At 42.0% G+C, this 62,805-nt stretch overlaps 4 protein-coding genes and 1 non-coding gene across 7 annotated transcripts; 4 read left to right on the forward strand and 1 right to left on the reverse strand.

The window, feature by feature from the left end:
• The first annotated feature begins 2,274 nt into the window (after nt 1–2,274).
• Nucleotides 2,275–4,796, forward strand: marcksl1a (MARCKS-like 1a). Its single transcript, XM_049740549.2, has 2 exons — nt 2,275–2,596; nt 3,414–4,796. The coding sequence occupies exons 1-2, from the start codon at nt 2,513–2,515 to the stop codon at nt 3,957–3,959; spliced, it is 630 nt and encodes a 209-aa protein (XP_049596506.1). The 5' UTR covers nt 2,275–2,512; the 3' UTR covers nt 3,960–4,796.
• A 1,326-nt stretch (nt 4,797–6,122) lies between these two features.
• Nucleotides 6,123–6,204, forward strand: trnas-gcu (transfer RNA serine (anticodon GCU)). The gene has a single exon. It is a non-coding gene; the product is annotated as a tRNA-Ser (tRNA).
• Nucleotides 6,205–6,386: 182 nt separating this feature from the next.
• On the forward strand, nt 6,387–8,065 carry adi1 (acireductone dioxygenase 1). The gene is made up of 4 exons (XM_049740550.1): nt 6,387–6,580; nt 6,939–7,058; nt 7,135–7,314; nt 7,505–8,065. Exons 1-4 carry the CDS (start codon nt 6,458–6,460, stop codon nt 7,619–7,621), a joined length of 540 nt encoding a protein of 179 aa, XP_049596507.1. The 5' UTR covers nt 6,387–6,457; the 3' UTR covers nt 7,622–8,065.
• On the reverse strand, nt 7,770–19,598 carry trappc12 (trafficking protein particle complex subunit 12). Of its 3 annotated transcripts, none has more exons than XM_049740533.1 (13): nt 19,536–19,598; nt 17,873–19,127; nt 17,387–17,503; nt 13,940–14,053; nt 13,737–13,875; nt 12,293–12,405; nt 12,017–12,089; nt 10,843–10,916; nt 9,642–9,740; nt 9,477–9,571; nt 8,960–9,047; nt 8,625–8,883; nt 7,770–8,505 (listed from the first exon to the last, which is right to left on the reverse strand). In XM_049740533.1, exons 2-12 carry the CDS (start codon nt 19,109–19,111, stop codon nt 8,641–8,643), a joined length of 2,394 nt encoding a protein of 797 aa, XP_049596490.1. In that variant the 5' UTR covers nt 19,112–19,127; nt 19,536–19,598; the 3' UTR covers nt 7,770–8,505; nt 8,625–8,640. The 3 variants fall into 3 exon arrangements, with proteins under 3 accessions (XP_049596490.1, XP_049596489.1, XP_049596488.1); XM_049740532.1 differs by having other exon boundaries at nt 8,610–8,883; XM_049740531.1 differs by having other exon boundaries at nt 7,770–8,883.
• Nucleotides 19,599–19,716: 118 nt separating this feature from the next.
• eipr1 (EARP complex and GARP complex interacting protein 1) lies at nt 19,717–33,851 on the forward strand. The gene is made up of 9 exons (XM_049740538.2): nt 19,717–19,883; nt 20,069–20,152; nt 23,321–23,453; nt 23,618–23,774; nt 24,493–24,592; nt 25,893–26,029; nt 30,304–30,471; nt 31,271–31,438; nt 32,200–33,851. The coding sequence occupies exons 1-9, from the start codon at nt 19,842–19,844 to the stop codon at nt 32,372–32,374; spliced, it is 1,164 nt and encodes a 387-aa protein (XP_049596495.1). The 5' UTR covers nt 19,717–19,841; the 3' UTR covers nt 32,375–33,851.
• Nucleotides 33,852–62,805: the final 28,954 nt, after the last annotated feature.

Here is a 62,805-nt window from a genome sequence, read left to right on the forward strand (position 1 = left end):
ACTTTTGGGCCCCTGACCCACCCGTTGAGAATCCCTATTTTTCCTGCTTTCAAGTCACTCGCAGCTATAAACTGGATAATTAAAGCTTCATTGCTATTGAGGGGCTATGCTTTTGCACAGTATTATATAAACTAATCAAAGGAATGAAGATAATGTGTATTTATTACAACAAAAGTGATTCCAAAAGCCATTTCCCTAGGAAATATTTGTCTGATTGATGGTCAATAAAATTGCCCACAGCTTTTAATGCTGACATTTGCCAACTCAGTAAAATCAGAACAGGGACTCATTTTGGGTAATGACCCAAAGTTTGGAAAAGACAGCTATAAACTAAACGTTGGCACAGACACTGTGGTGTATTTTTCCCTCTCCTCCCATTTCTACAGAACTAAGAAGACAGACTTATTTTTCTTTCAATTTAACATGCACCCATCCAATTTCTATTTAACATTATTTTACGGGTGAGCTGGAGCTAATCCCAAATGACTTTAGACAAGAGCCAGGGTATACTGGTCCCCAGCTAAGTGCAAAACAAAGTTTGTTCTGGATTCACACATTTAGACAAATGAAAGTCTTAAAGAAGTGGGAACATAAGCACCCTCATCTGGTTCTTTCAGGAGCACAACTTCACTGGCCAAAACACAACAACACTTTTTTTTTTATGGGCCTCACAGGTGCCAAGACGTGAAAACATTTTGTGATCATCAAACCAAGAATGAACCCTTTGAAATTCAACATCCTCCTGGTAGAGTCAATTTTTGATGGCCACATCAGAAAAATTCCAAGGATATGATTAAACGCACACTGGATGGCGGGATGGGCTTTGAATTGTGTTGTTGTCCTTCTTGACTCATTTTGCGGGAATGTATAGTGGGATGGAGGATGGTAAGAAAAGGGGGGTGGTTCACAGATTTAAAAGCCCTCAGGGTGTATTCCATTCTGTGAGGAGGTTCAGCCCAGTGAAAGGATGGAGATCATTCTCTGGGTGGCGTATGCATACCTCGCATTCCACGCTTGCGACATGTTTGTGTGAGGGAACGTACAAGTGGAGGGGGGGTTGAGCCTTGTGCTTTTTGGGATTCTTGGAATGTCAGACAGAGATGCTTCAGATAATACCAAAGAAATCCTAAATTAATTTAATAAAGCGAAAGACTACAAGAAGATTATGTCCAAGATTACTGTCATTCAGAGAAAATTCCTTGTGAGCTCATTTTGGGGCATTCTATAATAAAGTATGTTAGTATATTATCTTTTTTAAATACCAGCAATGTTGTGTTTATTTGCACAATTTTGCGTGGCCTCAAAATTCATATTGATATTATACCATTATATAATTTTTGGCCCTTAATGATCCGTCTTAAAAAGCTTGAAAAAAAAAAAGACTGTCTTCCTCACATAGCCTCTTTAGTATGCTTGTATTATTAAAGTGCTTTTAGTGTTTTGATTTTATTATATAAATGTTACCAGTTTGTCCAATTTACACAATCAAGTTTTTTTTTCTCACACATCTAGGCAGCTTGCTGAAAAAAAGAGTGTTTGCCACTTTTAAGCCATGCTCTATAGTCTCAAACACTATTATGTGAAAGTGAGATGTTAAGCACAGGTTAGCACTTTATTCTCTTTATTTTTAAAATAAAAATAAGAATGTAACTATTAGGTGCAATTCAGGCCTCTGATCTTTGAATTTCCGGTGAATGTTTGCTCACTTTTTAAAAAAAAGTCATTTATGTCTTTATTTTATTTATCTTCTTATTCTATTTTTCACAAGTCTTGGTGTTCGGTACGATTGCGCAACACCCCAGATATCTCATTCCGTGCCCTATCGTTTAACTTTAATTTGCTCAAATTCTTGAAGTGTTGCCTAAATCGGTGAAAATGCTTATATTGTTGTTACACTGTTTCTTTTTATTTGTGGTATTTTGTCCAAAGATGTCACAGACACCATATTAAGGCTAATGAGAGCTGTTCTTTTTTTCTGATTTTTCTGGCCTGATTTTTACAATTTAGGCATAACCATTCTGGGACTTGCTGTAAAGTGAATTGATTCGACTTAAAAGGGTTCATTGGTGTAAATAAACTAAATTTAAGATGATATAATATTTAATAAAGTGCATGCAATTTGTGTGAACGCTCCAGTGGCATAGTGGACTGTTGCAGGGGTGGACTTGGCCCATGCCATGCCCATGCCCAAGCATCACATTGGATACGGCCCTGCTGACACGCCCATGGGAGGAGACTCGGGTCGATTTTTGAGGCTCGGTTGAAATACTCACAGTGGTGTCTCTGACATCCTTTCATTTGCGCTCAGCCGCACACACAGTCACAGAGGGAGGACGGACAGACGGACGGTCTCGGTGTCTGTGTAAAGGATTCTTCACTTTTTGGCACGATTTCTCTCATCCAAGAACTGGACTTTTCAATCTAAAAAAAAAAAAAAAATCCCACACACATTTTGAAATTTTTCTTTTTCAATTTATTTTTTGTGTTTAGAATATCACACGGTAATAAAAAAATGGGAGCCCACATGTCCAAGGGAGATGTAGCTGTGGAGGGGAATGTCGTTGTAGACCCTGCTGCTGCAAAAGCCAACGGCCAGGTGAGTAAAGCAATCAGATGGTGAGCACCGGTACCGAGTCACATGGCACCCAACGCCCACCACCAACGTGCTTGGAGCGGCTGTTGCTCAGCGACATTGCAAACCTCGGAAATCACAATTGGATTCAAATAAATAATCGGAAAAAAATAATTGTAAGTGGCAAATTGGATCCCCACTTGCAAGCACCGACCGTGCTTTTGTTCAATTCAGCTGCTGGTTCCTTGAAGGAAAATGATGACAAAAACGTGCCCAAAGTGACAAATAAATTTGTAGAATTTGGAACCACGTTTTATCTCATTGTTTGGCTTTAATCACAGGTAATATTTGCACTAGGGCCAAATAAAAGATGCGCAGTGGAAAGGATGGCAAATGGGCTCTGCTGGAGGCACATTTTGCAGAGTTGCAAACAAAAGCGCGGATATGCGCCGCCTCGATAAGCCACGAGAGATTTTACATTTGAATAAAATGGGGGTCAAATCTCAATAGAAAACTTGTAACCGTTCATCCACGAAATGTAACCAAACATTTAATTATGCATTTGACTATCACAAATGGGCTTTTTTTAAAAAAAAACTGCAAACTGATGTAATGAATTAAAACCCAAAAGGATGATGGCAGAGCAGTTGTGACGAGGGAATTCCTTTGTTCTCGCAAGCTTAACAGCAGACGCAGCACTACTGCCGCCTTGCGGCCGATTCAAGTAATGCAAGCAGCTGCAAGTGTGCCTCCTCTAGCTCAAATTAAGAGCAACAGCAAAATTGAGTTAATTTCATGAGTTACTCTGTCAGATCTCCTAACAAGACTTGTTGTTCTGCAGGAAAACGGTCACGTCAAGACCAACGGTGACGTATCCGCCAAGCCTGACGGAGATGTGGCCGCTGCAGACGGCAACGGCACAGCCGAACCGGCTAAGGAGGGAGAGGCCGGTGCCGGGGATGCCATCGAACCCGCCCCTGCGGTAGACGGCGAAGCGGCCAAGACGGAGGCCGAGGCCCCCAAAGATGGAAAGAAGAAGAAGAAGTTCTCCCTGAAGAACTCATTCAAGTTTAAGGGCATCTCGCTGAAGAAAAGCAAGAAGGGGAGCGAGGAGGCCAAGGAGGAGGCCACCTCCCCCGCGGGCGAAGAGAAGCCTGAGGAAAACGGCCACGCGGCCAAGGAAGCCAAAGATGAGACGCCAGCCACTGAGGCCAAGGAGGGCGAGGCAGCCGCCGCCGCCGCCGCTCCAGAGGGGGACGCCAAGGACGCCGAGGAGGCCGCTCCTGCCACGGAGGCCGCTCCGACCGAGGAGGCTGCCGCCCCCGCTGCCGCCCCCGCTGAGGAAACGACACCCGCTGCCCCCGAGGGCGACGCCAGTGCGGAGTGATTGCACCTCCACGACTGAACTAATTTTTCCAAGATTAAAGTATATAAATATATATGAGAGACTCATGCCACGTTCTTAAAGTTATACAACAAAACTACAAAGAAGACAAAGGATATATCACATTTGACGATTCAACCACCAGTTCACTTGCCTTTTTTTTTTTTTTTTTTTTTAAAAATCAGTCCTCGACAAACGGAATCTCACCGGGCCCTCAAATTGATGCAAGTGTCTCCCCCTTGAGGTACACACAGGGAGCGGCATGTGGAGAAGGTAATGAACTGGATATGGAGCCAATCCGGGATATAGTAGAGAAGCCCCAATTAATGATGGAGAGGTACCTTTCAGCGTGGCAGCCCTATAACATTTTTTTTTTTTTTGGTCTCATTTTTGGGATTTAACGATTGCCAAGCAAGGCATACCATCTCTATTCGAAATGACTTACATGATGCAATTAAGCTTTCAAATTATGTTAATTTTTAGAAGTATACATTCCTATGTTTTGCCCACAAATTTCAAGTATTTTGACATGTTATAGGAAAAACAATGGGGGGGGGGGGGGGGATATGGGAGAAAATCAGTCTTTGTGCATTTGGATTGTTTCCGGGCTAAAGTCCCCATTGAAGCTTCTTGAGTATTTGCAGTGTTCACATTTCAGAGTTTATGAGGCAGGGCTTGGGATTGTGTACAAAATGTGAGCTTTTTATCTGCAAAACTTTTCAATGTAAATATGTTTCGGCCAATGTTTTTGGTTCTCTTTATTTTGCTATCGTTTGAAGATGTTGATGGTTTTATTGTAACTTTTAATAAGGGTAAAATAAATGTTGGATTCCCCTCTTACTGCCTTCTGCCTTGTTATTTGCATTGAAACCGATTTGTTTGCTGTTTATGTAGTTAGGAAGAAATGAAAAAATTTAACTGGGTTGACAAATTTGGCATGCTCAGGACAAAGCTTTGCTTGCTCAAATTTCCAATACCAAAAACTGCAATTTTGAATGTGTCAGAAAAGGGCCATGACTGATGTCATAAAAGATAGTTTTCTAATTCAATGGAGTCTACTGCACCTTCAACATCTCATGAATCTCGCTGGATCTAATGCAGCTTTGACCAGTGTGATGTCATCCACCTCTTGGCCCCTGGATGACCTCTGGACTTGGGAAAGTGGGCTAAATTACACACAGGCAGGTTGGGTGAGTAGGAAGGTAGGTAACGTCAGCCATGTGAACAAGCGCGTTGTCATGGTGAAGTGGTCTTGCCAACAGCTGTTGGCTCTTCTCACAGACGGAAAGAAATCTTGTAATTTGCATTTGAAATAATAGGCTAGCTTTTGTGACGGCAGTCTTGGAATTTTTCTGATACACCTCTATCCAAATAAGAAAATGATAGTCAAATATAATTTATTCTATTTGAAAAAGATTATACTGATATACAGTATAATTTGAGCTTTCCAAGTTGCTCTTCTTGCATCATTCTGATAATTAAGGTTCTTTTTACACAATATTGTCTTTGTTTCTTTATTCACTTATTGGACGTGAGCTTTTTCTGCCACAATATTGTTTTTAATCAATTTTACAAATGTCTGCTTTACTTTGGAAAACAATAACTGCACCAGGAACTGAATTAGTTTGGTGAGTATGACATAAATTACTGCCTCCTGTGCCCCGATCACTAATGGCATCATCATGGAGCAGGGTATTTATAACAAATAATATATCTTTGCTCATCTATCTATGCCATCGATTTAGAAAGACAGAACAAATCAATCTATTATCTAGTCTATTATATCTATTATTAGATGGTAGAAAGTATAGAATTGATATGTATATCCACTTTTTGTGGCATTTTTGTTTTGTGGTGTGCCTTGAGATTTTTCATAAAAGGTGTGCTTTGGAATCATTGTTGCATGAGGTTAGGGCAATGTCAGATCAGCCAACTAAGCATGCGTGGATGTTTGCCGCCCCCTCGTGGACAGAATGGGTCATTTAGGATTCCCACAGCCGGCAAATATTAATATCCCGATTTTAACCCCTAAAATGACAACAAATAAAACTTAAAAAACATTTGATCGTTTATCATCTCCTTTTGCTATAATAATTTTGTCGGAGGACCGTCGTGTCAAAATTCGTGGTGTCTTTTTAAAAGCTCAGCCACGATGCCGGTGCATCTGACGAGGTGGCCGAGTGGTTAAGGCGATGGACTGCTAATCCATTGTGCTCTGCACGCGTGGGTTCGAATCCCATCCTCGTCGGAAACAACTTTTTGTTTGCTATGTGCAAAATACAATTATTATTTTTTATCAAAGAAAATGCAGAAGCTGTGAATCGACATCGGCGTGTGGAAATAGTTATTACAAAAAATAATTATTCATTCATTCAACAGTATTTTACATCTTACGGTCTTTGTCAAACGGAGGGTACGTGAACGCACCACGCGACGCCATTGTGGCTCAAATTTGTGCAAACCTGACGTGTTGTTATTGGGTGCGTCGGTAATTTGTAAACATGGCGATAGAAGCCTGGTACATGGACAACTCTGACGAAGACCAGAGAAAGCCGCACAAGCTCGATCCGAATCGACCCGTATCGTTGGAGGACTTACAGCAGCTTGGTGTTTTTCACTGGAAGGTAATTCTTGTGCAGCCATCACGTGCTTTTTCCCAATCTTGCAAACTTTCAAGGAGTTGTGTGCATGGCTGGGATGATCCCTCCGGTTTGACAACTTCTGCAGAATTGCACGAATGAATACTTGACTGTAGACAAGACTTTATTATTATGGAGACAAACTCACCACTGCATTTGAAACAACTGGACAAAAGTCTGGGTGAAAAGTCAGGATGCACTGCAGAGGAGAATTTATTAGGTTCACAAAATGTCACCAGTATACATTATTTCAATTTTATCCTGAGCAGTGTGTTTGTAGACAGCACTGGTCAGATGTGACGCAGAAGCTCCAAAACTTCACAGATTTGTGTTGTGGTTGCAGCTGAACGCTGACATCTATGAAACAGACCCAGAACTGCAGCGAATCAGGAAGGAGCGAGGTTACTCCTTCATGGACATCATCACCATTGAGAAGAACACACTGCCAAACTATGAGGAGAAGGTAACCTGAGAGCTTAATCCCATAAACCCAACTGTTCGCTAGAAATCTGCTATTAATAACTTTTGTCTCTTATCAGTTGAAAATGTTCTTTGAGGAACATTTGCATTTGGATGATGAGATTCGCTACATCCTTGATGGCCAGGCCTACTTTGACATCAGGGACCAAGAGGACCGCTGGATAAGAATTGCCATGGGGAAGGGTGACCTCATTACCCTGCCAGCGGGCATCTACCACCGCTTCACCTTGGACGAGTTGGTAAATCTGATAGCTGAAATAAAATTAACTTTTTGACCAGTGATGAGGGATTATTTGGGCGCCATTAAGGTGGTGTGTTTATTCCATTAGCATGAACATTAATTTGAAGAAAGACACTTTGCATTTTCACAATGGTCGCTCAAGATTGAAAACACTACATCACTGAATATCCTTTTTTCTGTCTCCGTAGAATTATACAAAGGCCATGAGGCTGTTTATTGGGGAGCCAGTGTGGAAAGCCTACAACAGGCCAGCGGATGACTACGAGATACGAAAGAAATATATGGCTTCGTTGCAGAAATCCTGAACAAAAATGTTTTTGTTTTTAATTGGCTGTTCTCATCAGCACCCTTTTTCTTCATGACAGGTTTTGAAAAAGACAAAACTGGGCCAGGGTGACAGGATATCTTTTCCCTAAACTTGGTGTCACTTAAGAATGATATTTTGTCCAAAGCTGTCATGAGTGTGAGCTATGCTAGCCCAAAAGTCAAGTGGAAAAACACACTTTTAAGATTGTAATTGTAAATCATTTAATTCAATGAACGACAACCATTTTCCACCTTGACATCTATTTGTCAATACATTTATATACACACATACACATTATGGATATAAAGTCTACACACCCCTCTGTTCAAATGCCCGTTTTTTTTTATTATATAAAAAAAAAGGCCAATCATTTCAAAATTTCATGGGTCCAATGGTGACTTGATGCTTTTATTAATTATTAAAAATCATTTTTAATGATCTACTCTGATGTCATTTTTATTCATGTTCACAAAAACCCAAATTAGGTTTTGAGACTTTCAATATCCACTATATGTATAAGTGCACATATGGACACACAAACGCACACACACCCTTGGTTGTTTTCAAGGGAAATAATGCAATTGCAGTGGTTTATGTATATCGTCTGAGTTAATAAACTCATTCAAAAAGCTTCATTCAAGTATCATAAGACAGTTTATCCAGGGTGTTCTTTCAGGGAGAAGTTTAAAAAGGAGTCGTACAGTGCAAGCTTGCTAGACTTTTCAAGCATTGCGAGTCTCAGCTTAATGCCCTTGTCAAGTCTCACAATGTCACCCTGCATATTTGATAGAAGGTAATATTGAGTTGAATGTTTACCAAATGAGAGGCAGGTGTCTTAGCATCAAGGTTGTGGACTTGCATGGCGCTGTCCCTCTGTCTGACCTGTAAAAGATACAACCCATCCATACAAGTCCCCTATCAAACTTTTGAAAAATGACAATAAAGCTAATTCATCATCTAAAATAATCAGGAGCATTTTCTATAACCCAGGATGACGGTACTTGTCGGCTTATGGTCTCAAACTAGTTTGAGGCATTGAGTGTTGAAGCTGTCCCCTTCCCGACAGGACACGGCCTCCAACAGCGCTTGCTTCTTCTGGGTGCTGCGTGAAGATTCCAGTTCATACATAGTGGTCAGGTTGAAGAGGACGCTCTCGTGGAGGTAGAGGGCTGGATCCTGCTGCACCAGGCCTTCTAGTTTGCCCAGGGACTCCTTGAGTCGGCCCAGGTAGAGCAGGCAAACTGCTGCGTTGTTGTTGGCCTTGTTAGGAATTGACACGGACGAGGAGAAGGTTAAGGAAATGGCAAGGAAATTGGCAGGCCGGCCAAAAACTTACAACAGGGTTTTTTGGATCCATCTTTAAAACTTCCATGAAGGATGAATGTGCTTCAGCATAGTTGTTCTGACTGAGGTGGACAAATGCCCTGGAATTGAACACACGTTTTAGTGTCTTTTTCTTTTTTTTTTACTATACCTAAGTCTTACAAACACCAATTGGGCACTAGATATAATATCAGACAAGATCAGAGAGCTATTTCAAATATGCAGCGCTCTTATGTAAATATCTCCTTCACTACTCTAGTGGGCTTTCTCTACTCCATTCCCCAAGTACACCGATTTTTTTTTTTTTTGTTGAATAATATAATCATCTGAATCCAGATACATTTTAAAGTAGGCACACAAAATGTAGCCAGATGATTTTATTTTTGTGCAACCAATTGATGAATTAAAACGGAGTAAATTCAACGCGACGCTATGATGACTTAACTGCCAAAACCAGATTTTCGGCGTTGAATTCAAATGCAATAAAGGCGCACTTAGTTAGCAAGGATGCTAAATGTAAACCCGCATACCTGTTCATCAGCACGCATGTTGTGAGGCTTGGCTCACTCTGGCATGTTTTCTCCACATCGCAGAAATACATCTCGGCTGTTTTAATATCTCCAATCTGAGACAAAAAAAAACATACGGTTATATGATTAGTCTGCCTATGTCATGCTCTGTGTTGATGTATCAACCTGCAAGAAGATGCGTCCTATTCCGCTGAGCAGCTGCGCTCTCTGCTGGGGTTCATACTGGATGATGGCGTGATAGATCTCCACCGCCAGAACATAGTCCTGCAGTGAGAGACGGATAACGCTTGATGAGTGAGAGTCGCCGAAAAGAGAAAGTGAGAGAAAAAAAAAAGCTGGAGAAAGAACGAAAAGTCACTAGAATTAGAGACAAATGAGCTAAAGGTGAGGGACGCGGCAGGAGGCGGAGACAGGTGGAGGGCAAGCCGAGAGAGAGGGCATTAATCAAACATATGGAGTAATAGCAGGGCGAGGTGACCCGACTTCCACCTCCGCATTGCTCATGCCGTGGTGAGTCGACTACTGAGTAGGACCGGAGAGGAGGTCCAACCAAGAATTGTCAAATGTAGCAAATGCCAAATGTTGATCATCGTTAATCATCTTTAATGTGCAAGTATTTTTGGAATCCTGAGTGCTGACATCAACACCACAATCATTTTTTGGAATCCTCAGAGCGCCGCTGCCATTTTTACGTCCCCCGAACGGTTGTTTATCCCTCAGATAGGTTCATCTTACAACGCACAATATCCAGTTAATAACCAGCTATTAAAAATGTATGAATAAACCCTAAAGCTTTATTTCAGTGCAGGGTTGTGATTTGTGAGTCTTTACGGCACCGTATTTTTTTTCCGGCCCCCACTGTGCAAACTCCTACCCGTTAAAAATGGTGCACAACAACTAAACAACGATACTGTAGATAATAAGAAGCGTTTATATTTGCATGGAGCTTATTTGCGACGCCTTCTTCCCGCTTATTTTCTGTTGACATACAAAAGCAGAGTCTCCGCCCTTTAGGGACCGACCGCTCGAGCAATCAAAGAGAGTCACAATACTATCAGTCAAGAATTTCCACCATGTCTGGGAATGCAAATGAGTAAAAACAGGGCTTGGATCTGGACACTAGGTGGCACTGTGGCTCTCTTTACATTCCGAAAGGCATCACCGCCCTTCCCTTTCTTCTGTCTCTCTCTCTCTGACCAAGAATCCAATTAGTGGTCAGTCTGGGGGGATTTCACTGTGAATCCTCCACCCGCCTGGCATCACAGCACACACACCCCTTTTCTCACACACACACACAGACGCACACAACTCCCCACCCTCCTCGCACACAGGCAGACACTTGTATAAGGACATTAAACATACGTACCTTCATCACCAGCAGACAGTTGGCCATGGAATAGAGGACTCGACTGAGACGAGCTTTCCACAGCTTTACCGATTCTAAAATCAAGAAAGGATACAGGGGCAGATTGTTTGATTGTTTGAGGTTGACTTCCTGTTTTCATCACACCCTTTTTTGGAGGTCTCTGCTCCGAGAGCCGTCACTCCCCGCACCTCCTGCTTTTATTTTGAATTCCCTTGCTTTACTCCTCCACACAGAGGTTTATTTAAAGGGGGGGAGGCGATAGGGAAGACACTGCGGCACTTTTCTTCTGTTCCTCAGACAGTACCCCCCGTGGCAGAGCTTCTGTACAGGCCTATTATTATTCATGGCAGCACACCTGTGAGTGTGCGCGAGCGAATGTGTGTGTCGGGGAGGGGAGCTAATCACTCAGTAGGGGTCTGATGTGCGAAGGCATGCCCCTGTGTTATTGACTTGACTGTCGGCTGTCTGTGTGGGCAGCGAGAGGAGAGACAGAGGGCAGAGCTATTATACAAACTGGCAGCACTGGTGCACCCACACAGATATACATTCACCATCCTGACAGTTTTTTTTTTTTTTTCTCCCCCAATTATACGCAAGTGGTATATTTAGCTCCGATTTGGCGAGCGGCATCTTGTTTTTCATGGCTTGAAATTAACCTTACTTAATCGCATCTTGAGCGTAAATAAAAAACAGACTGACAGGAGCCGGCAAAAAAGATTTATTGCTCGGTTGAGCAATTCTGAAGGACGGGAGTTGTGCGTAGGGGTAATATTAGCGAGAAAAAAAAAAAAAGTGGTGATTACATTTCTATAGTGGCCGTCTAATTCCCCACCACATGTGCAGATGCGAGTAGCTCGGATAAGACTGATGCGTATTGATCTGTTCTGCCGGCTGCTGGCTGGAGAAGCCGTCTTGATATTCAGCGCGAGTACCAAAGCAGTGAGGTGCTCAACACTTTTAAGAGCACATATCGATGTGTTTGCGCGCTGGACAATATGTGTGTGTCGTGGAGGCAAAGCACGCCGCAGTGGCGCGCCAGGTGTGCTTGTTTGCGACTATGTGCATTTCCCAGCGGGGTCTGTGACCTCACTTTTCCTCCAACGTGTGATGCAGTCTGGGCCGGCAGCCAGGTCTGCAGCCTAAAGTCTGCTTGAGTGATCATGTGTGTGCTTACCTCGCCTATTCTCCTCCGTTAGGCTGATCACGCCGCCATCCTCGCCCAAGCCTTTCTCCAAGTTGTCCAGGATCTGTTGAAGAAACGCTATCACTGCTAGCGCAGCACTGTACAATCGTATACTGGCATCAGCATCTTTGAATGACTCTAAAACCTGACCACATTTCCCTATTTATCAGGGTAATGTACTTTTTTGTATGAATGTGCAATCTTGAACCTAAGTGCGACTATCTTTATGTTCATCTGGAGGCTGTGCTTGTTTGTTTGAGTACTAACGGTGAGGCAGACACTTTTGAGATTGTGCAGGCGGTCCAGAGCCTCCTGAGGCTTAGCCAGGTGCTGGGGAAGCTCGGCGTGCAGTAACCGCATGGAGAACGGCACCATGGAGCCTGTTAGGAAGGGAGACGGACAGGGTAGTATCACAAATGGGGTGTGATGAGGACATTGCAGTAGGTACAAGATGAAAACCGCAACCATCAAACACCCACCCACCAACCCACCCACACTTCGACAGCCCGAGAGGCAAGAACCTACAGATGGCATTGAGCTTCCTATGGCGGATTATTAAAGCCTCACATGGTTCCCTGTGCACAGCGCTATCACTCATCTCCGCGCTTCATCCCTTTCCGTCTCGACATCTTTCACACACCATAGCAGGAGAACCTACATCCAGGCAAGTCTCTGAGCTCATGTGTGATCGTACGTGATCTTACAAACACCAAAGCAAGCAGATACACTGTGTGCGTGTTCAGACATTTTCAGTGTGTACCTGGGATTAAAGTATTGCAGTAAATTGATGCATCCCAAAATTGATTAAGTAAATAAGCAAAAAACAACAACAACTTCTGTTCTGGTCCAATCATATCCGAATCCTTTTGAGTGCAAGTAGCACACGGGCAGCCAACTCTGAGCATTTAACGAGTTGAATCATGACAATGCGTGGTCAATACGAGCACTGGGCTGGAGAAATGCTTTCCAAATGCTGCCAAAAATCCAAAACTTGTGCCAGTTCATTTGCAAGCACAAGGTATTTAATATTGAGTAACGGAAAGTCAAGCCATGCGGTCTTTTTAAACCATGTGTCTTTGTGTAGTTGTATCTATCATTTTTTTTTCTTGTGGTTGCTTGAGGGGCAAAGTAGATACTAAGTAATCAGAATGCATTAGAGAGCAACTCATGCATGTAAAAAAAAGACCAATAAAAGGAAAGACTTGTTGTCGACAAGTGGAGTTGTTTGAGCTTCTCAAGGATTTTGAGAACCAAAGAAAGAAACTTCCCTTGTGGAACTTTCACAAATATCGGTCCAGTTTATATTTCAGATAAAACGTTACGTGCAAAACGGTAGTTGAGCACAAAGGCTCATGGTGCATACAAATAAAGTGGATGAAAATATATATTTTATTTATGAGTCATTCCTTCGACCACCTCGACTGTCAAATTAAAAGCTCTAATCATTTCAGTGTAAATCTTTTGCAGCGCTGAGTTTCCATAGCACCCGCTGGCGGTATTGGTTTTTGAAAAAATCTATAGCACCAAAAAAAAAAAAGTCGAGGGAGACATTACATCTGCTTCAAAATGTTAACGAGGCTGTGTCTGGGGAAAGCTTGGCTGCCGAGTCCGCAGCAGTCTTGGTGAAGAGAAACAATGTCGTGTCACGAACTACTTCACTGTAAAAATCAGGACTTCAAACTGGGTGTGTGTGTTTTGAGTGTGTGTATACCTCTTCTCCCAGGATATACAGTGGGGTAGAACTCATAGAAGAGGTCCGGTTGATCCAGATCACCAAAAGGCTCAAATTCCAGCTCAGCATTTTGGAAAAGGTTCAGCTTAATGAGGAGGGCCAACCGTACAAACCAAAGCTGTAAAATAAAAACACAAATACACGTCATCACGGTGAAAGCCAAGATGTTATTTATGTCCTACCTGTAGCGAGTTAGCCGTATGGGAAGTGGGCTGTCCGGCTTTTCCGTATCCCTGCCCGTGAGCTGTCAAAAGACGACCTGTCAGATCAACTGCTGCGCGCCAGTTCTTACTGCTCTGCAGGGGGAACAAAATAGAAGTCTCTTAAGTGATTGCAATCACATCTCAACTCGTATTCAATTCTACATCTGAGTGACATGATCAATTTGCGTCCAGCGGATTTTTTATAATTTTCCTTAAGTTAGACGAGACAGATCTATCATAGTCTCCTTAACCCGTGACTCTTTGCTTTTCCGTTTGCTGCTTTTTTCCCTCTGCTTTATATCTAAGCTTTTATATTACTGCTGCATTACTGTAGGTCTCTCTTGCACCCACCCAACCTTTGTTTCTGCCTAGTCTGCCGGCTGCTAGGCTGCCTCTGAATCTTCATTAGGCTGAGAAATGAAGCTGAAAACAAGAAGGCAGCCTGAATGGGCCAAGCAGATGTAGCCCCTCTAAAATACAAAATACACGGCTCCTAGAAGTACACCGTTGCTTTGCTGCAAAACATAAATGAGTTGGTGCATATGTTTTTTCAGGTGTGAAATGGACAGATAAGGGAAATGAGAACATCCAGCATGTTCCGTACTTGGCATACAACAGCACGCCAAGCGACAGACGAGGGTGCAGAAATCAACACAGGGTAAAAAAAAAAGAAAAATAAATAAAAGAGCAAATGGCATTTGCCAAAAAAGTTGAGTGATGGACGCAAGAAGCAGTGGGTGGCAAAGCGAAACGAAGACAAGAGCCGGAGGAGCTGCAAGGGAAGCATCAGGCGATGCCAAAGGGAGCTAAAAAGTTCAGGGCGGGGACTTGAGGACTTCCCAGAGCAGTCTAGACCAAAGCAATTCAAATTAATTGTCAATATAAGAGGCAAGTGGAAAAGTACAAGGAGCCTACAAGTGTCGTGTAAAATCATCACTGCCAGAGTTGCGGCAAGTCCATCTCAATGTAATCTAATTTTTTTTAGTGTGGACACTTTAGAGATGTTACATTTATCTCTGTAGGTGTCAGATTAACATTGTTGATTTCTACAATTACCAATACTTGCTGCATGATTAAAAGGGATGAGGTATCTTATTTGTGCAGAAACTCACATTGTGCTTTTTTTTTTTACTTTGAGGAGTTAAAAAAAAAAAAGGAAGCCCGGCATTACAATGCTTTATGAACAAAAGAACGCCCACATATGGTCCCACCAGACCCAAAGCCTGCAGGCAACGCAAACTTAAAAAGACTTCCTCAACTCAGCTTTGGTTAATGCAGAGCTCTCATGCAATTTCAATAAAGATCCAGAATTACACAGAGGGGGAAAAACATTAGCAGTATATGACATACTTAAAGTCCAGCCATTGCAAGCGAGGCCATTTTCGCTTTGAAGCTTATATACTTGCTGTTCAGACACTTGAACCGAGGGGACGCAACACTGCCCTCAAGCTGGGGAGGGAGGGAGGGAGGGAGATGGTTCCCTACTTTACCGATATGAACTTCACACATCAGCCATCATTCCTCCCACCGGCAATGGCTGGACTTTTCCAACAGTACCACAGAGAGAGGCTGAAACACAAAACGGCTCTAATATATTATGAAAAGTAGCTTGTGGCTTTTTACGAGAACTCGGCGTAACACTCCCAAAGATGGTTGAGCGCGGAGTCCAAGTTGTAAGCGACACTCCTCTGGGTAATATGAACGGCTGATTGACTAGTGGGTTGTTTTAATGGTGTGGTTGTCAACAATAACAGCTTGGCCCACTTTTTTTTGTTGTTGCCTCAGAGACACGATGAGAGTGCTACTAAAGATTGTCTTAAAGGAAAGCCACTAGTCATCATCCACATTCTGTCACTCCCCAAAAAAAGGAGTACAATGAAAGCTTCTTTGTAGTTAAAGCATTTTTTTGTCCCTGTGTTATTTTGTGATTATTGTCAAAACAAAAATAAGAATAAACAAACAAAATAGATAAATCTGTTTACCTTAAATATTATTTACACAATAATTTGGGACACAGTGCATATTAACAAATCAAGTTCTTGACGTGAATAAAGTTTTTTAGCACCACCTGAATTTTGACTTATTATTGCTACATTTGACAATATTTGCAACCCCCCAAATAAAAACACACAAGTACACACTTTGTTACATTCCTTGTCACTTCTTGACGTTTCAGCTGCAGGCCAAAGCTATCTTTTTTGACTGAATATAACGCGCCATTATTTCGCCCTGGGCTTGCAGGAGCCACCTACGCCCGTTGCAGACTGTGACTGGCACCCATACAAACATAGTCACGGTATGTATAGCTCGTATAGCGTATTGTTTGTGGGCGCACGTTGGTATGTGTGTGCATGCGCGGAGTCCAGAAGGCCTGTAAAATATGCACAGCAGCCCTATGCATAATACATGGATACAGCATGAGAAAGGAACTTGTGAGCCGAGTGGGTTTCCACCTCTCCCTTTCTCTCCTACGCCCGCCCGTTCCTTCTTCGACTGCGCTTACTGCTTTCGCTATTATTTGTTCGTTGCTGTTGAACATTAAATAAGACCCGTCTCGCAAGGAATATTTAGATGTTACAGTATGATATGATGATAAAACATGTGCATATATTTCATTTTGAATAATATATTTTCAATGCGTATGTGAAAACCCCACCGCATTTTTTTTCAGAGCCTTGCATTGAAATTATCATTCAAGCACAGCACAAAACCAATTTTTAACATTTTTTTTTCATAAAAAAACATCTCATTCAAAATTGTATTATTGAGATCCAGTGTAAGCGCAACAAAGAAATGCCTGCCATCTTGTGGAAACTGCAGGTATTACAACTTAAAATTGCTTGCATATTTGTAGTCGGAAACCCACAAATTTTGCATTCTGTTTTCAGTACTCTTCCCTATTTTGTAAACAAAAATATATTTTAAAAAAGTGATAGTCGTGAAGTCTTATGAGCCTTACTTTTTTGCTCTACAGGAAGTGGCAGTCTTCCTGAAAGAACAGACATGATTTAATTTTTGCACTGAATGTAGTTGCCAGCCTCCGCCATAATGTGTTGGAAGGACTGCACACACAAACAGTGGCTAAACAGGATCACGAGGAATCCATGGTGCAGCTGCGCTGCATGGAAGCTGCAGTGGAGCAGAAGGATCTGTCTTAACTCCAGCCCATCCTTAACAATGCCACTCATCCGCGGCACAGCAGATGAGAACTTCCAGTGGTTGACTACTGTCACAAAAATTGACAACTCCCCAAAAATATTTGTAGGAGACAGCTGACGTGTTAGAAAAGGACACGTCATTAACACAGCTTGGGTTTGCCTGTCTTGTCTTTCTATCTCCTGCTGTGCCCATCGGTGGAAAGCATCCCAAATGACTTTCTTCAGAAGTATTGGACTTGGAATGCATCAATAAACTTAAAAAACTTACAATAAGCTGTTTGAGACCCGAGAAGGATTGTTCCACAGAGGTGGCGGTGAGAACTTGTCGCTTCATGGCCGCCTGCTCCCCCAAGAATCGAAGCATTAAATCTTTTACGGCATCGCCCTGTGACAAAAAATATACAATGCGTCAACAAACTATTACAGTTTATTGCCTATCGTTGTAATCCAAATTGAAATCAAACTTAAATGTGTCGAGGGAGCTTTGGTGCATATTATTAGACATACAGTGAGTGCACAACTATAATGGTGCAGTTCTAAAAAGTCTGAACAGGTACTGCCTGTCAATCAACAAATGATTCCGTTAAAGCAACAATCGAGACATCTCCGGCCGTATGTTTGTGCACCTGAGACTTAAAATGGATGAAGATTATTTTTAATGTTAATCATTGAAAATCAAAAAGTTGTGCAGTAATTATTCAACAAAGAGGTGATTTGAATCGAAAACTGCTTCCTTGTACATTCTTTGCCTTACCTGAAGGTTGTCAAACTTGAGACCCGGCATGGTGAGTCTGTTCGTCTCCGCATATGCCGAGCCATACTGCTGCGTGGCCATGGAGACCAAGGACTTCCTCGTCTCCTCAGATGGCAGCCATGCGTCATGGCGTCTGTCCACCTCGCTCAGGATTAGCGCCGTTGCAAATGCATCGTCACTGCCGGAGAACACGGCCTGGAGCTGGTTGAAAGGCTGTGGCTGAGCGACTGGAGCTGAGGCAGGGGGGTGACTTGCAGATGGAGGAAGCGGAGACTTGACTGTGAACTCAGGAGGGGCTGAAGTATGTCCTGAACGAGGAGTGGGAGTGCCAGGGCTGGCGCAGGAAGATGTTGAAGAGCGCTGGTTGGTGACTATAGGTGATGCGGTTGGGTCTGGCGGGATCTCTGCATTGGGGTTGGACACTGAGATGAAGGAGGAGGGGGCCATGAAGGAATCAAAAAAGTCGGCGGCTGGATTGGCCTGTCCGTTGTCAGTGAAGAATTTGCTGAGACTCGGGCTAGGCTGGCATACGAGTGGAATTGTCAACTTGCTAGGGGTTACGGCGTCATCGCTTGCCCCGCCACTCCCCATAGTAAAACTGGGCGACTTGATGAGGGTGGGCTGGAAGCCGTCAGGTAACAGTGAATTCGGCTGCTTATTCTGGCTGAATATCGTGCACACTGGCACAGGCTCATCTTTGAGATGCGTCCCTTTTTCTGGTTCTTCACTTCTAAGACGAGATGGACTCTTTGTTTGAGTGTGAGCTGGACGGGCATGCTCTTGTGTGTTTGTCCCATCATTTGTCTCCTCAGAATATTCTTTCTCCTGCACATCTGAAATTTCTGTCTCAGTTACAATCTGTATGGTTTGTTCCTCAGTGTCACATGATGTGTATTTTTCATTCCCCTCATCAACGCCACCATCGAGGAATGAATCAATCGGAGCAACATCATCCTCCTCACTGTTATTAGGTGAATCAGAGATAATGACACTCTCCATCATTTGGTCATTGAGCTTGTCCATTAGGCTTTCTGATGGTGTAGCAATGCTGTCTCCCTGGGGTGTTGCAAAATCTCCCCCAAGGTCAATGCTCTCTCCCTGCTGCAGGATATTCTCTCTGGCAGGAGTCTGACTGCTAGTTGACTCTGGAGGGTCAGGGGGTGGAGTCTCCTCAGTGACATCTTCAACCGTGATGTCCAAAGTGACTGGCCGCTGGGCTGGAGCCTCCTCACTATCCATTTATTGCTTTTCAAATCTTAAACAACATTGAAAGAACAACCTAAGTCATTATAACAAATAGGGGGAAACTGGATTGAATGAAAAAGAGTAATTACAATACATTCAAATTCCACTGGGTTAACAATGCAGATGAGTGATGACAGTAAGCATTTTGAATGATTATGTTTACAAATAAAAACAAAATACTGTATCTAAGATGTAAAGTTCACATGTACAGCACTTCTCAAGCAACTTGTAAGTAAGATGAATGCATGGATGTCATTAGCTATTTTGCTAACGCTTCCTCTACCGCTAAGCCCTTCTCGTGCAGTCCATTAAATGCTTCAGGAATAGTCACAAGCAATTTTAAACGCATATAATAGTCACAAATAACTCATGCAGAATCGTAATACAGAAACAACAGATACAATATAAACATTCTCACCTTCCCCGGCTTAACCATACGACATTAAAGCGCATGCGCGGTTCCTGTTGCGGAAGGGTTGTGTACGGCAAATCGAAGTTGCCAAATCTCATATAAATGGCGTGTGACCTATTCTGGAAAAAATGTACGTACGCTTTAGAAAGTATTCAACGGTGAATACTCATGGTTACGCCTTCCGTCTGAAGACTTGCAACGCATGCCTTTTTACAATCGCGGAAGTATTGGTTCCATTCTAAACTGCTGTGTTTACGAGTCTATCGTGTTGTTTATATGTTTTAATCTTACCAATTCAACAGTACATGCAAAATGGAAGACGACGCACCTGTCATTTATGGTCTTGAATTCCAGGTATGGATCTTGCGGTGATATTATTATAGAATTTGTATTTACCTTGCTAAAAGATGATTGCACCTTTTCATGTTGCTTTTATTTGCACAGTTTTTGCAATTTGGGGATGGTAATGTCATGCATTTTAATCTAATGTATTGCTATGTATTTAAAGTGTTGCTCGTGCATGCTTCATCTCATTGCAGGCTCGATCACTCACTGCACAGACAGCTGAAACGGATGCTATTCGTTTCCTTGTGGGTACACAGTCTTTAAAGTTTGACAACCAGGTGAGACAACAAATTGATCAAAGTTAAACTGTAATTTACGGGGAATTGCAAATTATTCATTATATTAATAATGTTGAATTTTGGTTCATAGTGTCAGATTTTCCATTTGGTAAAATGGTACATGGCATTATATTGAGAGGTAATGTTTTACCCCATCATGAAGGTACTAAAACTAAGCAATGTATATAAAAAAAAGTAAATTTGTTATCTATATTTGTGAAGAAAATGTATATACCCTATAAAGTGTGATTTAAATAGCCCTGTACTAAGTATATTAACAAATGCACTGATAAACTTGGGCAATAACCTCACAATATCCACTGAGACATTAAAAATTTGGTTGATTTAGTTATAATTTCTGAACTAATGCCTGATATAACTATGCATTAAAAATAACTATCTAATAAGACTAATAAGTTAGTAAGGTACATTTACGGAATGTGAATTTTAACTCTGTTTTGAGTTTTATCCTGCTTCCACACTGGGGTGGGGGGATTTGACAGAGAGCATGTCTGCTACAATTACACGCCATGGTGATCGCCTTGAATTTTAATCTGCAGTGCTCCTGCATTAGTGCCATCTTCCCACATCGTCAAACAAATGGCTTAGCTTCTTCCTCCGACTTCCTGAGCGTATGTGACGTAAGCACGTTGTGCCCTCTTGCAGTTTTGCTTTTCTATGTGCTTACGTGAGGTGCAAAATAATAAAAAAAAAAATGTTCACGCGTTCTTTTGTACTGCTTCTTATGTGTAAATGAGAAGAAAGTAGAGTTTGTATTGAATGCATGTCTGCATCCATATCTTGCATAGGTCATTTCAGAGACAGATGAGAGAAACAGTTGGTGCTAACCGGGTGGAGAAATAATTAGCTCTCTGGGAAACCGAGAGGGATGACGGTGAGAGCGAAAAATGTCTGCCTGGAGAAAAATGAGCCTGTTTTCTGGCAGACTTGAATGTGAAAATGGTCTGGCACAAAACGTGAACCGAGCTCTTTTCCAAGTCTTGTATAGAAACAGTTCAAAATGGGGAACTGTAACAATGAGCACTTGATCTATGTTAATTCTAATCAGACGATGTCAATAACCGAATATATTATTCCTGACACTTCCTTTACTGAAGCATTCACCCTTTTTCCCCCCAAAAAAGCCTCTCAAAAACTTTTATAGTTTCTTTTCCTTTCGTGCAAGATAAATCTGCCGATAAGGTTGCACAGTCTTCATCATCAGGCAGCAGCGTAACCTTTGGAAATCAGTTTCTAATCCTTTCCTGCTCTGCTCGCCCGCCCGCGGTCGGTCACGACACAGCCGGGATGTGTTGTCGTCCTCCGGGGATAACGCTATTGTCCGTGGCGGTCCTTTAGCCAAACAAAAAACAGAGAGAAGCGAGTCACACTGCAGAGGTGGCTTTATTGATGCTCCCGATGCTCATTAAAGTCGACTCAAGATGCTTTGCTCTCAATTGCTTCTACGCACCTCTTTGCACACACATCTTTGCACTTCTCTGCCAGCCAGCCCACGTTTTCCTCACACGTTGGAAATGATGGAGTTTTCCAAGATGTCAGGATCTGCTGGTCAGCATGCACAAATGACTTGGAGGTTTTACACCATCAGAACTTGTTTTATACTTTCCACTTTTTGCATGTTTACTAAGTCGAGATTGTCCTAACAGTAAGAAAAATGTTTTTTGGATTTGGCATTTCATCCCGGAGAGCTCCTTCTGTATCCATAAGCCTTCTGGCCTCTCCACCTCCCATTAAGCATAATGCAGGGTGGAAATGTCTCTCTTAACTCGCGTAGCACCTCTCAAATCCCTGGGAGACCAATAGCTCCAATGACAGATCGGAATGTGTGTGTCGGCATGGCATTTAAGGCCGCTAATGAGATAAAGTGCCCAAGCTTGGCACCTCTCACCCGCATTCTACTCCTCCGTACCGCTTACTGTCATCTGTGCGGCTAAAGAGCTTTAGAACACAGGCCCCTGAAGTGGGGTCCACAAGCCAGCTTGGCTTTATCCCTCCCTTACTTACCTCCCTCCCTCCCTCCCTCCCTCCCGACTCTACCTCTCCCTGCTTCCATTCCAGCACATAATTAAAAGCGCTGGGCCGGGTGCCCAAGTGGTTCAAAGTTATGAGTCACTCCCCAGGCTTGGAAGAGCGAGGCATAAATCACCTAGGGGGGGTGGGCCGCTTGGAGGTTCTCTTTCCCCTCACCTGGGTTTATTCGGCAGGACCCTATTACTAAGGCCCTCCAATTACCCCGTCCCCGTCGGTGTGAATTTATTTGTACCGCTCCCCCAGCACCATTAAATTATAACTTTGCTTAATTTTTTTTTCTGCTTGATGCAGTCCAAGCCAAGGTTAATAGCTGCCTTGGTGACTTTGAGGTGGTTGAGGGACTCTGACGCTGTGATGCTTGCTCTTCCCCTCCTTTTCTGTTAAGCCTGTATATGGCAAACAGGCACAATGAGTGGGAGTTACTGTCCGGGGCATCCCCATTTACAGTCAGTCCCGTGTGACATTGTAAGTGGAATCCGCCATTGAGGATCCTGCCTTTAGTTGTCTGATGAACCCAAGAGAACGTCACTTTTTACTGCACGGCGAGCCCTGAACTGAATTCAACCGAAGGCCCCGTCGGCGTTGAATAGATTCCTACGTAATGAAAGTCCCTCAGTAAAACGTGAAGGTTATAAAATAAAAGTTTACCTTGTTGGACTTTTAGATAGCTGTTGATTGTTTTTAACATCAGCCAAGGCCTAAGTAATATCACGGGTCAAGAACCTGCCTTCTCAGATGCACCCGGTATTAATAATATAGTTGAAGGGTTGCATCCCTTGTAAATCTTTACTGGCCGGATTTAACTGCAGTGATGTACAAGTGTACTCTTGGGCCCAACTATATAACCGCCGTACTGACAAGCTGACTGACGTGTTGCCGGCGCCAACCTTGGCGAACTCATCATCGTATGGAGCGAAATGAATGATAAATATACTGTATTAAACTGGACTGCATTTCTGAAGCACCTTTTGGCATTTTTATCATTTTAATGCTTAGTTATGTCATACTTGAGTTGTTTTATATTTTATTTTCAATCCTTCTATTGATATCTAATGAATGGGATTTAAATGGAGATGCTAGCAACCTCTTGACTCTTTCTCTTGTCTTTCCTTCAAGATCCACATCATTGACTTTGATGACGAGAATAACATCATTAATAAGAACGTCCTTCTCCACCAAGCTGGAGAGATCTGGAACATTGATGCCAGTCCTGCAGACAAAGACGTACTGAGCACCTGCTACAACAAAAGTATGTGCCACCCTTTCCCCCTCCATCAATGCATTTTGTTTTCCTTCACCAAACATTCAAGTATGTGTTGCTTGTAAGACGATAACTTTGGTAGGCTCTCTCTGGCTCAATTTTTTTTTTTTTTTACTCTCTATGAATAATTCAATTTGTCCAATCTTCTGCAGCCAGCGACAGCCGTGTGGTGTCCTGTGCAGCAGTATGGCGGATGCCCCCCACTTGGGAAACAGGAAGCCAAGAGTCACCTGATGACTCCGCTCACAATCCCCAAAACTTGGAACTGCTTTGTCACCTAGACGACAGTGCCCACGGCAACGCAGCCTGGTAAGCGCTATTTGATTGGTATTGATCACATCTTATCCATCAGTCAATCAGCCAGATGATGTTGCCTCTTTTTCTTTATCTCGCTAATCCATCTACAGTATCTTTCTTGTCTATTTTTTTTCAGGGTTAATTCTATTTTTTTTGTTTGGATTCTACCTCCCTGACATTTGAATATTGTTTGACTTTGTGGCACTCAGACTATCGACTGGCCCACTTCTCCAATTTTCGTCACAGGCCGAGTCTTTTGTACGGCACAATGCCTCCCTATAACTCAGCAGCTATGAGAAAGGAAATCAATGCTCATTTTTCATTTCAGTCCAGCGTTCATCAGTATCTCTCGATTGCTATCATTTTTAGAGATGCCAATCAGTAAAAGTGATGCATACTGTAACTGTGCGAGGAAGCGATAAAGATGGAGAAAAACCCAGTGTGGCGTAGAGTAAACGTGGCATTAAAAATGCTTGCTTAAAAACAACCCATTTTGCGTTCGGAATTGGATCGACCCAGGAAGTTGGGTCAATTTGACAAAGCTGGCTATTTTTTTGGAACAAAATAGCTTTGGTCTGCATCGCCTTACCGTATATAGAGTTCAGTAGATGATGCCATCACATTTTGCATCTTATGAAATTGTACAGATAGTTTTCAGTGATTACACTAGTTGATGTGTTTATATAAAAAAATACAATAAATCATGTGCGTCTTTTGAATCAATCCACAGCGTACTGTGGGAGCCAATGGGAGATGGCAAGCGTGTGATTTCATTGGCTGATAGCCATATTCTTCTCTGGGATCTGCAAGAGAGCTCCACACAGGCCACAGTAAGACACACACACGATTACACACACGCTGCACTGTAAACTGCATAACAAACACACAGCATATCTCACAATAGTAAACTCATTATTTGATAAACACCATATTGTCTGGATGTTATCAGGTGAACAATTCCTTATTCCCTGTGACACTAGCTGCGTCCGCTAATCGTCATTGCTCTGATACTCGGCTCAGAATAACGCCACCCCCATCTTCTACATAGATTACCTGAAGTTGCAAAATTTGATTGTAAATAGTTGTTGTTTTTTTTCAATATCATACGAGCTCAACTTTCATTCTTCTGCAAACACTGTGGGAAGACCTTTGACAAGATTTTTTTTTCATCGAGAGAACCACTTGTGTAGTTAGCTCATTAATCATGAATGAGTTGGTCAGGCTTGTCAAGATTTTAATTTCAATTTACAAATGTTTGTCAATCATTTTTTTCCCAATTTACTTGTGTAGAGAAGTAATGGACAGACTGATCTTTTTCTTTTTTGTTCCATCATTTATAAATGTTTTACTTGGACAACTGCTTTCAGATTGCGTGCGCTCTGGTAAGTAGTGACCTCAATGTGAGGTCAAGTACAACCACAGGGCCATGTGAGGTCTTAATCCTATCTTTTGACACCAACACTGGACAGCAGAGGTATTAAAGCCCATATCAAGGGAGAAGAGGAGAGTTGGAAAGTAATCGTGGGAGGCTGTATAATGAGAAAAGGAAGATGGAGGGAGCAATGGACGGCCAAGCTTGATTGGAAAGATGTAGGCTGGGAGGCAGAGCAGGATGTATGGATGTGGGAAGAGAGTGTGCTTGATTAGGAGAGCGGGAATGAAAAAGAAGGGAAAAAAAACTTGGCAGTCAAGACAAATTCCTCTGGTACTGATGAGAATGCTAATACCTCTCTTTCTCTCCCTGCCTCCCTTCTCATCCCGGTTTTCCTGTCTCCCTAACCCTCTATCCGTCAGTAGGTTATGTGTTCATTTCAAACGATCTATTTCTTTCTCCCAAGGCCTCGGCCTGGATTATCATTTCTTCAATGTGTTCTTTGGCATAACCATGTATGCATATGAAAGAGGCTCATCCGCATACAGTGGATATTTAAAGTCTACACACCCCTGCTTTTTTTGTGATGTAAATAAAGGACACATTTTTTCAAAGCCACATTTTTGTGCAATGTAACCTGAACAGATCATTTAAAAAAATATATATAGAAGGGAAGTAAAAATAAACAATGGGGGGGACTTTTGCTTCTAAATGGCTGCTTCGAGGTGTTAATGAGGTTGCTTTTTGATCCTTTGCAGGTCTCCAGCACTGCTGTGCTTGAGGGAAAGGGGCAACTTAAGTTCACTTCAGGCAAGTGGAGCCCTCACCATAACTGCAGCCAACTCGCCACTGCAAGTGACACGGCCATAAGAGGCTGGGACCTCCGTACCATGGGGTGAGTTTTGGTGCAGGTATTTTCTCATTCATCATTCACTCTCAGGACTTAAAAAAATGGATGTGGAATTTGTGACTCTAATCACAAACCATGTTTATGCAAATGTACTTTTTTTTTTTTGCACGAACCTTGTAATTGCAGGTTGTTAGTAGATTTGCGTACGTTGTGCTTGTTTGTGATCTATACGATGATGTGTTAGGTCAGCACATGTCCGTGGGGGGGGGCTGTACTAGAGGAATAATAATCACCTTGCCATCGATCACCATGATAACAGCAAAGTGCAGAGGAGATTGAGAGGGGTGCTCGGTGAAGGAGATAGACAAGAAGAGAATGTATTTACAAGATGTGTATCGCAAGCCCTGATAGAATGGATGAAACTCCGATATCACTCTGCCTTGTAACAAATTAAAGACTTCCTCCGCACTTTATTTTGGCTAGCGGGGGGTCTACTTACCAAAAAAAAATCATCATCTCATCTTTAAAGATCACAATGCTTGATTTTGATAGATTGGAACTTTTGGAAGAGTTTCCAGTTCATTTGTATTTTTAACATGCCTTGAGATAAAAGCCTAATTAGTTCTATGCTCTTAACTCAAAGCACTGGTCCATTTCAATAGACACTTACGCAAAAGAACTCAACTGCTTTAAATCTACTTTTACATATGTTAGAGTTGATTTCAGAGTGACCTTTGGAACCTTGCAGCAGTCAAATCCGTTCTAGCTAACCTTTTCATAGATTTCCAGCCACCGTAACTCCATTGGACGTATATTTAGAGACTTGTATTTATGACCTTAGGCAGACCGCAGAATAAAAATGAACAATGAGTTTAGCATTATTGAAGACATTGCTAGCGGAGTGGATCAATTTCTACATAATGTATTGTTCACATTAGCCCTGCAGACTAATGCAGAGTTTAATCTTCCCTTCTCTTGCATGAACAATTCCGATTTAACATCCCCGCAAAAAATATTCGACTCAAACTAAAAAAAAATGTTTTTTGCTACCATGTATTTGTTTACACTTTCTTTGTGTTTTAACTCAGAATATCACGAGTGAACAAGCTTTTGAAATGTAACCGATTTTTTTTTGGGTGAAATCATTTCTGCAATTTTTATCATACTTGGTGATTGTGAATGTTGCAATGAGGACAAAAGAATAAGACCACTTTGTTTGAACATTAAGATTAACCACCCAATAAAAGGCAATTTGACACTAATTCTCAATGGATGTCACTTTTAAAATATTAATTAAAAAAAAAGCAACAACAACAATGAATTATTCACCACGTCTCTCCGTTTGTGTACCTGTTTATCTTTCTTCATTATTATTTCTCCCCATCTGATGTACCTCCCTCCAAACCTGCCATCCTGTCATCCTTGTCTGCCAGCCCAATCTCAAAGCCAGGCTTTAATTTCGAACAGCAATGAAATGATTGCTCTCCTCGTTCGATTTTTCTTTTCCTTCTCCCCATCCTTCCACACAGCAGTTGTCATAGAAACAGAGACTGTGTGTGCGCGTGTGTGTGTGTGTGTGTGTCTGTGTGACTATGACCGTCTGTTCCAGTCGATTCCCTCAGCAGAGAGATTTATCGGCTAGACTAAGCCAGTAGGAGGTTATGTGTACCAGGTTTTCCTCTGGAATTTGTGTATCCAGTCACATTGTGAGAATCAATGTTCCTCCTAATTTTCCATGCACCAACTCTCTGAGCACTCCTTGGAGCATGGTCAACAGAAATCATGCCACTGTTGGTTTGCATAAATGAATTCAATGTTAAACAGAGTTTAAAGGAATGGAAAAAAAAAAATACAACTAGCTCATGAAGCAAATCTGAAGCTTCATTTGCCCATCACGATCCGCGTGACAATAATTTTCACACTTTCATCATTTTCTGTCTTTTTTTTCCCCAATTAATCTCTCAATGCAGCTCAAGTTTGGATTTTTGGGGTGTGCACTCTGGGGGGAGTGTTTAATCACAGAGACTGAAAAGTCACAAATTTTTAGCACTCGAGAGACTTTTAACACAAATTTCCGTGCTTGAATTAAGGATAAGTGAATAACTTATGAATCCCAGTTCAATGTTTTCTGATTTTGACGGAAACATTTATGTGAGTGTTTGCCGCTCTACTTTTTGTATTTTCCGCATTTAGACACAAGAGTATTTGTGAGTATGTTTTTTTTTTTATCTGCTAGTGCCTAACAGTGTGTGTAATAGGTCCCCTGTTCCCCCATCAACCCCCATCACACACTCTCAGCCTTGCTGGCTGAATGACAGTAGATTGAGTGTGTTTGGTGGCTTAGGCAGAACACAACGATAATCCCCCACACTCATACAAACACACACTTGGTACACATGGAAAAAAAAGTCCCAGGTCTCTCCACTATTAGCTGGAGCCTAGGGAGTGGATGTGTGAGCGTGTTGCTTTGTGTTCATGTGTGTGTAGTGGGGATTGCTTAGTGACACCGGAGAGGGAAAAGGCGAAACAAACCCAATTTCCTGCTCCATTTCCTTTTCACATGGCAGCCACGTCCCATTCCACGCTGGAACGGGTTAAACACTAGCCACCCCTGAGCCCGGGGTCACAGCTTTTACACAGGAGACCAGAGCCCCGTGAATAAATCATGTGCCTCGGCTTCAAAATTAAACATGAAATTGTTACTTGAAGTAAAAGTGACGTTTGGAGTCAGCTCAAACGTGCCGTTTCGTGGCTGAGGATTCCACCACTCGCCTGACGTGGAACGAAATTATGACGTTTGAATATAAATAATGGGGAGAGATTGCAAGACAATGTGGTGCAAGCCAAAACAAAACGTTGACAAATACTTTTGATTACTGTGCAAGATTCAACAACTAGTATTTAAAAATAAACCCTAAGGCTTTGGAAGATGGTCTCTTGTTGATGTTTACAGAGATGACAATTTGACAGCAGTCTTCACTGACCACATGAAATAGTGACACATGTGACGTGACAGCCCCAAAAAAGAAGCTTTGAAAGTATTTCTCTTAAAAATCAATATTCAGGTTTATCGTTGTTGCTCTACAATTGAATCATGATTTGTTATCCCTTTGTTTTTATGTGCTAACCTAGAAAGAAATGTCAACATAATCACTTTGATTTTCAATTAACATTTGTAAATGGAAAGATGGGTAAAGATGATTTGCTGCCACCAGAGCTACTCAAATATCAAATACTTCCTTTTGCTCCACGGATACATCACATAGACATTGATGAAAGCATAAATTCCAAATCAGCTGTTTTTATGATGACAAATGCATTAAATATTGAAAACATGGAAGAATTTCAGCACAACTCATACAAGCTATAAAAGTTAAAGGTGAGCTTTTTGACAGGATCACTGTTTATGTATATGCTCGATTTACTCATGATGATGTATAGTCACTCGACTTGTTATTATACATTGTGTCGCACAAAAGCTTCTAGCTGTCTTGACCTAATTGAAGCCCAGCAGTTTGCCCCGGGTCATTCTCTTATACCTCCCTTATTTTAATGAGATTTTTAATTAGCATGTTAATTGCCTAATGTGATCAGAGGGGTGACGAGCTAGCTAGCTATCTGCTGTTGGCATCCAGCTGGGCCATAACACTTGAGGCTTTCCACTCTGCTGAACATAACCCAACCAAGCTGAGCTTTATTAGGCGAGTCTGGAGAGGAAATGGTTTTGAAGATATAAACTTTTTCTTGTCTTTTGTTTTCGTTTATTTATCCACGCTTAAGGGAGAAGTCGAGCCACCGTGGTGAGAATCTCTAATTGGCAAACTGTTATTTAATATACCACGGCAAAAATAAGTATTTTATACTTGGAATACACTGAATGGCTGTTTGTTTATAAATAATTATAGTATAATATTATTATACTGTATTTCAAATGTTACATTTCACTCACGCAGTAAATGTGAAAGTGTTTGGAGGTGTAGAATTTGACCAAATAGATGGAAGCAGACTTCTCTGTTCCACCGCCATGCCATGATATGGACTAGCAGGAACTCGGAGCTGTGTGGTTTTTTACCTTTATGATAAACCAACATCGGGTGTCAGCTTCTTTATTGAGCTTGGCTTTGGCTGACAGACTCACACTTGGGAATGTCTGGACAGCGTGAATCTCTCTCTCTCACTTTTTATTGTTCTTTTAAATCAACTTCTTTCCTTACTCTTTTCCTGCATCCTTTTCTAATTGCTATTCCCTTATTATCCTTTAATCTTCGCCAAACTTTTTGAAAAAGTTTCCCGCATCTCTGTCTCTCTTTCCTCCTCAGTCAGATCTACTGTATCGAGAACGCCCATGGGCAGCTGGTACGTGACCTTGACTTCAACCCAAACAAGCAGTATTATTTGGCCAGCTGCGGAGACGACTGCAAAGTTAAGTTCTGGGATGTGCGCAACGTCCAGGAGCCCATCAAAACCCTGGAGGAGCATTCGCATTGGTGGGTATACTGTGTTTTTGCATACCCCCAAAAAAGTTCCTGATATTAAAGTGGAAGGACTGATGGCGAAAGGGAGCGATGGTAAAAATTTGATTAATACTGCATCTAGATGGCTTGACGATGGATGGAAATGCGTCAGTCCTTTTTTTTTCCTTGTTTATTTCTGGAGAAAGCAGAAACTATGCCGAAGACTCTGAAAACTCCTCTGCACCACTGTTGATTGGTGTCTTATTTTATTAATGGCTTTATCTCCTAAATAATTGAATGCCCTAAGTACTTCTGGTGCAATAAAATGCAGTTATACGCTAATTACATTTTAAATAGGCAGTTACTCCTTTTGACAGCAAAAGTTTAACCGTTGTCGGCCCGACGTGCCTGGCTCGGTTCTTCTTCTCTGCTCTGTGAAGCTGCAGGCACTGCCAAGAGCTGAACACCGTGTACTGCAGCAGTGTGAAAATGGGTGTGCGTTTGTGAGGGAGACAGAAGAATTATTTCAATATTTTTCTCTTACTGTTTGATCCACAGATTTGATCAATCATGCCACATTTGAATACATCAAGGGCCTAATTTACTCAAGTTTGTGTGTGCAAAAATGGGGTACAAACTAGATCGGCAACTCAAACGAATGTGGACGCTGATCGACTAACTGGGCACTCTTAGGAAATGCCTAAAATTGCCGTGCAGTTTATTTTGCCTGCTCTAGGAGGAGTATATGCAAATTGTTGCAGAGATGAATTGCCATAGCTGAGTTTGTCATTTTTTTCATGGTTTTTTGCTAACTACTCTTTTTGGGTGGTAGGGTGTGGAGCGTCCGCTATAACCACAGCCACGACCAGCTGGTGTTGACGGCCAGCAGCGACAGCCGCCTCATCCTCTCCAACATGGTGTCCATCTCCTCAGAGCCATTTGGCCATTTGGTGGATGATGAGGATCTCAGCGAGGGGGAGGACAATCACCAAGATGATAAGTAAGAGCAACATAATGTTTCATGAGGAATTAAAGCATCAGGGTCGGTCAGCAATGGACATTAAGTCCAGTCCTCCTTTGAATCATCTTCTTATGTTCTTATGCAACTCCTGGTTTCCTGGTTACCAAACTGAAATATTGTTCATACTGTAAATAGCCAATTTTCAAGACTAATTGAGGCTTCTCTAAAAGTGATTTCGTATTAAATATACTGCAAATTATGATCTCAGAAGACTTTAATAGCATTTCCAACAATAACATGGTCGACGCTTAAGATATAAGAAAGTAAACAATTTACAGTCTTTTTTTTTAATTCACTTGTACAGACTACAGATCACATGAATTGTGGGAAAAACTGGAAAAAAGATTTATCTTATTGTTTTAAATCACATAAAGCAAGCCTTTGAACATTTCATATCCACTGTAACTCCTCCAACTGTGGAGTTTTGTCCTGACTGCTGAATCACTGAAGCAGATACACCGGCAAACGAACGTCCTTGATCTAATTAATTATCCATTTAATTGTTAGCGATATTGTAGGAACGTGATTGTGAAACCTCATAACAAATGGAACGGGGTTGCGCTAACATGGTTCATACGTAACACTATTAACAGTACAAGAAATAAATACACACCATCACACGGTTTTGTACGCAATTTTAAATCATCATCTTCCATATTGCCACTCAAAGTTCATTTGAAACCCTTTTAGATTGTCGATTTTTCCCATCTTGCATCTTTTTTCATGTGCTTGTGTTGCAGGGGCAAGGAGCCTCTGAAAGACAGCGTGGTGTCCACCTACGAGGAGCACGAAGACAGCGTATATGCAGCTGAGTGGTCGTCGGCCGATCCGTGGCTCTTCGCCTCGCTCAGCTATGACGGCCGCTTAGTCATCAACAGGGTCCCCCGTACTCTCAAATACCAGATCCTGTTGTGAGCGTGGATTTCCCAAAACTGCATCACATATTGTTGCAAAAACTGTAATTCATGTAAATACAATCCACATTCAGTGACTTAATTAAACGTTCCCGGTTAAGAGCACAGCGAGATGTTCAGTGTCACCCAAAAAGCTCGGGAATCGCTAATTTAGGAATTTCTCATGAATTTAGTAGGAAGTTATTAATTTTGATAGGTTCAAATGATGTTTTGCATGGCACAATTCAGGTCAGGTGTAACAAAAAAAAGAAAATACTAGCTCTCCTCAAGCCATTGTGATTGGCGCTAATTGTCAGATGTTTTCCTCTCACGTTGCTGTGCAAATGGCTTGAGACATGAAATTCAAATTAATTCAATTATTTATTCCTAAATGCAACATGGAGCCACTGCTTGTGAGGCTTCAGCTTTCCGCTGATAATTACAACCTCACCTCAGTGTATCTGACTCATTTGCATGGAGGGAGTTTATTTATTATTATTTTTTGCCTGCTTGAAATGAAGCTCACGTTTTAACATGATTCTCTGCACTGTGGGTGGAGAGCGGACAGAGCAAGGGAAGAGAATTACTGACAGCCATAGAAGGGGAGTTAAGAGGTCCGCAGCCAGCACCCATGGGAGGTGACGAGAGCGGCGTGATCTGTACACGTGAAGTGGAGGAAGGAAGCCTCGTCCCCTCCAGGGTTGACAGTAGGCTTCATGAAATCCACAACCATGCACATTTTGTCCTTATATCATATTCTTATTTTAAATCTTACTTTATTTTTTGAAACTCTTCGACTCCTGAGTTAGTTTGGTCTTGCTCGGGCAGGAAGTTGCCGACATGAGCCTGAAGACTTTTTTCCACCCACTGCATTGATTGACAATAACAACAGGAGTCAATTTGGAAGAAAATATTCGTAGTGAATATCACCACTTGTAAATGTTACTTTCTTACTTTCACATGAGCTGCAGTGTTTTCTGCTCCACAATCTCTGCAGCAGCATACATACTGTAAAACATCAACTCATCGCTTTTGATATTAGCTGAAAGTACCCTGTAGTCGCCGAAAGCTCCAGTGTCCCCTAAGCTACTTATTTATAATTTTATCATTTCTGCAGAAGATAAACAGCTCGCGGAAGGGACAAACGGGGTCTTAGAATTTTTGTGTCTGCATTAAGTCATTTAGTAAGGAAATATGTCTTCTTGAAAGTGCTATGGGAGATTTGAACACATTTGCTTGATTAAACACACAAAGATAATTAAATTCCAATAAGACAAATATCTCCAAAAATTTAACACATAGAATAAAAGGAAAAATGTGGAAATGCTAAAAGCTCATCTCTGATATATTATAATTTTAACGTACTGTACATTAAAATACTCCAGCCGATTCTTATTCAGAAACAGCCTAGATAGATAAAAATAGAAACCAAGCATGTTCATAACCATCACACTGTACAGATCTCTCTATATAATGTTAATAAATCAACTAATCATTCCTACTCAACTAAATGCTTCCATCCCTTTGACGACTTAGTTTTATTTCATTCATCAATTACATTTACAAAGTCAACACTACTGACATAGATTATGGACTGACCTCTTATTGCTTGGGGTCAAAGAGACCACAATAGAGGTGCTAATATCACGCAGCATACATCCAGCTCCTTCATCCAAAGCCATTGTCCCTTAATTAATGAACAAGCACAGCATTATTTATGACCCTCGCCACTAACCAACGCATACGTAGCTTTCAAAAGCTCTAATTGGGCTCATTTCTCATGTGGGATGTTGACATTTACTCTCTAATGGCGGCTATATGAAGTCACAGATGTTCACATGACACCGTCATTCAATTTGCAGGCCGATTTTTTTCCTGTGAGCTGTATTAATAACTAATGATGGAGCTATTTTGTTCATTGAATTTCTCTTTTTACAATCAAGTTGCCAGGTAATTAATTACTCAGGGGGGCACTTAACCCGTGATATTTGTATTCCGCCGGCAACAAATGAAAACTTCACAGTTGTGACTCCAGCTCCCGTATGTGAGCTTTACCGATTAATAATTAAAGTGGCCAGCGAGTCCGTCAATGAAGTCCCGGCGACACCGAGTGACAGTTTGTATGCGTTTGATCGATGGTGCATGGAACAAACCCGCAAACATTTTTGTCAATCAAACGACACATGGACGATTCCCCATGAAATCCATTAAAAGCAATTTGGCCACAGTCGCAAAGTTCACAACTCCGTGACCGCTCAGTATTTTTAAAAACTTCATTTAAGTGTGGCTCCTCAAGTCATGCAAGAATATTCCGATAAATAGCGATGTGATGCAATTTGTGCTTTCCTTCTATTTCTTGCGGCAGAACTGTTAATGGCACGGTGGACCACCGGTTCGTTTATCCGCCTCGCTGTTTAGAGGTGCAGGGTTCGATTCCGTAGACTTAGGCCTTTCTGTGTTCCCTCTCACATTCCCAAACAAAAACATGCACGATAAGCTGAACTCCAAATTGATTTCAGTGAGAATATAAATTCTGCTGTGTGATGTCATTGACCGTTTGTATGCTATTTTGAGCGTGACTGCATTTTTGCACTAATTCAAGCGAAGTGTGCGTTTGTGTGTGTTCGTGCTATGTGCACGAGTGTGAGCTCATGCGATGATGTCGTCCTCCTGTGACCCTTGCCTGTTCCACTGTCTGGCTGCATGCTCACGCTTTCTTTCTTTCTTTCTTTCTCTCGCTCCCTCTGCTTCTTGCTCTCTTGCTCTCTCGCTCGCTCGCTCACATCAGACATGTCATCTGCCGCCGAGCGCGCTGACACTCTCGTGGGAGCTGCCTGACCTAGATCTGTCTTCTCCTCTTCTAGCTTGACCACACACACATACACACACACACACACACTTGAACACAGATGCACTTGACATTTGGGTCAGTGACAAGACATCAGGTGAGGACAGAGGAACCCAGGTGACACGGAGAACCAGTGAACCTTTGCTTTGATATTGGCCCTGTGAGCTCAACAATACACACACACACACACACACGTCACAGTTTTAACCGTCAAACTGGGATAGTCTCTCATTTGCTTCTCTGGTCTGGAAAAAAAAAAAAAAAAAATGAAGGCCTTGCTATTGAAAAAGATGCAGTGCTTCACTCAAGGTGTGTTATTTCTTCACTTCACTTGTGACACCCTCCAATTCACATGGATCCAGTGCCAGCCAATAGAATAGTCGGAACAACAATAAAGGTTATTTGACTGCTTTTGATCAAGAAATACATTTAAAAATGACCTTGCACAAGCGACACTAGAAGTTATTTTTCTTTTTGTCCCTTGAGATGTTGAAGAGGGTTCCAGCCAATGTATTAAAGAAATACATTGTAAGCAAAACATCTAAACTAACTAGACAATTGAAGCCAAAGAAGAAAAAAAAAACAGGTTTGAAGTGAAGAGCATCTTATCCTACTCCATAATACCCATCTCTTTTTTTCCAACAGAACCTGGAAGGTTTGTGCTTGCATTACTGATATTTGAAACTGTTGATAATTCTCTCCACCTTGACGACAGATCCAGCAAAAAGAGAAAAAAAAAAAACAGCCCCAAAGCATGATTCTGCCACCACCATGCTTTATTGTAAGTACAGCCGTCTTTCAGTTTCGAACACCGGCTTTCCCCCGAACGTACCTTTTGGAATTGTGACCAAAGATTTCATTGGATCTTGACATATTTGGAAAACGTCAAATTTGTAAACTGTAACTAAGCTTGGATTTTTTTTTTTCCTTTTCAGATAAGCGTTCCAGCCAAATGAAGTCAACGGCAGATTGTTGTCACATGAACACAAGAAGTATGTGACAGAAAATCCTGCAACTCCAACAACGTAGCTGTTGTGAGGTGAGTTTTCATCTTGTACAATATACCAGCAGTCCTTTCCATTTTACAGACCCTTAACCCTTTTCACACACTCAGAATGAGCATTGTTCACTTTTGACAGGAACATTAACCAAATAATAATCAAACGTCACAAGTAATAATTTGAAAAGAAAAAAAATGTCTAATTGTCATAATCTCCAGTGTGCATTTACCCAAAGCGCCTTCCCGCCGTTCACTCTATTGTCTCCCCATAATTATGAATACTTAACCCATATTATATGTGATGAATATTGCATGGAATCTATGAATCTATAAATGCCCATCTATTTTTGGTCCCTTTTGATTGGTTGGACTTCATTTAAATTTTCCACCCTGTGAAAGGCCACTTAATGTGACTAGCCACATTTTTTTTTCAATTCATAATAAAACACCGTACATCAGGTGTGTCCCAATTATTATTACCCTCATACTCGTCCCAACAGTTTCAGCATTTAATTACAAGTAAGTGCAAGCCACTCAGGTCTCATTCATAGCGATGACAGTTTTGTCTCTGAGGTGGACACACCTTTATCTACCGGGACCTCAATGGCGGTCGGGCGGTCGGTCGGTCGACCGGTGTGTGTCTGCGATTGTGCTAAAATAAGCTCTCCGTCTCCATCTTTCTCTCCCTCCTGCCTTCCAGTTCCACTTTCAGTGTGATGTGGGTGGAGAAGGAAGTGACCTATATAGGCTATGCAGCTCTGCTCTGCTACAGCTTCCTGCATGTGCAATAAGTGTGTCTTTGAATATGTGTGTATATGGCGTGCGCGCGTGCGTGTGTGTGTGTGCATGAGAGCAGATATAAATAATTCAGAGGATGCCTCAACACAACCGCCTTCAATAAAACCATCCGCCTTAATGAGTCTTAATGACAGCGACGGTGTGGAGACAATCGAAGTGTATGTGTATGTGTGTGTGTTACCCTCGGCAAGTGATTGTGTGAATGCTAATGCATGTGCACGCTTTGCAGCGAGCGTCTTAGCCGCCGCCACACGGGTAAGTGTTTGCACAGGTGCCGAAGCCAACGGCTGCCTTTGCCCCAGGCTCTGTCAAGGTTGCCCGGGGTAATATTACCTGAGACTTTGAAAAGAACATGAAAGCTGACTTCTCAGCAGGGGAGGTGAGAGGAGAAGCTGGATGGGGTGGAGCGAGAAGAAGCCGCAGCATCCTTTCCCTCCCATCAGCTTGTTTCTTAGCTTGAACTCCAAAATGACTTCCTTCCTACTTTTGTTTTTGTGTTTGCTGCAATTCATCCAATTTCGTTCCGCTGACACTGTTGTCACCCCGACTTACGCCTTGTTTGTATTCAGTCGAACGGATAATTTGACACTTTGACAAAATATTAAAAGAACAATTCAACTAAAATTGCTTTAAATGTAAATCTTAAGCAATGTCAAAATGGTTTGTGAATATTTCCTAATTGTAATGATGGCTAAGAAAGAGCCCCTCTTGATTTTCAAGGGATGATGTAATTGGACTTGGCAGTCGGATGAAAACATCCGGTGTCTGTGCTATTTTAAAATAGCAAAAAAAAAAAGGCCTTTTTCACACTTTCAATTCACATTTGAAGTCCTTCATGTCAGCATTAACCCATCGCTCCCTTTAATTTGACTTCAGTCACTACAAAGTCATAGCGAACATAAAGACCCTCACCACAACATTAAGTAGAATTTCGCAATCGAATGAGATCAAACAGCTGCATAAGAATTTTTCAGCATCAGTCAGGCAGTAAATAGTGCTCGTATTATAATGGGACCGTCCGTCTATTCATGTTCTGTACTGTTTTTCATGTTTTATACAGCTGGTCCTGATTCAGGCCACGGGTGAGCCTATGAGAAGAATCCTGGTGCATGCTGGACAGGTGGTGAGGAGTCAGATTTTTTTTCCTTAAAGCTAATATTATTATTATTATTATTATTATTATTATTATTATTATTATTATTATTATTATTATAGCAGCCACTAAGCTACACAAACCAGACATTATTATTATTTTTTTTTTTTAAATATTGACAAATTCTAAATATTTAAAATGTGGCTCTTACTTTTACAGGGGCACCCACTAACTCAATTTTGGATGTGAGCCAGTACCAAAGTGATCAGATGAAAGAGTAACTGAATATCAGACAAAAGTTGTTGAGCTGGCCGGTCTGGGGCAACTTGGCCAAAGTCATCCATCATTGTGAGCCACCTTTAGTGTCACAGCTGTTTGGGCTGGGCCACCAGCGGCCGGCTACATCTGCTGCTGGCTTGGTGTCGTCGGGGTCATCTGTGACTCGGTAAAACACAGCAGCCAGTGCAACAGATGGACTGAGATACACAACGCTCCAGGTCAGAGGGCTCCGAGACATATTTTGGGTGGAAATGAGTTTGAGATTGAAAGTGATTTTATATCTATCTTCTGCTATACCTACAAAGAAGGAATGAGAAAATGAAAGCGTTCTGACTGGGTTGAGTACTCTTTGGCAAGTTAGTGGGAAACTGAACGAATACATTTTCAGAGTTCAGAAGTCTTATCAAATGTGTTTCCTAAAATGACGGCAGCAAAATAAGAACACAGTGTCACTTGCTAATTCCATCATGAAAGATGTGAGAACCTGAATCCTTTCAAATGATTTATTGCAGAACTTGTATACAGAAGAGATATTGATCTCTGTGGCACTCTCAGAAGCCTTTTATGGGGACAATAAACACGTATAAATGTCACCTGACCAAACACACAAGACGTTAACGTTTAATGATTTAGTGGATCTTAGCGTTATTTATGGCTCTCTCTTTTGCTTATTAAAAGACAGCCATAAATTATCCGTCCGTACGGTAGGCGTTCAAACCGAAGTACGCGCTGAGCTTTCAAAATTCAGACGGTGGTGATTTTACCAGATGTACAAATCCGTCCCGTTCCTTCTGAAACGTTGCTGAAGGTTTGCAGTTTCTTTCATTAAGCAAACGCTACCCCATGTTTATCCAAACACACACGCACGCTTCATTTGGACCCTAATGATGTGTTTGTATGATACGGGAATTGTCTCGTTCCATGATGACCAACCACATGGCTGGAGCGGAGAAGCTTAATGGGCCAAACACCTTGGTGTCCATTAAAGAGGCTATGTCGGAACTGGCCGCAGTTGGTCCAACAGTGATGACCTATAGACATCACTAGCGCTCTCTTGTTCCACTCTGTAATTGGAGTCCTGACAAGCAAACAGGCACATTAATGGTCATGAACTCCTCACACACACACACACACACAGCAGTAGTAGTAGATTCAGCTGAAGACACTCTTATTGGACGTCGCTCTGACAACGGTGGTTCACACTTTGGCCTCAGCATCTGCAGCGTATTCTTTAACACTGCGGCATCACTTTAAAGTGTAGCTCGTTAATGTGACCATACTGTATTTTGGTTTGGTACATGTTCTGGATCCTTGTTTGAGTTCCGTATGTCCCCCAGGCGTGATGAATACAACTACAAATATAACAGACACAAAATTCGGGTCACCATCTTTTTCTTTCTAAACTGTATCCAGTACATTCAAGCTGCACATACATTTAATATGGTATTCATTGCTACCGATACAATAATTTTTATGGAGCTACCCCTTCTATCCATATGCCTTATAAAGGTGAACGTCAGCAGTGACCTTGATATTGTCCATACTGTCAGGGGTGTGTATGTAAAGACAATAAGAACCCATCATGATTGGGTACAGTATAAAAAAGATTTCCAAAAGGGTAAAAGCAACATTCTGGAGGTGACGTCATCACCGTGCAGCTTTTGCCATCATATGCAGCAACTCAAACGGATTAACCTTTCTTTCTCTGTGACAGCGCATCATTCCGGTTGTGTCTTGTCTTTGTCTCACTCGACCCTGTTGACTGTTTTTGTGCTCTGCAGCTTTTTGTCCCTCCCTTGTGGAAATGTAAACCCTGCAGGCTTATTATTCCATATGGGAATGATAGAAAGGTACAACTGCCAATGTTCAGCTTCCCAGCTGTTGTCTATACAGGAAAGCAATGGGTTAACACAGACGGGCACTGAACCCTATTGGATACAGCCGCCATCTGCGCAAAGCATCATAGATAGACACACAGCCCTTTCCCTGAATATAAATTAGCACAAGTTTATCCGTTGAGAGCATCACGTCACGTCGATGAGTCACGACTTATAATGAGACGGATGGAGAAGAAAGCTAATGCCGACGACCGGCGTGCATACGGGGCAGAGCTTGCCTGTAGGAGACAGTGTTGCACGTACGTAGGAATATGCCGCAATCACTGTCGCAGTCACTGCGGGAAACTGCGGCAGGGTGAAGTAAGGTACGGACGGGATTTAATTGTTTTATGCGAGCATGACAGACTGGCAGGCATGGAAAAATGTGGCCTTGACACACACACACACACAGAAAGGAGTGCACGCCACCTCCCTTGAGTCCCTCCAGCTATGGCAGAGACTGTGGAACTGAGAAACTGAGAGAGTCTATTACCGGGACTGGAAACGGCCCTGAGGTACACATATGGGAGGAAGATAACACATTGAGGTGCCAGAGGAGTGTCGCACACATTTTACGCCATGTGTACATGTATGATAACCGCTGCAACTCACAATGTGTGTCAGCATACAGTCAAAGTGTAAAAATAGGATTCCCACCTGCCGTCCTACTCCTATAGCTGCCCATACTTTGCAAGGGAAGAACATAAAATTACAGTTGAGTTTTATTACTAGGAGAAGCTTGGTGCTTGCGGTATTGTAGCGTTAAGACATGATGCTTTTTTTTTTTTTTGTCCAGGTAAATTTATCTTATGAAATATTCTACTGGTTATGGTCATCCCTAATAATAATAAAATAAAATACATTAAAAATTGGCAGTAATTCACCTTAAACAGGCTTTTTCCAAGGAATCAAATCAAACAAAATGTAAAAATACACACAGTTGGCGTCCTTTTTATGTAATCAGTAGGTTTTGTGTAACCCCTCTGACAGATGGGCACTCCTAGAGGCATATCTGATCCATCGAACAGATGTTTGAATGAACACAAAAACAATCTGTAAACAAACATTGTCATCAATGCAAATCCCTTTTGGCCTTCATGTTGTCTAGCGCAACATTTCTTTGCCTAAAAATAATTTAAATCCTAAAACCACATGTCTTGCATGTATTGTCTTGCAACTCTTCCTACCAACTTATTCAACTGATCTGCTCACCAGCAAGCTTTGGTCTACAAAACACATGTAGACAATCTGTGTGTGTGTGATGCTACACAATATTATATGTACTACACACATAGGAAGTCGCTACTTCTTTTTGTACAGTGTGTCCTTGTGAATGCGGGAGTGGAAGAGTTGGCCATTTTCCATGGTGCACTTGAACACAGCAACGCACGCACAAGAGCGTGATTATTTCAAATTAGAAAATGCAAGTGGACTTTTATTCACACAGAAAAAAAACGATAACATTGTAAAACGATGAAAGATCCACCATTTTTTTTTCGAACGTATTAAAGGGAAATATTAAATTCTTTTAACCAGAACACATAAGAGTGACAACAAAGCAAAGCGTGCTTCTGGAATTTAAACCCTGCAATGAACGCGGGTCTGCTCTACAGTCCATGTTAAGAGGTTTGTTTTGAAAGCATATACCAGGTCATAAAAAACACATGCACTGTGATTGATTAGCACATGAGAATGGCCATAATGTGCCTTAATCAACCTTCTCTATGCGTCCTTTGCCACTAATGTATCCAGCCCCACCCAGTGTGGCTTCCACTTGATCATTTACAGAGCCATTACACTTGATGACTTGCACGGCTCCCAGTAGCTCTAAACATGCTATGCATTCCACTTTCTGGCCTCGATGGCGGCCGCAGCAAATGAACTTAGCCAACAATTTGAGGATCAATCTCATCACTTAGCCAATTAGACAATAGGGAGACAGATGCCCATTACCGTAAGAACCAATCGATAGCCGGAGCCATGGGTTGAGGCGGGCTGTCTGCGTCTACTGAGGTCGCCTAGGTTTTTTGGTGTACATCGCAAGACGGGAAAGTGGGTGGCGCTAGCGGGGCTTTTTGATAGACACGCCGGACAGGAGGCCATGATGACAGCTTGTGAGATGTTGTAAACATGACAAAAAACAGCACAGGACATTGCGATCAATGGCAGAGAATGAAAGCAAGTCACTAGTTGAGTTGACTCTGACAGGCCTCCTTTTACACTTTGGACACTTTAAGTGCCTGATTAAGTTTGGATTGTCAAATTAACTGTTATGTTTGAAATGGCGTAATAATATGCCATCAGCACACTCGATTGTCATTATCGTAATGTAACTAAAAATGGCGTGCAACCAGATTAGAGCGTTGACTTAACTGTCAAGTCTTTGGTTTAGATGTCCGATCGTTTTTTTTTTTTAAACTAGGATATTATGCTCGACTTGTAATTTCTAAGTACAATTGATAATGAATGACAGCTCATCCATCCAGAAAAGTATCAATGAATACCAGACTGAATGTCATTTCTTCCTCTAATCTCCCGATTTATACAGTGAAGTAAACCATTGTGGCGAATGTGACATCATATCATTTTCAAGAATCATTGTGACCTTACGACTGGGGTTGTCCGGAAACAGCTCCACGCTGAGAAGTAAAAACAAACATATCTAACCCCAACCCGATGTCTTCCCAGACGGCAACAAGTATTTTCCAAATCCAGTCTTAGGAGAGAGAAACCCTTTGTCCTCTGTACTTTGGTGGCAACCGGTCTCATCTCATGTCCAAGTTACCTGGGATAGGTTTCCAGTGTGCAGAGAAATGGAGACATGGATTTTGCATTGTATTTAGTAGGTCAATGTGACTGATTCTCCTCTTAAGGCAACAGACAGCGTTGTAAGGACTCAAGTCCTATATTGATTGACCTGTTTGGGGATGCCAGCTCCGTGACGACAACAGTTAACTGCCATTCGAGGGTGGAAGCGCTAGAAGTTGGAATTTCTGTCTACAGTCATCCAAATAGCATGAGGCTCCTCCCCCTTTCTCATTTCAGCTGCAGAAGGGGAGACGCAGCCAGAGGAGGAAAGTGTCTATCAGAGGCAGGCCGAGTCGGGACACGGCCCATAAGGAGCAGCGTAAAGGCCCGCTAGTTATTACCCCTGCTACCCGAGCCCATTTTATCTTCATCAATTCTTAAACTCATATGACTCCCCGCCTCTCTCCTTTTCCAAATTGTACCATCGATCAAGCAAGTCACCTCCTGCCTTTCTCCCGCTTTCCTTGACTCTTGTTCTGTGCTTTGTCTTTGCTTACTACAAAACAAGGCAGGCAGGCAGACAAGTGGTGAAAATTCTCCCAGGAATGTGAACGGGAAAACCGTGCCGTGCCGTGCCGTGCCGTGCCGCTCTACGTACGGTCGGTCGGTCCAATCCAAAGCGTTTTTGCTGAATTCCCCTTCACACTCTTCATCATTTTGGCTCCCTCCAATCCCCCGCCTCTTAGCCCCTCAACCTCTCCGTCTCTGCCTTGTCTTTCTTTTATGTCTCTGGGCTGCTCTTCTCTCTTTCTCCTTCCTTCCTTCCTTCCCTTTCCCTCCATCGCTGTAATTATGTGCAGAGACAAAGGCGTCTCGTTCTCCCTCCTCCCACTCAGAGCTGTCAGGCCTGGTGTAGGAGAGAGTTAATTTCACACCCGCTGCATGCTTTAATTAAAAAAGGGTGAGGCAGGGGAGGGGAGGGGACGGGGGGGCACGGGAAAACAAGGAGGGGTACATGCACACATCATACAGAAAAGAAGAGTTAGTGGCAAAGTGCAGCGCTTGTGAAGATGTGCCTACAGGTATGTGCGTGGAGTTGTGTGCCAGGTGTGCAGTTTGCAATTTAAGCAGTGTGGGGGCGTTCGCCGCAACACGCGCAGAGTTGGCATCTCCACTCGTCAGGTGAATGACACACACGCGCCGCGTCGCCCCTCAACGCCAACATGAGGCTGGATTCGCAGCCAGGGGATTTAATGAGGAATCAATGAGATCAAAATGCTTGTTAGAGGTAGTTTTGCTCAAACATCGCCTTGGATATCATCTCAGTTGGCAGCTGGAGTGTGACTCACACATATTTTTATAAATAAACTCCACAAAAGCCATTGATTGCGCAATAGTCAGGCACGCACGCGACCACATGGTCACCCTTCTCTCCTCGTACATCGGCAGCACAACAGTCGGTGATCATCTGCATTAAGCTTTGATGATACGGTTAATGCGAGACACCATAAAATCAGGTAATTTATCACCCTGGTCAGTCCATGGGGCGAAACGCCATCGCAATGAGACATGCTCTATAACTCTGCAAGGTCAAACTTGGAGCCACTCTGATGGTCTGTCAACTAGGATGTTGGAGGTCAATAGTCTGAGTCTTTAGTTACTTCATAGTATTACTTGGAAAGGTATCACCAGCAGTTGGATAAATCGATTATGGGTGTCAAACGGAAAGCCCGGGGGCCAGATACGGCCCGTCACATCATTGTAAGTGGCCCGTGAAGACAAATTTTGTGTCCTTACTAAAATTTCAAATCGTCGTCACTTGTTTGCAGTTTTTATTCCCATTTGTCCTTTTAAAATATTTCAACACTTTTCACTAGTCTCTGATTTCAAAACTAGTTATTCATCAGTTTGTTTTGTAGACGTTGGCCCTTCGAGGGAAACTACGATGTGGCCCGCGACAAAAAACAAGTTTGACACCCCTGGTGTCGATATTTATCCCTGCTTGGATCCGAATCTTGATCCATCGTGCTGTGTCAAACGGTCAAGCCGATGCGCGGGCTATAAATAACCCAGCATCGGCTCACTCCCCTTTGGACCCGCTGCCGAGTTAGTTATTTATGAGAACAGAATCAGAGGTGACGCACGGTTGTCGACATTCCAATGGACTAGATTTGGGCTCCCCTTATTATTTCAAGCAGGGATCCGACATCATGCCTCATTAATAAATGCGCCGCTGTGGAAATCTGCATGGCACACCAAAACCAGCTGCACACGCCCACACCTTACCTATAATAGCGCAAAGCAGACAGCCAGAGGATGTTAGAATAAGCTAAGGGAGAGCCGTGCTGATTCCAATTAGCAGTCTGTTGTTTCACACTGTGGGCGACGGAGCTTGTTATTCCAAGCATGGAGAGAGTCTGGAGTGCTCTGCTTCGCAGTTCCCCACCGTGCAATCAGCCTCTATGACTCTTTGCTAGTCACCAAGCACTGATTGCCATATTCATCCAGCGCTATCCTCCCTCTGTGTGGCGCTGCCGCGGTGCATTTGTCAAGAACGGAGAAACCTGTGGAACAAGGTGGAAAATGGCCCGATGCGAGAGCTGTTGGCGTGCCATCGCTCGCATCTATAAGTAGCTCTGATGAAGGCAGCAGCGAGAGGTAAGATCAAGGCAAATAATCATCATTTGCCTGTGCAATCATAATTTCAACTATGAGTGCTAATGTAGAGTTATAAGCAGCAATTATGTGCCTTGATTAAAACCTAGCAAATTACAATAGAGGATTCAATTACATGCCGGAGACAAAGACGCTGTGTTTGGTACTCTTACTGTGCTGTGGACCAAGAGATTTACAGAAAGCTGCCTGATTGTGTGCTTGTCAGATAATTGTATTTGGACGCCTCTGATTGTTTTTCCAGACGCAATCTTATTTAGTTTTTACAAAACCTGCAGCCGACTCCAAAGGCATTTCATCTTGTTTCTTCAATATATAAGTGTGATATTTGAAAGTAATGAATACGCCATTGAGCTTTCAAGTCATAATGACATCAGTCACAGTAAAATGATCAGCATGGCCAAGGCCGCTACAGTTACGCTTTATGTTTCGCCAAGATACCTAAATGGTGCACCGACATTTAAAGTTTTGATGACATAAGCGACTCGCAAATGAAAATCCATCCAGTCTTCCATTTTCTACTATTTATCGGTTCAGCTGAACTTTGAGGAAGAGACAAGAGTCCACCCAACCATCCAAATTCACAGCCACTATTTTTCCTTTTTAAACATCAATTTATTTTGAGTCATGAAACGGAACTTTAATAGGTTCGAGAATAACAGTATTTAATCGATCCTCGCTTAACTGATTCTTCATATACAACAGCATTAACGCTAACTCATCAGCGATTGTTCTGCTAAGGAATTTCACAATGTATTCAAATGGCATCATCTCTGCCTTGTCAAATCCCAAATGAGCCTGAGATCTCAACAAGAGCAATGAATGAGTGAGCAGGATGAAGAATGGCTGGAGGAAGCATAGACGGATGGAGGAGGTAAATCTCGCCAGGGAAAAAAGAAAAGACTTGGGGCAAAGACTGAAGAATAAATGTATTGATGCATGACAAGCGGACGGATGGACGATATGTTGATGGGACGGACAGGCGGTCGAGTGACCGCTAAGCAACAATGTAGTCGTGGAAGAATACGCCAGGGGACAATTCAAGGTCCCCTGGTGCTATTTTCAGCTCTTTCACATGTACTTGTATCAAACCACTATTGATTAGTTGACGAAGAAGATTGATTTGATGTATATTTATAAGAAATACCTCTAAAACCAAGTGTGTTTATGACCAGCGCTATGATTTCCCCCCTTTTCTAAACACATTACTGAAATACAATCACGGCACGGTTGTCTTGTCAACAAACCTTATTGCCAATGCTTCCTCCAATTTGAGATTTTATAAATTGAATTAGAACTGATTTAAAGTAAGCATAATATCTCTCTGTTTTCATTGACGTTCATGCATTTGCATTTGGAGTTATGTTAAATTGATTTAAGACGGCGATTACAACCTTGCAGCGTTTTCTCTCGGCTGCCGCAATGCAAATCAATGCCTTAGATTGTCGCAACAGCTTTTAATTCATCTGCTCCTCACTTAACTCCTTCACCGCCGTTGATGAGAATAGACGTCACTTTGTACTGAGCTGGCAGTGAATGAGTTAAGCGTCACTGTTGTGAAAGGAAGAGAATAAATGAACGCAGGAAAAAGATGATGCCTCAAGGCAAAGGGGAAGAGAGAGCAGTGGAGATGGAGGGGATGTCCACAGGCTTAATGCACCCTGAACACTCTGGGACATTACTGATGCCGGTGGGTTACTCCAAATCGCTCCCCTCTGGACCGCAGGAGCGTTGCACCCCCTGGAAGACCTAATGGCTCATTGAAAGGGGTCAAAGGCGAGGTGCTTTGCTTCATTTAGCAGCCGACTCATGATGGATGAATGGAGGGAGCAAGGGATGTCGAGGAGAATGGCGTCCTGCTGTGCGCGTAGGGAACAGGGTGCCACCGGGGGACCTCCTCTTGGTGATGTCAACGCTAGTGGCTGGTAATGGGAACAGACGCGGGTGGAGTCAAAAGTGAATAATGTGTTAAGTCCAAATTCCCTCGTGAATTCTGGCATCACATGGATACATAAGGCTCCATGTCGACATAAATTACGGGATCAACTACTATTCATCAATTTGTATTACAAGGTGGATTGACATGACAGAAAATAAACTCGAATAATCAAGTTGTTTCTGCAACTGTGACTTTAGCTCAGGATCTTTATGGAGAAAGGTTGCTCTGTTAGCTTTCCCTCAGAGATTTGCCATGCTAAATAAATGCTGCAAAAAATGCTCGTAAAGGAACTTCGGATAATAGCAAGGTGTACCTGATAAACTATCCAGTGCCCCGGTCCCCGCTACCACCCTGTACGAGAATTTGAGAGTGAATTGCAAACCCAAATAATGAGGATGTTACTTTGCCAAGGAAAAAGTCATTTGTGCATTTTTCAGGTTTTGGGCTGAAAGAATGAAGAGAATTGTGCAGACACGGGTTAGTGAGAAAGTTCTCAGAGATTCAGAGGCTGTGTGGGAGGAGGCAGCTATGCGAGCTCCTAGGAGAGACTTGGAGGGTGAAAGGTCATTATTGACTGAATGAATTTTTAAAGAGGGCCCTCGTCTGAGGGTGGAGGCGAGCAACTGTGTACGTGTGTGTGTGTGCAAAGTCATACGAGATTCTACCACATCTTTTTTGTCCTCATTCAGTTTGGTGCATGCATTGAAGAAAATGTTTCACAGGCCGCTTCATCCAAGTATGTTTTGACTCGACAACATTGTCAAAAGCTAAGGTTATCGTAATTGTATGACAGAAAACAGGTTTTCTGACAAAAACCTTTTCAAAATATTATCAACCTACACTAGCCTACTACAAATGTTTTTAAGGTTGCACGCAAATGGCAGTAAAACTGAACCACCACTGATATTTTTGGAAATATCTAGAATGGAAATGGAATGGAAAGTTCTGTATTGCAAAAGTTGACTCCACTTCAAATTTTGAAATTCTATGGACCCGGTTTTTATACCCAGCATGTGTCGTACTATACTGAACTTGAAGAAATGGTATTGGTACAATATGAAATGTTTTTTTTCCCCCTGTCATCAGATCTTTGTATTTTTTAATACTTCGTATGCACAAAATTACGCTAATCAACACAATAACAGGAACTGATTTAATCGTATGAATGTATATTCATGGCGTATATAGTAGCTCAAGTCCAATAACATATTTCGAGCCTCCATGACCACTCCGCCTCTATAACTTCCATCTGCCCAAGAAACACTATATTGATTGCCCTTTTACAATCAATGGTGAGCTTGATTCCAGAAGAGCCTCTGAGAGGGGAAAGCCAGCAGAGGAAAAACAATACTTGCTCCTTCTCGTCTTTGCAGTAGTAAAAGAACTTAAAGCCACCAACATGTTGGTCCTCGGATGTGGGGGTGCAAGACCAAGCGAGAGTGTGGAGAACCCAGAAGCAAAGATATGTTTTTCTAATTTGTTTTGATTTTTTCTGGGGAGAAAAATGACGGGAACTCGGCAGTGCGTGGATGCTGCGGTGTGATTGGAAATGTACTGTATGGTCAGTGGCCGTGGCAAATAGCAGATGAAAGAGGGAGGAGGGTATTCAATCATACTAATGAGGGAGTAGAGGGAGGGGATAAAAGAGGATGCAGCTTTGGCAGTGGTGGGCAAACACCCAGCTTTTCCAGACACCTCCTTCCAACCACAATTTTGGTGTCTCTGCTCACGCACACACTCTCGAGAGCAGCCGCACTCATTAGCGCCAAAGACCGGGACAGAGCTGAAACACCAGCTAAAAGCCCCCCACCCTCCTCCTCCCTCTCTTTGTTTCATTCTTTACTGGTATTCCCCCCCCCCTCCTCTGTCGCTCTTTATCTCTCCTCCTTTGTCTGTCTCTAATGCTATCATTGGCAGCCAATTTAACCCTCTGCGTTTTGCATTTACTCTCCCATTTGCTTATCTTTTATCTGTATCATCTTGTGTATTTATTTCCTTTCTTCAACTTCCATTCTCATCTTTTGAGCCCCCCTCCCCTCCCCTCCCCGCCTCTTTCCTCTTCTCGTCACCTTGCATCCGGTCTTATTTCCTTGCATGCACTCTCCATGCGCAATCCTCCCCTGGATCCGTGCTGGTGTGGCAGAGGGATGATTTGGGGGATTAGGCCAGTGGCAGGGTTGTTGCTGTGTCAGTCTAACAGGCGGGGGATCTGGACCAGTGCTCAGTGCAAATCCCTTCTTCCATGCCTGTCTGCCTGGCCAACGCAGAAGGAGCTCCTTCTTTCTTCCATCTTGCATCTCGCTAAACCTTTTCCCCCCTTCTTCATGCTGTTACCTTACTCTCTTTGCCACCTTGTGGCGTCATCACGTAGTATCTCAATGTAATAGGAAAAAAAATATATTGTAAATCAATCAATTTGAGCTTTAAAAAAAAATCATCACCAACCATAACAATTAACGCTTAAAAAAAAAGAAAAAAAAGAATAGAAAGAGTTGCAATTCTAATATTTATTTTGTCTGTAGCGGGGTCAGTATCTGTGAGCCTCCAGTCCAAGTCCTGACAGACCGCTAATGAATTGTGCAAGACTGCGGCACAGCATTTTTTAATTCAACCCTCAAAAACATACACACACAAAAAAACTTGTTTTCAAATGACATCAAAACTTCTCCCTTTCATTGTACAAACTGCTGTCAAGAGTATGAAAATACTGTTAACACAATTTCTTTGAATATTAATAAAGGAACCAACCTTTTAAATGACGCCTTTGCTTTTTTTCCACGCACACTTTTGCCAGGAGTCACTCACTGACTTTTTATGAATAGTCACCCATTCAAGATTTAGTCGAACGCTATTTCGAATTTCCAAGAACACCCGTTTCTACCTAGAACCTCAAATACAAACAACTTATTGTATTACAGCCACTTGAATAACACATGGGTCTCTATGTTTGAAGACAGAGCATCTGCGAGGTGTATAAGTGCGGCAGACTCTGATTTTCATGCAGGCGCAAGGCTGGCTGAGAATGTTTGCCAATTTGGAAGACTGACTCCACCAATCTGGCTGTTCTAATGCAGCGTTGGGAATGTCCTTGAAGGTAGCCTGCCAGCGTGGCCATGTGATGGTTGAGAAGCAATCGAAATGTACACCTGCTCAGACCACGTCTAAATGCAGGTGCAAGGTAGAGTGCTGGTCTAACGTGATTTGGGGGAATTTGCTCGGGGGCACAGGCGGACAGATACTGAGCTCTGAAGACATATTTCCATCTCCAGCGGCTGTTATCAGATCATTCTGTATACGCTCACATTGTCAGTCAAGCACAGATCGCTTTACAATGACAAGAAACAAATCCAGAGAGGCATTTTAAAATAAGACACGGTAGCTATGGATACCCAGGCGCTCCCCCAACTCCTCTACAGGTGGATTTCCCTGGGTGTCCTAAGACTTTTGTCCATATATTGTATCTGTCCACAGCTCTGACTAAGGTCAAAGTCAAAACAATATGAGCTTGACATTTACTTTCCAAGCAGTGCTTTCTGGGACGTACAGCAAGGGTTCAAAGATTGCAGAGTGGTGTCAAACACTTGAAAGATGATGTTGACTTTTCTCACATCATACATGACAGTGCAGACACACACACGCATGAAGTTAAGCTCTCAATTATATATTGATTCTATTTAATGTTTTGATTCATTTGTCTTTGCGGGCCACATAAAATGATATGATGGGCCGGATCTGGCCCCCGGGCCTTGGGTTTGACCCCTGTGGTCTAAGTGAAGACACCTGTGTTGTGGGCGTGTTTATAAAGAGCCCTCCTGCAGCATTAGTTGTTGCAGTGAGTGGTTTGTCAACAGAGCAGGTGGCCCTCCTTGGCTTTTGTTATTTTTGTTGTTATCCACAAAGTTTGGTGCAATTGCAAAGGTTGCACACAAGAACCTGCTGTTGTATGAAACATGACATCCATGCAGGGATATTAGAGCACATGCTTAGGCCGTGGCTCACATGCATGACAAAAAAACATCCACAATTGTTCCGTCTGCATGCCGACCCTTGTTTGATCAGAGCAGATCCTGTGCTGCTCTTGCTTGGTGGCAACAGAAAACGCTCGCCCTGCATAAATGTGCTCCGACGGAACACGAAAATGTTTAAAAGCCTACAGGCGGGAAGAAAAAGAGTGCTGACAGAAAGAGAAAAACACCCTGATGGTTGCTTCACATTACCTTGGGATCAAATGGATGCATGAGATCTGGAGGATGCTTCAGGGAACGTGAGTATGATGTCACCGCAGCCGATAATTAGCTCTGCTCAAGTGAATGTGTTTTTTTGTGTCTCTGTATTCTTGTAAAAGTGCGGACCTGACATATACTAAATACTTATTGGCTAATCATGGAGGAAGTTGGAATTTATGGGCACATTCAAGAAGCAGAATGTGCTCTGCTTCATTTCTGAATACAGCTTGCAATGGCGCTCTTTGTCCTGCATCGGCACACCTATTTTTTCTGAATAGAACTGAAATGAGACACTTTCAGTTTTTGGACTTATACCGAAGGAGAAATTGTGATTACATTATTTATTTTCCATGATGATTATTAAGGGATGTATATAAAAGTTAGCTTTACCCACTTTAATGGCTGTTGCATAACATTTTACCGTTGAACAGCCACAGACAAGCTTTACCACACATGCAAATGAAAAAAAAAAAAAAGAAAAGGGAGCTGCACTCGGCGACGGTACCGTCAAACAACCCATCTATCAGGTGTTTAAAAAAGGATCAGCCCTCTGGCTCTTTCCCTTTTTTTACATAGAATATTTTCATATCATGTAAATCTAACGTTCACCTAGTTATTTCTGCATGCTTGAACATAAGCCTACACATATACACAATGTAAGAAGCCTGTTTACACGCTGCTACATACTGATGCGCTTGCACTTGATTATACAGGAGGCTTTGGGCCATAGCAAGGCTGTCGTTCCTGCCCATTGATCTTTAAAAGACCTTGTGCTCTCTGCATTCAAATAGCACCACATGTGTTCAGAGTGAATGCGTAGATGTTTTGAAGAGGTTGTTTTGTCACATCTGATGGTGTTTATCCATCCAAATCATTTTGTTCTTTCAAAGTTATTTTGATTTTTTTTTTCTAGATGTTTTTATGCTCACATAATTTGAATATTTTCTGCTTGTTGATATTCGCAACTCCACCGAACAGCCCTCTAATTTCAGGCACTTTGTCGGCGTTCTATTTAAATTGTATCTTGCATGAACCAAAAAATGATTGACAGGTCGTATCGTCTAAAATTACTTATTTGAGAAATGGAATTGGGCTTTTGTAGGGTTGGAGTGTTACCTGAAAATATATGCATTAATATTATTGTAAATTTCTAATGTTGCAAATGTATATAGAGACTGTAAATCGATTGCACAAATGTGTGTATCACACATGACTTTGTGTCTCTCTGGTTTAAGATAGGAGGGAGGACCTGAATCCTCTTTAGCATTCTATTTGATGTTCTTTGTGTAGCATCCTGCAGGCTGTGTCAGATCACACGTGCAGGACTGGTGTGCGAGCGCCACTTCATACATTTGGAGGGAATTGCTTATGTAGAACTTCCACACACCAACCATTGATGTGTGTGGTGTAACAGAAAATACGAAAAAGAAAAATTAATCACAATGCCCTCATTTTTATTGCCTAGGCATAAATCATGGATCCATAAACTTTCATCTCAAAATTATTACAAGAGAAAAATAGTTCTTGGTTGAAAATCTTCTTTTTTTTTTTTTTTATCTCGTCATGCAGACAGCCCTCCTGCAATGTGAACAGTTCACCGAGTATAAATTCATGCTACCGTCAATGACCATGTCCAGGTGTGAAGAGAGAATTGTAGAGGTAATAATGAGAGAATACACAATGAGTATAATTTCAATCATGAATGATTCATTTGTTCCGGAAATTAGGACTTCGTTTTTTTTGAGTGCGTGAAGATTAGGTTTAATTGGAATGCAAATACTATAGGAAAAAAATATCTTTGTGAGGTCAGATTAGTTTGAAGAAATCTGCAAATAATTCAACAAGTACAGTATGTGAGATTAAGGTTACTGAACTAATAATAATTTTAAAAAATTACAGTTTAATGTCTGTCATCCGTTGTCTGTTGAAGCACAAAACATTTAGTTTTGACTCTACTGTACTTTTAATAGGCTTTTACGTGCATGCAATGCAAGTTTGAATTAGCATCATTTTGTATACCAAGCTCAAATGGATTCATAGTCCTGTAAATTTTTCAGCACATATTTTAAATCAGTAATTGGTAAGTTTTTTTTTAATTGGCTCAGTGCTACGTATAGGCGAGCGAGCCCACTCTGGCTAGAACCATGGTACACTGCAGGCTGAAAAGCTTTGCCAAATGATGGCTCTGAGGACGCAATGACTGTGACCTTGGCTGAACTTGCGAGCGCTTGACTCCAGCTGGGCAACCATTAAAGAGCTCCACAACAGACGCCGCCCACTGAGGAGAGCCAGGGGTCACAATCTATACATGCAAACACTCGGAGACACACACATGCCTGTTGCCACACAGTAAGACAAACCGACACAATTACAGCAAGTATTTGCTCTGGATTTTCGCTTTTTATCTAAAGCGTTTATTTTTCATCATGTATGTCACTACCATACTTTTTTTTATACCTTGTTGATTTTGGAGCTCTTGGATTGATGCATTGCTTGCATATTAGGGAATTTACCATTCTCCCATGCTTTTTTTTTCTTCAGTCATGAGTTTTAATTTCTGCACTGAGTCACTGAAATGCAAATTTGGTCACTTCACAATGACATTTTGTCAAACTACAGCCTTAAAATGTTACTGTACGTGTCTCGGCAGTCATTTTAGAACATTGGGGAAGACTTGAGGCGTATGGTGTTAATTGGTAGATAAAACTAGAGGCTGGAAAAAAGTCTCAAAACAGCGTTGCACTATCACAAGGAAACAGCGGTTATCAACGTTGTTGCAGATAGCTACTGTGGTGGGCGGCTGGCTGGCTCGCTCCTTGTCCTGACAGCAAAAGAGGAAGGCTAATTTTGTCTGTCTGCAGCCGACCCACTGGGGCTCAACACTGGCATGCTCCAGACACCATCTCACAGCATGCCACCTCTCTCGCTCGCTCGCTCCCCCTCTCTGTAGAAGCTGCTCAACTCCGACACCACAACCATCATTAAAGTGTTCTGGCTGATCACACGCTTTAATTGGATCATACCACTGACCTGGGCAAAAAGTGTGCCCTCTTAGCTCAGCTGCAGAACAAAGTGAGCGCACAAATAAACAAGAAATTGGAATGAAAAAAATAATTACAACAAGGCACAACTTAAGCATGCTCTGAAACAGCGTAAAATATATAGACATGCTAGAATTCTTTCTAAAAGCTCCAGTTTGTAAAGCTATTAAATGACTCCATCTTTTAAAGCGTAGACAACCACTGTTTGGCATCCACATGTTCTCCAAAGTGGAATGTAATTTCTAGGCGGAGGTTGTGCGCATTTCAACATTCTCTACGTAGCACCAAGGGACCTCAGTGGGTCGTTTCACTTTCACGCTTTGCTGAAGAAAAAAATGAAGACCATCTGACGACGGTTGCTGCAAGTCACCTTGGTGCTGCTTTTATCTGGAGTAGCATAGCAGATGATTCAAGGTTGTTGCCACCACCAAAAGAAGATCTTATGGGACAATAGTCTTCCTCTCATCCACTATGCTGATTTTTATTTCAAACATCAAGAAGCAGCTCGCTGATAATGAAACCTTCAGCATTTGGGCTGGCTGAAAAAAGATGAATGATAATAAAAATTGCTGGCAATGTCTCTTTTTTTTTTAAAGTGTAAAGAATACACAGGTTGTGTCCTGATAGGAGGGAAAAGTTAGACAATGCAAACATCATAATGTAGATCTTAAAAATGACTTCATAATGCAAGAAGTTATACTGGAGCAAAAAAAAAAAAGTCAGACAGTAAAGACGTTAAACAAATTCACTTTAATAAAACCTGCTGGTGCACCGACACCATGGGCCCTATTTTCGCAGACAGGCAACCGTGTGCTCGGCATAAAAAACGTTTCATTTAGGTGCTGAGGCAAATCTAGTTTACCGGTCTTTTTAACTGCTCATTATGTGGACCAGGTCAGAAATAGGAGATGGTTCTGCTTCCTGATAAACTGTCTTTCCTTGCCCTTGGCTACAATGGTCCAAAACCTTCACACTCCGTATATATAGTCCAGTAGTATATCATCGCTTCCCCGGAATAAAAAATAAAAGACAAACCCAATACGCTGAACTCTGACCTCAGCAAGCGGAATATGTGCCAACTGTTTGTGCCCATAGACATGCTTGCCGTTTTTTTTGTGTGTCCCTGCAGCCGTCTGGCACTCCTACTAATGACCTGACCTCGCCTGTTGCCAAGAAACCCACTCAACTATGTTGTATATTCATCCCGTACAATGGAGGCTTTGCATTTTTGGCACATAGTCCATCGACTAAATCTCTCTTACTATTTCCATTGCACTCTACTGTTGGGCGGCGTATATTCATTATCAAGTCAATATTCCAAATGGATCATATGTATGGAGGTTTATTGGGAAAATAGTTTAGGTAAAAAAATCCATCAGAGAAAATCCAGTGCGGTTAAAAATTACACAATGTTTCAATTTATTTGAAATTGGGGTTTGTAAAATTATATTTCTAATATGGTTCTAATTGCTATATCAACTAGTGATTGCAGCATTGTTCTTTTAAAAGAGGGACTATAAGCATAAGTCGGTAAAAGTGTTTGCTACCTTATTAGAGTTAGTCACACTGAAAAGGTGTTTTGTCACGCCAGTATAACATCCAGCGGTGTTTTCTGAAGGCTTGCCTAAAGTTCACAGCTTGAAACTAAGTCTCAACAAGTTCCCTTTGATTTTGATCGAAGTAATGGATTGCCAAATTGATTGTGATTGCTTGTGTGTGTGTGACTTTTATTCCCTTACCAAGCAGCCAATCAGCATGGTTCTTTCTTGGTTCTCCGTTTTTTTGTAGTCAAGTGAATGAAGACAAACACTTCCAATAAATGTGGTCAGCCATGCATTCAGAGAGTGCTGTTGTAGCCAACTGTGAAATCTTACTGTAACCTTGAATAACCCAACATCGTTTAAGCTCTCAACACTATGAAAAAAGAAAATGAGCTCAAATGTGGGGCTGTGTGACCTGGCTTCTGTCAGGCGTTCTCATTACCAAATATCACATTGGGCCAGACCATTTTAAAGCAAAAAAACTGAAAATATAAAATTCTAATTTAACAAAAAAATAAAAAGGTGACTCTGCTCTGCTCCCAAAAAACAAGAACAGCTGACAACCTCATGATTCTATTCAATAAGCTCATTAAGAGCCTCCAGTGAATTAGTTTGTTTGGAACGCTGAGAGCTGCATACTGGGCTGCAGGTCCCCAGATTCGTCCTCCGTGCTGCCGGCCGGATATGTCCGACGTCATGCAGAGACGTAACCTCCACTGCAGCTGCAAAGACAAAAACTTGCCCTTCACTTTCTCCAAACTTTGCAGCAGCAAACACAGGGTGCCAACACCCACCTCCCGACAACCTTCTGTCGCACAATAACACAATTTGATTTTCAGTCATGATCATTTTCAAGGTTTTCAAATCATGCAGATTCATTACCGCTTACAGTTCTGTTGCGGTTCAGTGCTGGTATTTTAGCTTTTGCCATGACTAGGATGATGTTGGAGAGTTTGAAGCACAGCCCCGAGGAGCTGTTGAAGGTCTCTGTGAAGACTGGAGCAAATTGGTCAGTGCAGATTTTTAGGCAAAAAGGGAGACACTCTATCTGGCATATTAAGCACACCATCCTTCGCCTTCCGGGCCGCCTCCGTGAATCCATTGAGTGTTGCCACTTCTCCGATTAGCATCTCTGAAAAGCTCTGATTTATTAAGTGATGGGAAAAAAAAAGATCTAGAGCAAACTCCCTCGTGCTTAGCAAATCTTGTGTACAGTGATGCGCGCTGACGTTTATGAATTGTGAGACCTCTGAATTTGAATATGAAAATATGAATCCCACATAGATTAGCCTGAAGTATTTGTATTAAGGGCCCCTTGTCTCCATCCCACTCATTTTTATTTGCCATACCCTCAGAGGTCAGTCTTGGTACTACAACAAATGTCATTAGATAAGTAGTGTGCTGTTTTGGTCCCTTTATTTACATCATGCCCTATAACAGAAGTAAACACACTTTTTTTTTCTCGTGTGTTAAGTCCTTCACATTCGGAAAATTGGTTACGATGTTAATAATCGTGGCCCATTATAGCTGTTGGATTAGAAACTATTGTGGCGTAGTATCGCTTTGACAATTTTCTGAAGTGAGAAGCCCAATAGCTACTCATGTATATCTACCTTGATAGCTGCACAGTGGGCAAAATCTACACCTCATCTTCACATGGTGACTTGGACCCCCTGCGAGTGCGACAGTGGAAGAAACGGCGGAACTCTGCAGGAGTTGAAAATTGGGCGGGGGGAGCACAAGTGAGGAGAAAAAGAGGCTATGATTGCCAGCCAGCATGGAGCCTGTAATTAGCCTACTGCTGTACGTTGTCTTCTCTCTCCCAGCCATTCACACCTTTCCGTCTTACAAACCTGTGAAGGTTGATGGAAATTTGGGATCAACCATCGGAATAAACGCATAACTTATATTAAAATGATTTCAATGAATAAATAAAGGAGGTGTTGTCCTCCTCAATAGTTATGTTTTTAAAGTGGTGTTTAGTTTTGTCATAATTGTGCTTTCTGCATTTTATGACAAGAATTTTAACCACAAACTGATATCATACAAAGGATAACTTCGTTTTGGCGCTTAATTGAATTTTCATTCATTTCAAAGAGAAACATTATCTGGATTTATAAACCTTTCAGGTTGCAAACTGGCTGACAAAATCAATTAGGCTTGCAACTTGAGTTCCCACCTTTAATTGCTTTGGACAAATTAAAACAATAATAGAAATGCCTGACCCCCCCCCTCCCATCCTAGCCCCACATTAATGTTAATGAGTTAACATTATTTTGCTGTAGGCTTCCAAATGTGATGATCCTCTATAGCCCTTTTTTAACATCTCAACAGATATTTCAGATTTGAGAAATCCTACAAGGTACACTTAAATATAATGTACGTGTTGTTTAATTCCTCCTGGAGTTTGCGGCGTTCTAGAGATGACCAACACAGCACACCACATAAATAAGTAATAATAATAATACTTTGCTGATTTTGTTGAAAGAGTAGGATCAGGCTAACATTTTGTAGGTGATATGATTTTTTTTTTTTTTTTTAATCTTACTGTATGGCTCCCATGGCTTACCCACAATGTTTTGCAGCTGAGTGGAGTGTATGTGCCTGTGTGTGTGTGTGTGTGGTCTCTCCTATCAAGCCATCCATTATTTACAAGTGGTTAAAATAGGACAGCCTGGGCTTCAAAGAGATCTGACTGAGAAACGCTGATATCTTCCTGGGTCTCCCACCCACTTTTGCTCCATCCTCTCAACAGCCCATTCCTAATGTTCCCCACCTCACTCCATTCTCCCAATTTTGATTCGTTCCTGTTAAAAAAAAAAAAATTCAGTACCACTGAATTTCCTGTTTCCTTAAATCTCAGCAACATAGTGATCTGGTCGAATTTGATTTTTAAAACACTCCTGAATGTATTTTTTTACCTCCTAAAATTTAATAACATGTCATATGGAGACTACATATAAACAAAAATGACTTCATAAAAAAAGACATTCTTTTGTAGAACTTGTGTACACTGAGTCTGTCCTGATTCAAAGGTTACCTAATAAAATAAATGTTAGCTTTACTATTTTCCTTTATTATTCCCTCCACCTAAGCGCATGCTTGTGACGCAAAAAAAAAAAAAAGATGACCCTGAACATACGCACAGTGTGCATAGAAAATGAAGAATACATAAGGGTTAACAGTCAGCCTTCCACAATTCCTCCTTGCTCTTGTCATCCTTCCTGACTCACTCACTCACTCTTTAAACTGCTCTACAGAGGAGTGTGTCCTCTCCTGCCGCCTCCTCTCCTCCCACTTGTTCACCACCCATTTCTATCTCTCTCTGGCCCCTCACTCATTTTTATGACTGTCACTGGAGCCTTTCTCGCACTCTCTTGCTACCTCTTCCTCTCCGTCTGTGTGTTTATGAGCAGTGCTATATTGAGAGCGTCTGGCAGGCAGACACGGAGGAAGAGAGAGAGCGAGAGAGAGAGAGAGAGAGAGAGAGCAAGTGCAGAGCGTGCAAGAGTGATGGAGAAACAATGACGGACTTGCCAAAGATACAGAGAAGGTGACATGATATCACATTTATTATACAACAATATACTACTATCTACTTGATCTTAAAATAGTCGCTTCTTAATGAAGTGAATAGTGGAGTGGATTGTAACATGGGCAGTACTTTGCCAGGCTGGAGTTGTTGCTAACAGAGTTATGGACGACGTGTGACAAACACAAAGAGTTACCGTCTTCTCCGTCTGCACTTCCAGAGAGATAATACACACGCGTGCACACATATATCACTCCTGTCTGGCCCTGTTTTTTTATCTCTATTTTTTTTTTATTAAAAGAAACCACTCGAGAAAGAACGCCAGAAGGCGAGGTGCACGGTGGCCCTTGTGCTGACTTGTCTCTTATGGGCTTCAGTTGCTTTGCTGCAACTATGGTGGAATAGCCACTTCCGGAAAGACGTAAATGAAGAAAATAATGGCCAATGGATGTGCCTAAGACTAACAAACTGAAGCATAACCAAGAAGCAAACCGAATGAAAACATTGTGTGTGCCAATCCAGACTTTTCATGTAGCATTTTTTCTTTTCTTCTCCCAACTATGACACATGGCTGGTATTTGTTTTACACAATTCCTTCTATTGAGTGCCTGGAGTACGTTTTAGTTTTTTTGTTTGATCTTAGGATTTCTTTTTGAGTTTGTTTAGTCAGCTTTTCACATATTGACCAATTTTTTTTCTTGGATTAGTACTTTACTATTGCTGTCATGACAGAAAAAGCAGACCAGAGACAAATAGTCATGCTCCAAGATTCTGACTTGCACCTTGCGTTCCCGCAACATTTGTACACTTGTCAGCAACTCTCATGTTTAAATATTTGAACTTCCCCAAAATGGCACAAGCTCTCGTGAAGAGCTTGACAGAGTCAAGTAAACTTTGAGCGGCGACAGCACCCCACTTGGCCCGTCCCATCACGGAAGGGTTTGATTCACAGGACTGACAACCTTATTATGCGGCACACTTATTATTGATATTACGCCGCAGAGGCGCGGTTGCCATGGTCACAGAGCGAGAGACATTTAATTTTCTCTCCTCCATCATCATTATCTATGGGGCCATCTGTTGTGGAAAATGAATTCAGCCTCATTTGCATGACTGATAAGCACATTCTCATTCTTTATCTGTCCCACAGAAGGTCATATGCCATGGATTTCGGGGGTGACGAGAGAGAGAGGGGAGGGGCCCCTGTGAAATGATGCAAGGTTTTACTTTTAGGAATAAGGTGTACAGGATCGTTGGGGAGGGGGTGTTTGAGGTGTTAATGCGCGTGTGCCTGCATAATCCATCGGCACGTCGGATGTTTATGTATGCCCTCTTGTTTATACTCATGCCATGCCTTTGTTCTCATTTGGATGCTTCTGAATTTGCATAAGCACGTTTGTGTGTGGGTGCCACTTTTGCATGCAGACCAATTTAATTTTTTTGGGGGGGTGGGCTGTGCATGTTTTTGTTATTATATAGGAATAGATTTTTTTTAAATATACACTTTATGTAGCTAATGCTATATAGAAATAGAATCCATTAAATATAAATGCAGCAAGCGAGAGTGAATGTTTGCTGCCTCTACTGATGCCCTTTGATTGACTGCCAAGCAGTCCGAGGTGCAATCTGCCTTTTGCCTGTCAGCCGGAGTCAGCTCCAGGTCTCTGCGACCCTGAGCAGGACAAGAACAATAGCATAATGAGAGATGGATGAATATTTATATAGTCTTTACATAAAAGTTACCTAATCAACTGAATAACAATTGATATAATGTTCTTATAAATGACATGGCCCAATTCACTTGATCATCTTGGGAAAACAATGTGTATATCAATTTAATAAAATATTTATTGGCATTTGCCACAATAATGTACATACCAGAAGATAAGAAGTATCCTCGCTACTTCTTCTTCTTCTTCCCTGTGGCACCACGCTGCCCATCACGGGTCAGTCCGTGTACCGTTGCAGACTTGTGGCTTTGGGGTCGAAACTGGTGATTGTCGATAGAAATATCGTTAAGTGGGTGGTGTGCTGCAATATTTTCTGCTGGATTTTTGTTTCAGCCCACGCAGTGAGTCTATTGTTCGCACTTATCTAAAGTTACTAGAGGCTAGTTGCTAACTTTGTTTGACATTTTGGAGTTGGTTGACACCATGCAGTTGGTCTCTAATTGCATTATTCTACATTCTGTCAGAATGTTTCAGAATTGGAGTTCAGACTTCCACCAACTTCTATCTACATCCTATACGAGGACTTGATAGCTAAAGATTAAGTGTGCAAGTTTTGGTGCAAAAAAGTTTATTTTAAATAGTTTACAAGGTATGCCAACTTTTTAAATGAAACAGTATAAGTAATCACCAAAATACTAAAATGCTAAATTTACAAGCAATTTAACCCAATATTTTTAATGCTAACACTGTATTTATTGTTATCAATTTTAGATTGGCAGTTTTATTAAAATACAATTATTTTAAATCCTAAAGGGGAAAAAAAAAAGGTTTATTCGAATCCAGTTCTTTAATTAAAATAGTTTAAAAGCCCAGTAAGCCGTCTCATTGCAGGTCCAGAATACTAATTCCTCATCCCTGTAAATTCCTGATAAAACTTTGAGAGCGCACAGAAACAGAAGAGTTTGCATTGCAGCAACTGCATGGTCATGGAGATAAATAGCTTGTGGTGTTCTAATAAGGCTGACCTGCCATTGTACAATGGGTCACAGTGACCTATATTTCACAAATGAGGTTTTGGAATAATCAAAAAGAGAATGATCTCATCTTCCCACTGATATATCAACCATTATGCTTTGCTGCCGCGGAGTTAGCCGGGCTTCCGCAGCGCACATTTGTAATCATTACACA

This window comes from Syngnathus scovelli, chromosome 14 (assembly GCF_024217435.2).
Source record: "Syngnathus scovelli strain Florida chromosome 14, RoL_Ssco_1.2, whole genome shotgun sequence".
Lineage (NCBI taxonomy): Eukaryota > Metazoa > Chordata > Actinopteri > Syngnathiformes > Syngnathidae > Syngnathus > Syngnathus scovelli.

Coding starts and splice junctions, on each gene's coding strand:
- marcksl1a (XM_049740549.2), top strand. CDS start 2,513: ATGGGAGCCCACATGTCCAAGGGAGATGTAGCTGTGGAGGGGAATGTC. Junction 2,597..3,413: donor CTGCAAAAGCCAACGGCCAG/GTGAGTAAAGCA, acceptor GTTGTTCTGCAG/GAAAACGGTCACGTCAAGAC.
- adi1 (XM_049740550.1), top strand. CDS start 6,458: ATGGCGATAGAAGCCTGGTACATGGACAACTCTGACGAAGACCAGAGA. Junction 7,059..7,134: donor TGCCAAACTATGAGGAGAAG/GTAACCTGAGAG, acceptor GTCTCTTATCAG/TTGAAAATGTTCTTTGAGGA. Junction 7,315..7,504: donor GCTTCACCTTGGACGAGTTG/GTAAATCTGATA, acceptor CTGTCTCCGTAG/AATTATACAAAGGCCATGAG.
- trappc12 (XM_049740533.1), bottom strand. CDS start 19,111: ATGGATAGTGAGGAGGCTCCAGCCCAGCGGCCAGTCACTTTGGACATC. Junction 13,876..13,939: donor ATACGGCTAACTCGCTACAG/GTAGGACATAAA, acceptor TTTATTTTACAG/CTTTGGTTTGTACGGTTGGC. Junction 12,406..13,736: donor TGTATATCCTGGGAGAAGAG/GTATACACACAC, acceptor CCTTCCTAACAG/GCTCCATGGTGCCGTTCTCC.
- eipr1 (XM_049740538.2), top strand. CDS start 19,842: ATGGAAGACGACGCACCTGTCATTTATGGTCTTGAATTCCAG. Junction 26,030..30,303: donor TGGGACCTCCGTACCATGGG/GTGAGTTTTGGT, acceptor TTTCCTCCTCAG/TCAGATCTACTGTATCGAGA. Junction 30,472..31,270: donor CTGGAGGAGCATTCGCATTG/GTGGGTATACTG, acceptor TTTGGGTGGTAG/GGTGTGGAGCGTCCGCTATA.